Raw genomic sequence first — 72,089 nt, forward strand, 5'->3', positions numbered from 1 at the left:
ACGTGTAGTTAGAATTTTTTTTTTTTTTTTTTTTTGAGAGGTGTGGGGGTATGCAATCTTGCAAAGGGTGCGCCAGACCATTCCGGTGCATTCAAAGCAGAAGTATAAATCAACCTTAACAGAGCAGGGTCACGTAACTCCAATCACTGTAGGGAAAACAAATGAAAAAATTGTCCGGCAAAAAATAGATTGATTTATAAGTTCTGAATGTCGATTTTTGATTTATTGCCCAGCCCTAATGTAAATATCTTTTATAATTTGTGTTCTTGGTGTAAATCTTGAAAATATTAGTTCTCAAACAGATTGAGTTGAATGTGTTCTCTGTTAAAGGTGATCTGAATGTTGGAGGCATTGTTGCGGGGGTTATCGTGGCTTTGCTGGCAGTAGGTTTGCTGCTCTTTGGTCTCTGGTATGCCAGCAAAAAGGGATATCTGCCAAGTAAGTTCTCATTATAATTAGAAATTCTAAATGGTTAACTTTTATTCAGAACTACTTGACAATTTGTTTGTTTGTTTTTTTCTTTTCCTCACAGAATTGTCTGAAAAGTAAGTGTAGAATTGTGTTTTTTCTTTGACGCATGAATCTTAAAGCTATATTTTGCATTACCAAACTCCTGGATGTAACTAAATGATATAAATGATCTCTTGCAGAAAACAGAAACCACAAGCTGTTTATACACAGCCTCAGACAGATGATGTGGATGAGGTTAATGTAAGTACAACAGATGTTGCTCATTGGTGTAAATGATATTATTAATGTAATTCTTCAGTGTCTTTTTTGTAATTGTACTGCCTAAATTGTGTCAATTGTAAAATTTATACTCACAGTTTGTTTGTTTTTGTCTCTTTCAGGGGTTCAGACAGAAATCCTCTTTTGTGGTGTAGCCTGTGCTGATCTGAATGAAATACCCTGACGATTTGTTGCCTAGATAAATATGTTTATTCTGCATAGGTTCAAGCAAATCAGGATTAGTGTATATGTGAAAGGTGTGACTTCAGAGGTGCCGCCGTAGATCATAGAAATGTCTAAAAAGCTTTAAAACATGTGAGGTAGATTCATTTTGCAGATTTGGTTTTAGAGCTGTAAAATCTGTGCGTCTCTCATTTGCAGAAATGATTAGAAATGTAATTTATTGAAGTATACGAGTCATTTGTGAGTGGAAAACAAATTTCATATAGTTTAACATTGATCCTTCTATTCATGTAATTTGCTCTGATTTGTTGCATTTGTATGGATTGAGGTATCCATTTAATGTGATTCTGCACTATGAGATAAACTATGGGTGTTCTCCATTCAGGTTAAACAATCCCCTATGCCCTTCATATAAACATTTGCTGTACATTTGCAGTCATGATATGTTGTTCTTTTACTTCGCTGTTACTTCTTATGATGGTTTGCTCTGTTTTTGTGTTTTATACATATTTCATGAAATGTAAATATAGCTTTTTAAACTTTTATTGCATTTTTGTAGGATTTTAAATCATGCTTCATTGACCTCTCTGACTTGTTCATGTGGTAACATATTACCCCCCCCCCCCCCCCCCAACCCTCCCTTATTTTTCGTGTTTTCTTGTTTTAATGTCTGACCTGATCCAATTCCTCCAATAAATTAAACATGCTAAATGTAGTTTATGCAATATTATGTGATATTTCTCTATTTGCAGGTCCACAAGATGTCTGATTGTTTTGAATTGATTGAATACATTTGTTGTCAAATCATTTTAAATCATGCCCATATTCTGAAGTTCTAATTATGTCCACTAGGAGACAGTGCAGCAGTGTATACTTGCTGAAACTGACTTGCCATTGTCATGCAGTGACTCAACAGGGTGTAACATGAAATTAATTTATTGAATTGCATTACTTTTATTCATGATTTTACTAGACCGTTTTGCCCACGTTTAATGAATTTTTGAAGGGTATCTTTTTGTAATATTATTAGGTGCTACTTATTAATCAGGCACCTAAACCAATTGTATTAAGCTACCTCATATTTTTTTAAAAAAAAGTAAAAGTTATTATTGTTTTTTTTTTTAATCTTTGAAATTTGGAAGTAATATTATCAGGCTTTTATAGAATAAAACGAATAGTAATGTTTTACACAAACTCATACCTAATCATTTCTCTAAATTAAGAGATTTTCAAAGCTGTATCATAAATTGGCTAGCCTATTATTCATACATTTAAACTGGATAAGCCTATTTTTGTAAAAGATTTTCACAGGGAAAAAAGGTTTATTATAGCCTGCATATTTACTTAACCTCTGTGTGCTGTTGGGGATGTATTCATCCACAGGTGATGCTATTATTATTATTTTTTTTTATGTGTTTATTTGGCCATAACTTATTCTGTGTTTCAGCAGAATTATTTTTGGTGAAAAATCGTATCTTAATTTTACTAAATTGCTTAGAAAATGACAGGATTTAACTCTTTAATTGCCAAATTCATACATTATGTCACTGATTTGGTGAAAAAAACCCACAAAATGTTGTATTTTCAATATAAAAAGTAATCGTGGACTGGATTTTTGTTTTTTATCTTTTATCACAGTCTTGGACAACATTTCCTTTGCCTGGTTTTTTATTTCTTTGATTGGAAAAATCATGACACCGAAAAATCAATCATTTTTGATTGTTGATAGTTTTCCCTGTTGGGAAGAGGTAAATTTGGTAATTTTTACTGTTGATCATTAGTTGGCACCATTAACTCGTTAGATAGGCCTGTGTAAAAAAAAGTCTTAGTTTCTGTATTTTATATGGAGTATAACAGCAAATTAAAGTGTTTCTGTGTGTCAGAGTGACCTTTGTGCACTTACCCTGACGTGTCTGAGAAAATCAAAATATGCATCTCAGCTCTCAGAACTACATGCAGTAAATAAAAACAGAGACTGTATTTATGCACCATCAAATGTGGTTATAATGGAAGTCAATGGGGCAAAAACAGCCACCAACAGTAAATTACGGGGGAAATGAAAATCTAACAATGCATCAAAGCCAATGTTGTTACTAATCAGTCACATGTCCAAGACTGATAAAAGTTTTTTTTCCCACCAAATCAGTGACATAAATTGTGAACCTAGCATTTTAAGAGTTAAAATCCTGTAATTTTCTAAACAATTTAGTGGTCTTGATCCGTTGATTAACAGATCTATGCAAATAATAAAAAAATAATAATAATCTGATGCATTTTTACAGCAATTTAATTTAGTGGATGTTTTCATCCCTAGCATAAGAAAAGGGTAGTAAATTTGAACAGTGCACAAGGGTTAACCCGATACACATAATTGCACAAACCAGCTTTACTTACAGTTCATTGATGGCGTTTTGTGAATGTACAATTTTGCAAGATTTTACTTCAGTTTTGGTCTCATACGACCCCTGAACCACAATATATTAGTGTCATTCATGCTCCTGCGTTCTACCTGCGCACAGTTACGTAAGAACGTTCGGCTGAATGTGAGCAAACGTCAATGACGATGATGCGCTGCCTGAAATTCGAGCGCATCTGCTGAACGTCACTTTAAAACTGCGACTTTAAGAACGAGAGGGCGGGGCCACTAGCATCCCGTCTGCTGATTGGCTGCTTTCGCCTTCAGTCAACTCCATTCATAAATAAGTCATGTCGAGGAGGAACCGATGTAACAAGTATTGATAGATTTCGCTCGCGACGCGCCCGCAACAACATTTCCGAGCGCACAGCGAGACGCGAGAGACTCCGACGGATGATATTTCTTCTCTTGACAGCCACCGAAGGAGATGCCTGTCGATACGCGGACTGAAACGAGATTGACTTCCGACTGGTGACCCCTTTCTCAAACTGTAATGACATGAGCGCTCCAGCAGGAAGCTCAAATCATTTTGTGTTTGGAAACATTGTAGCGCGTCCGCCGAGACTTCTGTGTGTCCGACTGAGGGAATAATGCGGAGCGTTCATGAAGCAGCCTTTACGGTAGATACTGTAGCGATGTTTTAAATGTGTGTCGTGTCCGTTCGGTTGGACGCATCAGAAGTGAGCAAACCGCTGTTCTCGAGCCCAATGGAAAGCTGAACCATGGCAGCGAAAGAAGACCTCTATGCCAAAGTCGCTCCACGGATGCAGAGGCAGAACCGGCCAGGAACTGTCAAACATGGAAACAGCCTGGATGTTTTGCTGTCAATGGGCTTCCCAAAAACCAGGGCGTAAGTACCAGAGTTTCATCTCGAGCATCACGCAGCTGTAATCACAGCTGTAGCCTGAACGTTGAGAGGACAAACGCATGTCATAAGAGCTCTAGTACACAAACACGACAGATATTTATTAAAACACTGTAGTGGAAGTTGCCTTTGTAATGGCGTCGGTCTGTTGTGTTATTGATTAACACGACGAAGTGGGAAATGGGCTCAATCGCCGAAGGCTTAGTGAGTGTAAAGTTGTTTTCCTGTTGCCTCGTTAAACCGTGTTTTAGATGAAACCCTGCTGCATGTGTTCAAGGCAGGACGTGCTCCTGCTACCAGCGGATGAGGTTGGACCGCTGGCAGGTCAGATCATCGCTGTCCATCGTATAGGCATTGTGTCCGCGCATCCATAATCACTGTCAGCTGCCTAACATGTTTTTCAGTTGTTTTCCCAGCTTCTTGGCTTTTGAACAGCCTACCCGCTGGACTGGGAAACGTCATAATTAAAAGATTTAAAGCTATTTAGCAAAACTTTGTGTTTAACAAATCAGACATGTTGCTGATGTTGCGTTTGCACGGGCTTTTTACTTTTCAGAGAAGTGTTTTTATGACAGGCTTAAACTATTTGCTTTGTACAATTACTAAACAAGCCAAACTTGAAATAGGCCTAGCCTTTTTATGGCAATACTTTAAAATAATGTCTAATGATGATTAGTTATAGACCTCGTCCTCCCAAAAATCCTGTCCTGCCGTTAAAAATCCTCTCTTATGATGTTTGCAGGTTTGAAATTATATAGACTAAAATGAAATAACAATTAGCAGCTAATCTGCTAAAGTATTAACTACTCTTTGTTTATGTTCATTAATAAAAACAGATTTGTTGTATTTGAGGTGTTAAGTAAAATTACAACAAGATTTTATTTTAATGAGTAAAAGTTGAAATGAACTTAGATAAAGTAATACTTTATAATAGTTTTTCATTGTTAACTAATGTCAAAACTTGAACCGTTCCTGTAAAGCTTATTTATTTGCTCCTTCTGTAATTTTATAAACTACCACTTGTTACAAAACCTATTCTCCAGGGTCTAAAATTATTTATAGTTAAAGTCATTGTCCTCCTCAAAATTACTCAATTACTCACCCTCCTGCCGTTCCAAATCCAATTATTTATATATATATATATATATATATATATATATATATATATATATATATATATATATATATATATATATATATATATATATATATATAACATAAAAATGAAACATATGACTGAACTGAAATAACAATAATTAGCAGCTATTATGCTACAGTATTAATTACTCTTTCTGTATGTTCATGAATAAAACAGTTGTTGTATCTGAGGTGTTAAAATTTAAAATATAATTTTTGATTTTAATGAGTAAATGTTGAAAGTAACTAAGATGAAATAATGCTTTATATTTATTTTTCATCATTAGTATATGTTAACCAATGTCAAAAATTGAATATTGCTATAAAGTGTTTTTATTTGTTAATTTATTTGTTTATTTTATAAACTACCACTTGTTACAACAAAACCTATTCTCCAGGGCCTAAAATCATTATATTGTGTGCACAATTGTCCCTATAGTCTAATAATTTGTTCTGTTGTATTTAAATAAGGGAACGAATTTTAAATGTGGCAACGATTTACTAAAATTAGTGTACAAATAGTAACTTGGAAGAAATCCTTAATTCATTTTCATCCTTAATTTATGACTTTGTATAATTTATTGATTTCATGTTTTGTGCAGGGCTCCGTAGGCCTATTATACATAGTCTTCATAGTATTATACTTCAGTCTTCTAGAAAAGCATTCACCGCTATTGTATCATTTGACCAGCTTTGTCATGCAACAAAGTTTATAGTGACAAATATACATAGAATTACTTGTGTTGCACTTTGAGTCTTGAGAATTTCTCAAGAATGAGCCGCTTGCATGCAAACAAAAAGGTACCATATTAACCGCCAAACAAAGCTAACAGTCCTGGTTCAAGTCAGATGAGTTCAGAGAGCAATCTAACTGATTTCTATTCTGTTCTATGTTGTTATTGAGTAGAATGAAGTTGGTTTTGTTTGTTATTTAATGTACTCTTATTGTGCAGCGTTGGTTATGTTAATTCAGCAGAAACGCTGCAGACCCGCTTAAAAGCAATGCAGGAAACATTTTCACAGGCGTTTTAGACATTTCAAGTTACTTGAAACTATCTTCATCCACGCCTCACCAGTAGGTGCTGTAAGCTGAACCTAGAGTTGAAAATATACACTATTGGTGTGGGAAGACGAAGAAATTGACAACAGTCAATAACAATCAGAATTTCCTCTGGTGTTTTCAGTCATTTGTGGAGTTTTAAAGTCTAAATGTTTTGTTTAATTTTATTTGTATTTAATTTGCTCAGAAAATATGACCTATTTATTTTAGTATGATCAGTAGTTCTGGGCAAAGATTAATGTACTCCAAATTAATCACGTTCAAAATAAAAGTTTGATTTGACATAATATACGTATGTGCATTATATTTATATAAATACATGCACATATACATTAAACCATACTATACAAAATAATTTTGTTGTTATTTACATTTTTTTATAGTTATTTAAACATATATATATTTATATTGTCTCGTATACATATATATTTTATATCTAAATATAAATCAAGTTCTCAAACATTTGCATGCATGTGTGTAGTTATATATAAATAATAAATATACACAGTACACTAGGGCTGCACAATATATCGTTTCAGCATCGATATTGCAATGTGCGTGTCTGCAATAGTCACATCGCAGGATATGCAATATTGAGTTTATATGTTGGGATTACACTTGAGCAAGAGCCATAATTTTGGAAACATGAGATTTGTTGAGTTTAACCGTAATAAATGTTTATCATCTGCATGTGTTTTTAAAACCTCACTTTGCATTCAGGCACAAGAAATTGTACCTTTTGTAAGTTTAATACATCTTTATTTCGTTTAACTATTCACAATGAAGATTATGCAGTGTGTTTTTTTTACACATGATTGTTACATTTCTGTACATGAATACTATTTGGCTTCTCAGAACACCATAAAAGCACTGTAAATTTCTTTTTGTGTGTGTGTTTATATACGCTTTTAAATTCTTTATCATATCTTATGCATGATTTACTCCCAGCATAATCCCAAATCAGTCTAAAATAATGAATTCTTTCCAAATAGAGCTATTCAAGCTGTCTGGTGAAATTATATTCATATCGCTATATACACTACCAAATCTTATTTAAAGGTTTTAAAATAAGCTTCTCCTGCTCACCAAGGCTGTATTTATTTAATCATAAATACAATTGTTAAATTGAGAAATGTTATTGCACTATAAAATAAAATAAAAAATAGTCTGTTCAAAAGTAGTTTATGCTTTAATTTAATCATTTATTGATTTTAATGGTTTAATGATGATTTAATGTTTTTCAGCTTCATTACTCCAGTCTACAGAGTCACATGATCCTTCAGAAATCACTCTAATATTTATTATTATGACTGGAGTAATAATTTCATTTATTTACTTTTATATACAATAAGTAAGCAGTTATTACATTTTTTATAAATATTTAACAATTTTTTACATTTAATAAATGCTGCCTTGATGACCAGAAACATTTTCTTTTAAAAAACAAAAAAAAACTAAATTTGACCGCTAGTGAATATTGCAGAAAAACTAAATAGCACAATGTCATATTTTTCCAATATCGTGCAGCCCTACAGTACACACAAACACACACACAAACACACACACACACACACACACACACACACACACATATAAGCATTTATTATGGATAGGCCTGGGTCAGTATAAAATTATGACAGTATGATAACCTTGGATAAAAAAATCACGGTTTCTGGGTTTTACGGTATTGTGTTTACTGCTCTAAAATAAGTTCTTTTTAAATGTCTGGGTAAAAAACTAAAACTTTTTCCCCCTTTGAACACAACATATTTTATTTTGAGAAACATTTAATATATTTTAGTACAGTAAACGTACAGTAAACGGCATCTTTGTAGAGCCCTGCACAAGCCTTAAATCTAAGCCCTAGCCCGGCCCTGACCCGAGACGCACAGGCTGTAGCCCTGCCCTTGACCAACAGTCCAACAGAGTCTGAGTCTGACCTGAAGCCCGTCTTTTTTTTTTCACCAAACAGCTTTTACTGTTGTTAAACTAGCAAAATAGACCAGATTTGTATTTAATACAAAGTTGATGTTTTTTCGTTTTGTTTTTTTATCAGAATTATTTAGAGAGCAGTTTTTATAATTATTTTTTAAATGCAAGTTTATTTTAAGTGACATTGATATCCAAGTGATGTGTGGTCCACAGTGAGTTTACTCTATTTACAAGTTGTGCATTGTGCACAACCAGTTGTCTCATCTTTCATAGTTGTCACAATTTGAAAAATTGACCAGAAGTTTGCCTTTCCTCTAGCAATTTTTACAGTTTTAAGTTTGCCACTGGAAATTTTTTTTCTTTTTTGTTTTTCACTGTACGTGGCTGGAAATCTCTATGTGCAAGGCATTCCTCGCACTTTCGCACCACATGCATTAGATCTCATTAAAACTTTTTTGGAAATTAAAAAAAATATGTATTTATCTAATGCAGGCCTGAGGCCCGATATCCATGCTGGCTATGATGTGAATATTGGCCCGAAGCCTGGCCCTAGGGGCATAAAAAAGTCAGGCCTCGTCGGGCTCAAATGTAGGAAATGTAGGGCTCTACATCTTTGTATGTCTTTTCTAGTGGAGATACTGTTTTCCAAAATAAATAAAAAAAACAAAACAAATATATACATACCATAGGAACAGTATAGCAGAAAAATATGGCAGCTGTAAAACCTTGACTTTTCCAAACAGCTGTATACTTAAAAAAAAAAAGGTTATCGTCCCATGCCTAATTATGGATGCGATTAATCACGATGAATTTTTGCCCAGCACTAATCATTACATAAATAAATGATTTTTAAAAATTGCTGATAAAATATAGTTTTTTTTTCAATTGTTTATATCATAAGAACTCAACATAGCATATTGCATTTTCCCCCCATAATGTTTACCCCTAATAAGAATGTTCATGCTCAGCATATAGAAGTATGCCTCTCACAAATCTCTCATTAAAAATCTGATTTTAAAAAGGAAACTATACAATATTATATTCGTGCATATACATTCGATCAGTCAGTACTGAAGCCACTCAATCTGGAGCTTTTCTAACAAAATAACTTATGATAACGGTCTAAAACTAGTACATCTAAATTTATATTCTAGAAAAATATTAAATACAAATAAAAAAATAGGAAAAATTAGGAAAATAGTAAAATATACATTGCCAAAATACATTGCCAAATTCACTAAGAAATGGATAAAAATATTCATTTTCAAAATGGGCTGTACTCAATTATGCTGAGCAATATAAACAAAGCAGTATTTTTAATGAGCAAAACAATGAATACAATTTAATTATTTACAAAAAGTGTCGTCATACCATATGTGGCACCAAACTACTTTTTGACACCTGCAAAGATTCTCTTGATTTAGTTGCCAAAGCTGAACATCTGTCCTTTCCATCACTGTTCTACACTGAGGAGGACGGCTGGAGTAAGGTACCGCCAACCAACCATGAAGGCTGCATTAGGCTGCTGTCAGTGAGGAGCCAGATTCCCATTCATCAAAATTACAGTTCATCTCTGCTTCTTTAAACCACTCACAGCTTCTCTCTCTCTGTAGCTCCCTCGTGTCTTTACTTTTCATTGGGACTTAATCCCGCAGTTTCTATAATCTGTGCAGAATCCTCCTTGCCTCTGGGTTATTACGATGTTATGTTGAGATTGGGATTGTGCAGGCCAAATGTTCCTGTTCGTGTTTAATCCAAGGAGAGCAGACAGAGGTGAATGGGGCAGGATGTCTTTATTGCGTGCTGAGGATGAATCGGATCCAATGAAGGATTTGTGCTTTGAAAACTGTTGATCTTGTTCATGAATATATGTGGTTTAAGCTGGTCAGCGCGTCCTTGACATAAGAATTCTAAACATTTGACCAAATATTTGTCATTTGCTGACATCGGAAGCGGCGGTATGCTACTTTTCTAGCCTTCTATGGTTCGTTTGCCTGCTTCTGACAACATTTAGAAGTTTGCTTAAGTGTTAGTCATCAAGTACTGTGTATGTAGGCCGCTTGGTAGATTAAAGGATACTGATCGTCTTGTTTTTATAATCACTCTAAAAAGGTGGTATTTGGACACATGAAATGTCCTCAGTAGGATCAGAAATGACACCAATTTAAAATGTTCATTGAGAACGTGGCATTGTTATCTTAAACTGGTGTTTTTATACGAATATGCATTATGGGGAGAGTACTGATACTTTCACAGACATGTAGTTTGCAATACAGTATACAATATCGCATGAAGCAGGACATTTATGCTGGCTCTTACAATTGGATGTTGTTAATTTTTCATTATTTTAGTCAGGATATGTGTTTAAATCCTTTTGTTTAAAGTCGTAATTTTAAAGATTTTAATATGGTTTTGTAAATGATGTCGCTTTAATTTAAATAATTGAAATTGTTATAAAACTAATTGTTAATAAGCAATTATAGAAATGTTAATTGTATTTATTTGAGGTATTATGTCTTTATAATTGTATTGCTAATATGGCATGTTATTTTTTTTCATAGGACAAAAATCATATAAAGACATTTGGTTATTTAAAGATTTGGTTTTCTTTTATACACTGTAAAAATATCCGTTAATTAACACTTTCCATATTTTGTGATTTTTATTTATTTATTTATTTTTATTTTTTTGTTTTCCGAGAGTTTTCTGTTTATTTATGGTTGTGAATTGCATTATGGGACCTTGATCTCTGTTCTGTCGACAATTGAAAATTGTTGAAAGTTCAACTCTACAGTTTAACAAAGTGACTTTTATTGATATTTTAGTAGTTTGAAATAATATAATGTACTATACAAGAAACATTATATAGAGAAATAAATGTGTAAAATAACAGAAAATGTCCTGGCAGTATATTACAAGGTTTTTGTACCTTAATGTACAACCCCTACCCAGACAATATATCAATTTACACTATTAAAAATGTTCATAAACGTCACTTTTTCCTACTTTTGAATGTTAAAAGTTGTTGGAAGAAAGATCACGGTCCTGTAAAGCAATTCAAAAGCATACATAAACGGGAAAAAATAAAAACATGAATCCCAAAATATGGAAAACTACTACTTTACGGATATTGTTTACAGTGTGTATCATATGATATTCTATATCCTATAGGTGTTTTTAGAACTATTTTTATTGACAGTATGCCATGTGTACTATATCAAATTTTTATATATGCACATTTATATTTCAGATTTATATTTCTTTCATGTTAATTGTCAGCTCCGATATCTAAGTAAGTAAGTAAGTGAAAGAAGGGTTACAGTGCAGAGTTTGTCTTTAAACAGTATTTATTCAGATATAAATCAGTCAGTGGGGACTGCTTATTTTGGCCAGGCTCAGTATAATACAGTTTATGTGTCTGCACTGATGAGGCTTTAAAGCAGTGGTTCCCAAAGTCGGGGTCGTTTGGCGATTAAAAAAAAAAAAAAAAAAAAATCTAATAAACTTGATTAAACTATTATAATTAGCATATTTTATCCGTAACCTACAGAAGATAAAGAGTTGTTACTAATTGCATTAAAAACAACAACAACATGCTAATAAAAAGCCATTAGCCTTAAGTTTTTTATTTTTTTACATTTATTCTTCCCCTTTGGATTGCGACCTCTGGGGTGTTTACCTTATATTAGTAATATTAATTGTAATATTTAATATTAATAGCGTCTGTTGCAGCAGTCTGATTTTAGAGCACCATGGTAAACTTTGACACCTTTACAGCACTCGCGTACACTAAAAATAAAAGTTTTTAAGATTAACAAAAATTATAAACAACTGAACATGGAGGTCTACAAGTGGCAGCCTCCAAAATTAAATCAAGAATAGCCTTGTCTAGTAAACATTGTGCCCTCCAGTCTCATTAGATGAGGTTAATATTAAATTAAACAAATGAATAAATGACAAAAATAAATAACGATTGTTAGACGGTTGCACTATTTTTGTGTTGTGAATATGCTTGTTTATATAGGCCTGTAGGTGTGTGTGTGTGCGCATCATCACAACCACCTCAGAGGTTAGTGGGGGTCGTGAGTCACTGGAGTTGTTATTTTGGGGGTCACATGGTCAAGCTTGGGAACCCCTGCTTTAAAGGACAGACTGAGAAAGTTAGATATTTGACTTCTGCGGCATATGTAATATGTAATAAGCTAAACATGACAATGCACGCCAGGAGTTTTAATTGGTCTTTCAGGACAAAAGCGGTCCAGATGATTGTCATTGACACAGAATGGTGGGAGGGAACTGTTTGCTACATTCTAATTAAGATTGCGTGAGCCAGTTTGTTTAATTTTACTCTATCATTACGCTTGATATGTGTTCCAACTTTTTACAGATGATGTGCTATATTGATTAAATTGCAGTGAGTTCCTTAAAGTGTACTAATTTATGGGGTCTTGAGTTATTGATTGTTTTACAAGCACTAGCTCTTTGTTGGAGTATCTGGTCTGGGCGAAAAACTCCAATGTGACACTGATTACATTTACATGGACAATAGTGATCAAATTATTTGCATTAGTCTGAATAAGACAATAATGTCATTAAGGTATTTACATGAGTTGCCATCTGTGACAATTGAGACATTGGATGCGAGTATGAACTGGAACAAGAGTGTTGTGAATGGAATTTGATACAGCACGCCGTATATGGGAAAAAAAAACCTCAGCATTTCACGATGCAGGTGTCTGCGGTCCTTCACTGACTCGGTAGATGCAGAGAATAGTGTTAAACAGCCATGTGTGTATTGAACATCCTGTCACAAAACGCAGTGAAAAGTCCTACACGATGGTAATAGTTTGATTGCGATGTTTACATGTCTGTACAGCACTTTTTAATAATGCCACTAAAATCAGCATACTCCACATGTCTGATCCAATTTCTGTTGAGTTGGATTAGTATTGAGTATTGGTGTCCATGTAAATGTTTTTGTGAATTAAAGTGATGTGTTGTTAAGTTGAAGTCAAAATGATTAGGCCTTCTGTGAATTTTTTTTTAATATATATTTTCTAAGTGCTGTTTAAGAGAGTAAAGCTTTTTTTCCTCAACATTTTAAACGTAATTGTTACTTAAAACGTAACTAATTTATAATAATGTTTTTCGTTTGCCATGTTGACGATAACATTTGTTATGTAGAGAAAAAAGGGGGCTGATAATATCGACCTTAAAATTGTTTTTAAAAAATTCTAAACTGCTTTTATACCAGCCAAATTAAAAGAAAAGAATAGAATAGAAAAAACATTATAGGAAACGCTGTGATAATTACCTTGGCAGGTTCATCAGTTGGGAAATATTTGAAAAAGAATAAAAATGTCACAGGAGGGCTAATAATTTTGATTTCAAATTTATATGCGCACACACACACACATAAATAAGGGCATGGGATGATAACCGTTTTCAAGGTAAATCACTGTTTGGAAAATCAAAGTTTTAAAACTGCCTAACCGGTTACCGTTATATCTTCCCTATGGTATATGTAAGATTTTTTTTATTTACATTTTATTTACTTATTTATTTACTTTAAGTATTTTAGCCTTTTTAAGTCTAAATAAATCAGTGTTTTAAAACTAATGAAGACAGCAGAAGTCAATGATTCATTTTCATTATTCAGCCTGACATGTTAACTGCTCCAAAATATTTCAAAAGTTTCTCAAAATAAAATATATTGTGTTCAAAGGGGAAAAGAGTTTTCATTTTTTTTATCCAGACATTTAAAAAATCTGATTTAGAGCAGTAATCACAATACTGTAAAACCCTGAAACCGTGATATTTTTATCCAAGGTTATCATACCGTCAGAGTCTGACATGCACATGTATCAGCATCTTACATGCATACAGTATGTGTACATACACACATAGATCTATACCTCTCCACACCTAGCACTAGATATAGAGAATTAATTTAAACTTCAGAGAGAAACATGTTTGAAATTTTCTCTTGAACTATGAACTGTTACATTCACACCCTTAAATTCTGATTTAGTCTTCTAAAATTTCATCCATTTATACTTTCTAGACATACTATACATTTATACTGCTATTTTCTATTTACATTTTGAGACAATAATATATAATAATATAATATTATAATACTATATTTTTTAACTACACTATATCAATCCTTGCATAAACTGCAAAAACATATTTTTACATACATACTTGACTAAGTTTTATCATTAAAATCTGTTTTAATTACAGATGCATGTATATTGGTGGTTCATTCTGCTGTGGTTACCCTTTGCAAAGGGAATAAGCTGAAGGAAAGTGCGTGAGTGATGCTTAACACGTTATAGGTATGTTTTTAATTAAAACATCTGTTGCTACTTGTAGTATGTCAGGCTTTTGTATATGAATTAGATTGTTTGCGTTCACTCTTAAACTGATTTGCTAAAGTAAAAAATGTGGAAGGTACATGACCACTGACCTTTGAATCAAGGTTATTATAGTTAACGAAAACGAACGAAAAAACTAAAACTAAAATGTAAAATAATTGTCGTTAACTGAATAAAAAATAAAAACAAGTTTTTCAAAAAAACTAGAACTGACTGAAACTATATTGTGTACATCCAAAACTAACTGAAACTAACTAAAATTATAGCAAAAACCTCTTTCGTTTTCGTATTTGTAAATGTATCTAATACATAATCTTACTGTCAGCCTTTTAGAAGTAAATCTACTTCTGCTGCAGGTGTTTGACCCGTGCGGCACCTCAGAGTTTGTAGTCCTGCTGCCATTGGCCAGAACGAGCCGGTTCTCCTCCAGTCATCCTCGCTGTTGCTCCCGCGACAAAAACAACAAGTGGACATCACAGCAGCACGGTGACAGCATTAAATACAGAGACCTAAAACTATTACTTTAACACGTTTGTGGCCAATAATGGGTTTTATCCATAGACTGTAAAATATATATTTTATCTTTTTAACCGGATCTTCTAAGTGAACCGGTTGAACTAGTTCACCTAATCGAACTGAGTCATTTAAAACGATTCGCGTCTTCAGTAAGCACTCGTCCACAAACTACTTACTTTTTTAACAAGCCCAATACCCCCTCTAACTCTGAATAATACAATATATACTCTTATTCAGTTATTAGAACAGTTACGTTACACTAAGATCAAATTTGAGAAGCGGTTAACCGATAAAACTGCGCATGCGTGATTCAGTGAACCGAGCACAAACATTACATGACAGCCTGCTGTGACTGAACTAAACTTCAACAACTGCAGCGCGGGTAAACCGAGGGCTTAAATGAGAGGATCTGGTGAAACGTAAGTTTATTTCATAAAAGAAAATCGCAATGGAGTTTAAATAGGTGAACCGTGCTTCAGTTGGGTTGCAAAACTCTACTGTAAGACATTTTTCAGATCATGGTGATGTTTTAATTGACTGAAATAACTATTGCTGACTACATAATGTTGAGTCCTAACATCCGCGATAAATATCTGAACTTCCCATCACTACTGTGTATCTAACATCAGAATCAGCCTTGCACACATATTGTACTTAAGGCTGCTGTCTTGTGGGCTGTTGCATTTGAATTTGAGGATTGATAGATGGTAGTGGTAGATGATAGTGTTCATGTGTCCTCTGAATACAGGTTTCAAAAAATGTATGGCTTGAGTATTTATTATACAATATTTATTCTGTTTATTTTGAATCTTGCACCTAACAAATATCCTCATTTATAAAAAAAACTAATACTGAAACTAATAGAAACTAAACGCAAGTCATTTCAAAATATAGAAACTAATAAAAACTAGTAAATCTCCCTCTAAAACTAATTAAAACTAACTAAATTTGAAAACAAAAAGTCAAAACGAAATAGAAACTAAAACTAATGAAAAATCCAAAACTATTATAACCTTGCTTTGAATTGCCAATGTTCCCACCCAAAAACAAATGAACCAGCAACAAAGAATTTGGTTTATATTGTAGAGTGCCAATTGCATGACTTATGAGAGACTCGCATTGTCGTTTTTACATCTAAGCGTGAGTTTATTGTGCGTCAAGTTGCCATGCAGATGAACAATTCACTCGCAGCACAGTTTGTTAACACATTTTAATGTGTTTTTAAAGGGGATGGTGTTAAAAAAAACAACATGGGGAAGTTGAGTCAGTTCTAGTTTATCAATTTTTGTTATTTTTAGTGTAATCACTTAATGACTGGCCATTCCTATTTAATATTTCATATTCAGTCTTTTTTTTCCATATTTTTTCTTTTCTTTTTTAGTTTAGTTTCAGTGTTATTAATAGTTTAGACTTCATTTCAAGCCAGAAATGCACATTTTCCGATGCAAATATGTCCAGATTGTATCGGACCTGGTTGCAGAAACCGATTGGGCAATTTGTCTGTTGACTCAACTATGCTGTAACTAAATGTGTACAAGGTGGTATTTTTGGAGGTTTCCGTGTGAGACTGTGGAGGCCAGACTTATCAGCAGGCTGTCAAGTGTGCGTGTGTGTGTTTGTGTGTGTCAAGGTCAATTTGAGTGGGAAGCTCTCATACATTGGGTGGAAACACTGATGTTTCTGTGTCCTGGCTGCTTGGGGACTCTTTCCATTTTCGCCTGATGATGCAGGAGTTGCACACATTTTCCGCTAAAGAAAGGCAGAAGGAGAATAGAGAGGGAGTAGGCAACAAGTTTTAAAAGGAGAGCGTGAGGTGGAAACATTTAGAACGGAGAGCATTGCAAGTAAATTCAAAGGTGCTTTGAGTTTGAAAATGTTCAGTTAGTATGTCAGTAAAATGTGATGATAGATATTGCCGATATCGACAATCATCAAAGTTAATTAGGTTTAAGGGGGCAGTTCATCCAAAATGTTGAATAGACTCTTTTGACATTTTTCCGGGTTTCTCAGTAGCGGAAGTCGCCATAGTTGGGAAAACATAGAGTGCAGTGAATGGGAGAATACAACAAATAATTATTTTTACAATCTTATTTGCTCAAAAAATAAAAGAAAAACTCCAGACTTTCAGAAAAAGGATAAAAATTGTGTGAGACTGATGACGGCAGCCAGAGGAGAGAATAACGTCCTGTCCCATAGATGCTGCATTAGAAACTCCTCTCACAAGCGGTAATTTGTTTTTTTGTTATATGAAGCAAAGATGATGTACTTCATACAGAAATGCATATAAATCTTCATACTTTTTTTTTTTTAATAAAAATATTAAACACTTTAAAGGATTTAAGATGCTGATAACCGTTAAACGCATCATAACAGGCTTGGGAAATGGGTCCATTCGGTGTTTGTTTACACTCCAGACTTTTATGATGATATCCTCTTGAGAAGACTGTGGCAAAATTGGTAAACTCTGGAATTAAATTAAGGAATCAAACTCAAGGCAAGGCAACTTTATTTATATAGCACATTTCATACACAGTGACAATTCAAAGTGCTCTACATAAACAGGAATAAAAGAGACGAGTATAAGAAAATAAAAAAAACATGAAAATAAAAATTATTAAAAACAGATTAAAACCGATTAAAATATGTTAAAACGGGTTTTAAAAGAATGATGAACTCAAGAACTTTGAAGAGTCTAATTCTTGAAATTATTTAGAGGAATTTTGTAAAACAGATTTGAAAATTATTTGAAAAGCTCTATTTTAAAAGACCAAAGTTTGGCCAAATTTCTTTTGATAAACATTGTAGATCATAAATTGAATATTACATCTCTAGGAAGTCAAATGGACACTTTTTTTATTTTTTCTGGAGCTTGAAAATTGTGCGCATTATTGTTTGCTTCTCTTGATTAATTTTGGCCTAGATTAGCTCTGGTTTGCTTAATATTCACACTGTTATTTTTAAGATCAAATCTGTACAAAACAAACAATAGTCGTCTATGATGATCGTTTTGTGAAAGATTGTCCAGAACGTCCAACACAATGCTGTGTGTCTGCTTTATTGTGTGAACAGATGTTATTTTTATCAGCTGAGAACTCGCAGAGAACTTTATAAAGTGTGTAAACTTTCTGACATCTGAATTGAACTGTAATCGCAACATTTGTGACTATGATGGTGATGATGATAAACCAGGTTTGCTTGAGCACTCTGTCCTTTATATTGTCACATCATGTCCTATGTTTTTGCTTCATTTAGAACTCTTAGCTTCATGTTGCATTCATATTTTATTGGACTGAGATCCACCGTCTCAGCTGTCTCATTCTGTCTGTTTGTGGCACACTAAGATTCAGAGATGCTCTTTTTCTTTTATTGAATGATTGAATGAGTAAGAAAGAAAGACAATTCTCTTTTTTGAGGGGGGATTGTGTCTTTAAATTGATCGCCTTTATCAGAAACGTGTCAGTCATGGAAACAAAGAAAATTAAAAAGATTATATTTTTAAACATTTATTGAGATTATTTATTTTGTGAGTGTGTGTGTGTGTGTGTGAAACAACTTACTTATTTGAATGAACTCCAAAGAGTTTTTGTTATGGCCCTGGGTTTGAACATGCATTGGTTTGTATGTGAGTCACATATTCTGGGATCTCTCACCTGTGCATGTGTTGATTTTTTTATCTGTTCTCATTTTGGAATTCTGTTCCATTGACCTTCTATCTGGTATGGAATTTATCATGAATAGGACTTTTCAGCCATTCAGAAAAAAAAGTTGTGTTCCTCATTGTTTGTACTACAGTACATGATCATTTTTGTCCATTCTCGGATATTCCGTAATAGTCTGTGACTCAAAGACTGGTAATGACAACAAAGCCTCTGCTTTGTGTGTGTGGAGTCATCACATGATGAGGAAATGTGGGAAGTGGGAAGGCCATGACAGTGCAGTATCTGGAGGACTGAGCTCACCAAGAGCCAGTCACCTCTTAATGTCCCACAAAATCATTGCAAAGGATTCACTGGATATCTAGTCAAAAGAATACAACATTTTTATGATGTGCTTTTATCTTTAGGTTGATTTTAAGTTTAAAAATTCAATTAAAGCATTGATGTGTGTTGCAGAGTATTCATGCTTGGTTAAACAGAATAATTATGACATAGATTTTGTAACATTATAAATGCTTCTGTTGTTCTTTCATAATCCATTTATTGCATGCTTGCTGAACAAAACTACTATAGAATTATTTCTTTCCAAAACACGTTTTCACCACAACCTTTAAATCTATATAAATGTTTGTGTTTTTCTTTTAAATTCCATATTTATCAAAGAGCGAACTGTTTTCAACATTTTCAGTTTTTAAAAATTAAGTCAACATATACAAAATCAAATAATTTAATTTAGAGAATATTATTTATTTATTTCAAAAATAAGATAACATATCAGAATGGCAAATATTTACATTTGTTGTGACTGAAAATCAGGGATATTTCAGCAAATATTTTATTTCAAAGTCTAAATATATTGGTATTGTTTAGTCTAAAATATCAAATAAAAGGTGCCATGTTTACAGACATTTAAATAATTTTTAAAGAAAATCTCTAAATGACAACATTTTTACTTTTAAATATGGAAGTCATGTCACAAAATAAAAAATGTTTTTAACCAAACACGTTGATTTATAAGAAAATATAGTGAAAATGACAAATGTTTACATTTGTTATGATTGAAAATCAGGGATATTTTAACATATATATATATATATATATATATATATATATATATATTTTTTTTTTATTATTATTTTTATTTATTTATTTATTTTTTATTCCAAAATCTAAATATTTGTATTATTTGGTCTTAAATAATAATATAAATGTCTGAAAACATGGCACCTTTTTATTTTATTAAAAAAGTCTCTAAATGACAATGTCATTACAATGCCAATTACATGAAAGTAATGTCACCACTAGTTTACAAAATATCAACAGTTTTACCCGTCACATTAATTAAATGTATAACAGGGTTCAACGCTAAGGTTTTTTTCTCTTGGCTCAATCGGGTTTTTACTCGTCCTGCCAACATTTTCACCCCCCCTCCACCCCAAAAATAAGTTAAAAGCTATTTCTTAGCCACATATTTTAAAATAATGAATTAAAAAGAACCTAACTTTAGAATTCCTGAATCTAGAATTTAAATATTTAAAAATATTAATTAATGAATAATGAGCCAAATTTAAAATGTTATGCAAACAAAAAGAGCAGTATGGAAAATGTGCAGGTATTTTATAGCACTTGCACTAAATTATTTAACAAAACGTGTCTGACTTATAGTCAGTGATGGGAAACTACATAATATCACTTTGTTTTTTTTTGCCGTGTTCTAACCACGTAAATGTCTGCTTCCAAGACATTAGAAACAGACATTTTATTTTAGCCTCATAACTTGATGTTGCCGCCATGTTGCTGTACTGGTTGTTACCAGGTTATGGAAAAAGTAACATGCTCTCATCCAATCAGATAAGAGGAACCAGAAAAGCAATATGGTGATTTTGACTTCACAGAGAAGGGAGCATTTAAAGGCTTAGAATCCAGAAACAGTTTGTGCTTTTAAGACATTATTCGCAAACAATTGACAAATAGTCACAGGCAAATTAAACTTTAGTATGATCCTGTCTATTGTCCTGAACGTCTCTCACACTGGCCCCGGGCCATCGGGCAGTCCTTATTGTTATGCCCTATATAAGGAAATATTGTTTAAAAAAAAACAAAAACAAATTACAATTGTGTTCTAAAGATTGTAATATTTAAAGAAATACTTTAATATCAGTACTCATTCTAGTATTGTGATTTTTGGATGATATCAGGCATTTGTGGTTTACAGATTTCTATTTTCTATGCTTTTTTTAAATTTATTAATATAATTTTTTTAGGAAAAACATCGGAGACAAATTGCTGGTTAAAAATGTAACTGAGATCTACTTCAAGTCAGCAATGGAAAAAAAACAGTTGCTGAGAAATGGATTTCTCTAGTGAAACTGTCTTCTACCGGTTTGCTTTTCTCCATCTATCAGCTTCAGTAATTTTTTACCTGAGAATACAAACACATGAAATCACAGTTCCACTCTTTCCTGAACACAATTTGAGAGTTTTCCATAGCTGCCAAGATTACTTTGTACCTGTGTTAGTTAAATGCAGTTTAAAAGCCTGGAAAACTACACAAAGGTCTTCGGGTTTCACTGTAAGTTGCGTTTTGAAACATTTTAATTCATTTTCAGTCTAAATTGATGTCGTCCAAATTTGTATGTCAACTTTATGAACAGCACTCCTACTCTTGCAGACTCCTTGTAAACCAACAGTGCAAAGTTTGTCCGCTAAGAGGAAGTGCCCCATTTCAGGAAGTGGTTTGTGACCTTTTGTGAGTGCCGTGGCTGCTGGGACATAAAGGAACCCATATGTGCTGAGACACAGAGACGTGGGGGTGGAAAGACACATGCACGCTCAACTTCAAATGCACTAAGGTACATGCGTACACATATGTGTGCATATTGTCAAATATAGCAAGAGTTCACAGAATCTGAATCAAAAGATTAAGTGGCGCTTGCAGAAACGAGTGCTTAATACATACAAACCGCTGTACCTCATACAACCCTACGCTCAACTGTTCAAAAATACTGAAAGAGAACAAACGGTGACCGTATATTGCCTTCATATTCCGTCCTCACATTTAGTCTGAAATTTTTTTCCACTATGTGAGCCAAATAGATCTTCAAAACCTTAGTAACGACAGGTTGTACCAAATACCATTATAATAGGGCTGGACGACACGGAAAAAATTACACATCGCGATATTTGTTTTATTCTGCAATTATTTATTTATTTATACTATATAAATATATATAAATATATATAAATAAATAAATAAATATATATATATATATATATATATATATATATATATATATATATATATATATATATATATATATATATATATATATATATATATATATATATATATATATATATATATATATATATATATTGCGATTTGAATACAATTTCACTAGATGAGTTGAATAAATATTTGTAAAAGATCTGTACTTTTAGATTAAGAAGATTTTGTAGGGGAGTTCATAAAATATAATTCAAGTTCATTTGTATAGCACTTTAGCACAATAAGTCTTGTATGATAAGCATAGTATTTATATTGTTGAGCACAATATTTGTATAATAAACAACCTACATAGCATAGATAAATTTAGTAAAGAAAAATATTCTAATTAAATATACATACATATACATTTTATTGTTTTCTGAAGAGTCCAACTGTATTCTGGTATACAGTAATTGAATAATCAAATGTTAAATAATACAGAATAGTCTTCATTTTTATAAACAGTTCCATAAAATGAAGCGTTATTAATTTATCGAATTTACAAATGGTACATTTTCTTAGGCCCAAATGCTGTTAAAATCCTCACACAGTCACAGGCCTCAAAAAACACTTGCAAATTGATCGGTTATAATCCACACTCAACATTCCAGACCTTTTTCTTGGCTGCTGCATGGAGGGCGACCAGCGTCTTCCGGTAGAATGCTAAGAACTTCCGTTTACAGCGTTTGCAACCGGTAATTTGCTCTCCGAAAATGGGTTTCAACAGCGTTTTGACTGGATTACGGAGTGTTTTTGTGACACAACTTTGAAAGGTGTGTATTAAAGCCGTTATAATTTGTCAGATGTGGTTCAAGCGCGCGAGAAAAACGTTTTCCTAGTTCACGTGTCTGCCGTCAGAAATACAGTGTGTGTATGTGTGTGTGTGTGTTTCCCTGGCCTGTCAGCTGTTAGCTCAGCGGCTCTTCAATACACACACGCACGCACGCACACACACACACGCACACACACACACACACACACACACACACACACAAACAAACAATACTTCACTGCATTATAGAGCAAACTAGATTACTGGCATGAAACTTAACAGGTATGTAAGTCATGCAATTTACAAAAATGACCTATAAAAGTGCATTACTGATATTCTGCTGGCTGATTTGTATGTTCATTCTAATCGCGAGCCGTTTGTTTCATTTACTATGTTGTATTTACCACGGCTTGTGTTTTTCTGTCATTTCAAAATGTCAATTTATTTTCACTTTGTCACAGTTATTAAATCAGTGTGCTAGTGGGGCAGTACAGGTGACTTTAGCGATGACGATGCTTCATTTAAACAGCAGAAGATGCCGTCTGACAACGAGGGGAAAAAGCCTCACAGCAGTTATTTTCCATCCTGTTAGATCACACGTTTTAAAATGATCAGTCCAGGAGGTGGCACTGATCGACAACAGTATCTGTTTAAAGAAGATAAATGCAGGTAAAATAGATTAAAACGATCGTTTCAGAGCTGTCCAAATGTGACTGTTTATACGCATCAGCTGCTTACCGGAAGTTCTTAGCATTCTCCTTGCTCATACACGCAAAGCATAATGGGTAATTTTGCATTCCAACAAAAAAATCTATACTTGTGATGTGACTATTGCGAATGATCACACTGCGATATCGATGTTGAAACGATGTATTATGCAGCCATGGTTCATAAATATTAAAGTAAGCTTATTAGTTAGCGTTCGTAAATGCATAAAAACCATTCATTTAAAATCTTCCTGAGCTATTTATTCATCTTTTTTATTTATTTATTTATAGATTTTTTTATAATAATAATTTTTTTCAGGGGTTTCACCGTTTTATACAGGACAGTAGAGAGTATTGACAGGAAAGTTTAGGGAGCAGAGAGAGGGGAAGGATCGGCATAGGACCTCGAGGTGGGAGTCGAACTCTGGTGGCCGTGAGCACAGTAGTGCATGTGTCGACGCACTTTCCGCTACACCACTGCCACCATCTTTGTTAATGTTTCAAAATATAATGCTCATTATTAGTTTGTCTTTGTAAATCGTATGAAATAAGTGAACAACTTCTGATGTTACAAAATGTGTTATTTGAAATGATCATTTACTATTAAATGTTTTTAAAAAAATGTCTAATTTTTCAAAAAAAAAAATTTATTAAACATTAACAATTAAAATTAAACACATGCAGCTAATGTTAACTACAATTTTATTAATGTTAGCTGCATGTGCAAGCTAAGTGTTTAGATGCAAGTCTTTAGACTACATGGTGGCACAATGGGTGCATGTTCGCCTCACAGCAAGAAGGTTGCTGGTTCGAGCCTCAACTGGGTCAGTTGGCGTTTCTGTGTGGAGTTTGCATGTTCTCCCCGTATTCCTGTGGGTTTCCTCCGGGTGCTCCAGTTTCCCCCACAAGTCCAAAGACGTGGTATAGCTGAATTGGGTAGGCTAAATTGTCCTCGGTGTATGTGTGTGAATGAGTGTGGATGGATGTCTCCCAGTGATGGGTTGCAGCTGGAAGGGCATCCGCTGCGCAAAACTTATGCTGGATAAGTTTGCGGTTCATTCCGCTGTGGCGACCCCAGATAAATAAAATGACTAAAGCCAAAAAGAAAATGTATGAATCAATGTTTAGACTTAGAATTAAGTTTGCGGTTTGTTCAAACTACTTATTTAAAATGAGCTGAAATGACACAATTCTTGATTTATATTATTTGCGGCACAACTTAATCGTTTTATGTTCTATCCACTTAAATTTGTAAAACATAACAAGCTAACTTAAATCCTTCATATTGTACAAACACAAATCAGTTGTGTGGAACCAACATTTTTTACAGTGTAGCTCAACATTAACAAATGAAACCGTAGCATCATTTTACAGTGCATCTTTGACATTTTACTAAATGAGCTTTATGTTTTGCACTAAAAATGATTTTGGTGGAATCTTTACAGAAGTTTTAGCCAAGTTGTGTCATCATACTGAGTGAAAGGGAATTTATTTAGAAATGATTAATGGAAGAATTTATTTTGAGAGATGAGATATTTCTTTTGTCATCCACACCATGTCCTCAGGCTATGAATAAGCAAATGCTAAATAAATCACAGAGCAGGCATGAATAAATCACAATGAATAATCTAAAATGTTTGGGACTGAATGTACTGTAGTAGTTCTCGGTTTCTTTCCTCACATCTGGCTATTTTCAGTTGAACATGTACTGTATCTGTTATCAAAGAAATGGCTTTATGTACACAATTGGTAACGATGGGTAGTAGGGCTGAAACTTACAATTGAGTTTGATTTAATCGATTACAAAATGTAACAAATTAAACGTGTAGTAATCAATGCTACCTCTGTATAACATTTATGAGATTTGCTCATTATGTTTATCTTAAGCAATAATCAGCTTGTTTTTATTTTATCCTGTAATTATGTTATTAGTTAAGATTTCTGCTGAAATAAAAAAAATCCATAGTTTAAAATCAGAATATAGTTTAGCAGCTGCAAATTGACCTATAAGGCAATTAAGATTGTTGGAATATATATATATATATATATATATATATATATATATATATATATATATATATATATATATATATATATATATATAGATGTGTGTGTGTGTGTGTGTGTGTGTGTGTGTGTGTGTGTGTGTGTGTGTGTGTGTGTATATATTTATATATATATATGTGTGTGTATGTATATATGCTTATTGCTTTCTAAAAAAGGGAAAATTCAAAAGATCCAAAGAGATCAAAAGAGTTTCTTTTACTGATAAATAATAAAAAGAACAGCCATTGACTTCCACAATATTTTTTTGTTCCTACTATGGAAGTCAATGGCTGTTTTTTTCCAGCATTCTTCCAAATATCTTATTTGTGTTCTATAGAAAAACTAAATTCAGTTTAGAAATGTACATAAACTACCATTATATGCATCAATAAGATGAATAAGAGGATCTCAGAAACTATTTAGATATATTAATATATTGTTTTGAGACTCTTAGACTCCTTTTTCCCTCTTTAATTAAATGGTAAAGATTTTCTGAATAAATGTAATTATTAAAAATTAGAAATTGGGCAGTATTTGTTTATCTTTTAAAGTTACATAAATATTTTAGCCTCTAACGAGTGGATTCTGTGTTGAAGCTGCCACTGTAAAGGATGTCTGCTAATTATAAGTTTCGTTGTAGTGATTCATTGGTGTTTTCAGTTTATTTTTTATTTCAAATTGCCTTAATGGGAGCTTGATCTCTGCGTCAACAACTTGTGTTGTTGCGAAGTTTAATAACGTAAAAAGGGGTGATTTTTAAACATTTTTAGTAGTTGAATGAAAATTGTATTATATATTTTCTAGGTTTCTTGTGTACATTTACAATGAGCTGCTCATACCTTTTGTTCTCTTATTTTACAAATGTATTTCCTTTATATATTATTTATTATATAATATATTGTTTCAAGCTATAAAAAGTAACATTGTCCTTATAATATTGGAATTTTTGCTAAGTTTATGTAGTCAGTAATGCTACCAGATGAGAATAGTAGACTATTGTGCTCTGACCTATTTTATAGTGAATAAATGTGCCACATCATTTGCATGTTACTTCTTACCACAGTATATTTGTATACATATTTATGTTAGTGTTCAGTGTGCACTTCCTTTACATGACACACAAAGATGAGCACTTTTAAAGATAAAATAATACCTCTTCCTGTTCGAATTTAAATTGAAAACCAAACTGAGAATCTGAGAATAAGTGACAGAAACACTACAGGGCTAAGCTCAGAGTTTCCAGATGACAAACTGTAATGGAAGAAGCAGCAGTTGTAATCCTGAATATGTCTGTGGAATCTAAACCTTCACCTGTCTATTGTGACTTTTCTAAATGGTTACTAATTGTTCGTTTGCAATGAATCATGTTTTAGTCATGCACACGCATGTTCAAACCCATGGTCACACCTAAACACCACAGACACACTCTTTATCTCAAAGAACATAGAGTTCAACAACTGTTTTATAGGTTTTAGTGAATTCAGGTTAGTTGTTGCACAGTAATTCCGTAACGAATCAAGCAATATTAGTGAATTACATGAATAAATCTATTTTGTTCTTGGTGAACCTCCTGATTTGGCCTTGTTTTATGTCCTGTTGGTCTGTCTACATAAACGGTGTCACCATCTGCCTGGTCTTGTGCACCCAAACCAAGTGATAAGATACTCACAAAAGCTGCGAGTGTCTTCCCTGTAGTTTTAACATGATAAGCTGTTAACTCGCGGTTTAGAGAAGACGAGACGAGTGTGAAAAGATCTTCGCGGCCAGCCAGCCCTGTTACTTACAGAGGCAGAAGGGCTTTTTGTCTGCGGATAACAATTGTGCATGAGGATATATGAGAGAGCAGAACAATCAGAGACATCACACACTGCGTTTGTTATTCTTTCCTCTCGTTTTCTCTGTGTGGGATGGAGGAGAAACGAAAAGAATAGAGGAGACTGAGAGATGGTAGTAAGATCCAGAATTAACACTCGCCAAATGCCAGTGCAAATTGCTGTTGGCAAGTAGCGTGGAGTTTCTTGCCAGTTGGCTGGTAACTTGTTAGGAACCACAATAAAATAGATGGATTCAGTTGTAATGATAATTTGTCCCTTGCTCGAGTATATGTTATATGTGCAACTTTTAGTGCAGTGGAGCGTAATCGACAAATTTGTGTTTTAAATACAGACTCTCTAGTTTTTTTTAAAGATTTTTAAGATGTGATTTTTTTTTTATTTTATTATTTTTTTTTTTTTTCGAAATTTTTTATTTATTTATTTTTTCCCGAATTTTATTATTTTTTTTAAATGAATGATTTTTGTGGTGATAATTCCCAGAAATTTGAGAATTTCAAAACTTTTTGAGATTTAAAAGTTATATATAAAATTATATATATTATATAGAATTTTATATATATATATATATATATATATATATATATATATATATATATATATATATATATATATATATATATATATATATATATATATATATATATATATATATATATATATATATATATATATAGTTGAAGTCAGAATTATTCATAATAAAATATATATATCCGGACACCCCTTTCAGACATCTTCCTTTTGCATTCACAGTTACTCCTGTTGGATGTGGTTCATCCTTCTTGGTGGTATGCTAACATTAGCCTGCATACTGTGGCTCTTGATGCATCACAAAGTAATTTGCTGTCTTGGTCACAGATGCACCAGTAAGACACACAAACAATTTGTCCTCTTTTGATCTCTGATATGTCACTCATAGTATTGTGTGTTGCAATATTTGACATATTTTATTTAACAAAATTGTGCTATTTCTCTGCTAATTAAACCTTTCAATGAAGGTGTCAATTGTCAATGAAGATTGGCCCCCAGACTGGTCAAATTTAGACATGAAAACTCCAACTGGTGTGTGTGTGTGTTGCATGTTTGTTGCGCGCATGTGTGTGTGTTTTGGGTTGGAGGTTTCATGGCTAAGTTTAATCAGCCTGCTGGTCAGGATATAAATATAGTTTATATTTATGTATTAGTGTTCTGCCTAAAGTGCCATTTAAAGGCTCAAATAGGTCAGTTAGGTTAATCAGGCCAGTTTGGGTAATTAGTATACCCACATGGAATCCGCTAATTTCTGCAAATCTTTAGCCCATCATAGTTTATTTATATACTTGTGTAAATGTGTGTAAATTTATATTTATTCAGTTTTTAACTTATTTTCAGTAATATTATTGTCGAATATGAAAATGATTTATTTTCAGTACAGTTTCTGTCTTTTAGTTGATCTATTATATGAGAGACTTGGGGCCCAATCCCAGTTCTACCCCTTAGCCCCTCCCCTTACCCCTACCCCTCGTTTTGCGTGTTCACGTGAAGGGGGGTCCCAATTCTTTAGCTTGAAGGCGTAGGGCTTTAAAACAAAATGCTAAAATAAAAAATGCTAAGTTTTGCTATCTATAATCCATAATAATATCTTCTGTTTAGCAGTCCCACAACATTCTGTCACTCGATGACACTTGAATACCCTGTCTAGTGGCTGGGAATGATCTTTTTACAGTGTCTGGTATGGTATAATGTAAATGTCGATGTTGTTTTCGTGTGTTTAGGTGAATATGGCCCTCTGTGTAAATGCACAGTACAGTTACAAGCTTATTACGCGCACATTAGATCGTTATGATAACATAATGTATGCCTTATACCAAAATACCAAAAAATAACACAACTAGAATAACTACAGTAGTCGCGATCGTCTGATCTCATATGAAGCAAGAGATCGCGATTATGTGTGCAGGTGCTGTAGTGGTGTCCCATTTCTTAGGGGTAAATTTTGAAGCCCTTCCCCTTCACACTCTGTTTCAAGGGCCAAGGGGAAGGGGTAGGGGTACAAAAATAGAATTGGGATTGGGCCTTGCTTTGTTTACCAAATAAGTGGATCTAATTGGATTTGCATTGTAAACCTTAAATATAAGTTAAAAACTAAATCTTTTTAAATTTCATATTTAAAAAGTTTTTAGTTACAATACTCCCAAAATCATTCTGTGTATGAAATATCCGCAGATTCTGTCTAGCCCTATTAATTAGGCAAGTCATGTTTTTTCGTTGTTTTTTTTTTCTTCTGAAGTCAGTCGAAAAACAATGTTGCTTAAGAGACCTTAAAATGGTTTTAAAAACGAATTAAAACTGCTTTTATCCTAGCCGAAATAAACAAATACGATTTTCTCCAGAAGAAATAATATTATAGGAATACTGTGAAAAATTCCTTGCTCTGTTAAACATCATTTAGGAAATGTTTAAAAAGAAAGAAAAAAAAAATCATAAAATGGCTAATAATTTTGACTTCAACTCTCTATATATAATATATTCAATTAATTATAATAAAAGGTCTTGGTTGTTTTCGTTCTCTCATCTGATACAAGTAGTGCTTGTGGACTGTTTCTCAAAAAAAAAAAAAAAAGTACCGGTTTGTATACAGTAAATTTCAGCTTAAAGTGTCCAGAAACTGGCTTTCGTTGTCTGATGAAATGCGAGTATTCTTGAAGTGTGTACAGAGGACACCCTTTTTTTTTTTATCTGTGCATGTGCGATTATGTGTGGGTGGGCGTTGCGCTGTGTTGAGCAGAATGGGAATACATGCTAACTTGCTCCTCTGTAAACAGGAAGTGACTATTTCCCCATAGAGCTTGGAGATTGGGCCAAAGCAGTGAGAATGATGGAGCAAATATGCACAGACACTGACTTAGACTCTTGTTCCGTGTGCATGTTACACATCTTGAACTACCTCTCACAAAAATGTTACGAGGGTAGAGACGGATGAAAAAAAAAATGAGATAAGAAAGAGAGAGAGGTCTTTTTTTCATAAATGAATAGTCATATTCAACAAAACCCACGCGCAAAAGCACACCCAGACAAATGTGTTCCCTGGACCAGGCTCTTCATCCCTCTCAAATGCTGCACAGGAAATACAGGTTATAAATAAATCATTGAGTTCCTGCCTGGAGCACTGACCAGAGGGGAAGGGAGGAGGGGATGGCCTGTAACACAATACAGACACGCACATATATAGGGGCTGATGGACAATCAAACAAGTAAAGTGCGTTTGAGTGTGTGCGTATGTGGGACCCTGGATGCAGAACTATTTTCACATATGTGTTCGTTAGGCAGATAAAATGTTTGTGTGAGCATAGGAGTTATTATGTGTGTGTGTGCGTGTGTGCGTGCGTGTGTGCGTGTGTGCGCGCGTGTGGCCTCACTTGTGTGTTTGTTAATGTATATGTGATGAATGTGCTGTGTGTGGGTGGTGTGATGTCTTGAAAGTGCAATCGTGGAGTTTGTTCACATGCAGTTTGGAAACTTGTGTTAATCCCTTTCTTTAAGAGTTTATTTTGTTTAAAATCGAGGTCTTCATTTCTTTCTTTTTACTGAACTAGTCTGCAGTAACGAGTACAAAAAGTAAAAAACAAAAAGTATCTCGGGGTCAACAAACAGTGGCCAACAAAAAATATATACATTCCTGATATGTGATCTCACGCTCAATACACTACAATTATATGGTATAAATACTGCACTACAACATACAAAATAGATCGACTTAAAATGTCACTTACCTGTTTTATTATGATTTGATCAGCTGTAGTTAGAAATTACGCTGATTTATTTATTTATTTTTCTCCTCTATGGGCTTATTATGTGGTCCCTGTCACCATCTTGTGGATGGAAGGCGTCAACCGTCTTTGCTCAGCTCAGTATGACAGGCTGATGGATGCCGACTGTATCTCCAAAATTGTAAATATTTTAAAATGGGCACTGCACTATCCTTGCAATTTAAACAACTACATTCTCGCCTGAAAATGCCTCGAAAGTACATTATGTTGTCCAACAGCTGCAAAATTTGACATACTTGTGAGTTTATTGATCTGCTGTCACTCCATGTGGATGGAGTAATACAGAAGGGTGAGGAGGCTGTAAAAGTGCTGTTATTGCAGAATATCGCACTACTATCAGTCAATCAGATTTGAGAACTAGACAGAATAAACTACAGTATATATAGTGTCCGAAAATAAATAAATAAATATGTATGTATGTATATGTATGTATGTGTATATGTGTGTATATATATATATATATATATATATATATATATATATATATATATATATATATATATATATATATATATATATATATATATATATATATATATATATATAGTCATATATATATATATGTATGTGTGTGTGTGTGTATATATATATATATATATATATATATATATATATATATATATATATATATATATATATATATATGTGTATATATATATATATATGTATATATATATATATATATGTATATATATATATATATATGTATATATATATATATATATATATATATATATAGTCATATATATATATATATGTATATATATATATATATATATATATGTGTGTGTGTGTGTGAATATGAATATATATATATATATATATATATATATATATAGTCATGCATTTATTTATATACAGAATAAACGTATAAATTTAATTTCATTTTGGATGCGATTTTAATTGTTTCACGGCACCTATTAAACTAATCGAAATGGTGGGATTTTTAAAAAGTTTAAAATGTATTATTATCATTATCTGCTTGTTTGTAATCGTAACTGGATGAATCAGCATTTTGGAATGAATCTCTTGAAGCTCCTGTTTACACTTGTTAGTAAAGGGTTAGTTCACCCAAACATTTAAATTCAGTTTTTAATTTCTCACCTCCATGTCGTTTCAAACACGTGAGACCTTCATTCATCTTTGGAAAACAAATTAAACAGTTTTAGATGAAATCTGAGCTCTCTAATTCTCTGTATAAACTTTAGTGGTTCAACTGTAATCAGAAGGTCCAGGAAAAACTTTAAAAACTACTTGTTTGTCAATGTCTCCACTCTCACATCAGGTGCATGTTACTATGGGCGATTCGCAATATTGACTATTAGAGTCAAAAGTGCAACATAAAACCTCCGTATTGCTCTTAGTAACACCAGACAAAGATGAACAAAGACATATTTACATTTTTCTTGTGCCACACGAAAGAGTTTTTGAAGCTCTGTATGATGACAGTTGAACCACTGAAGTCACATCAGTGTTTTGACAATGGAATGTTTTGGTTTCTTACCTTACCTTTGAACGTCTTGGGACTGCGGCTGTAGAAAGAGAGAGAAAATAAAACTTCTGAAGTGGTTTCATACCTATACATGCTGCCCTTTCTGGTTTAAACAGATCTGAAACATGCATCATAATACTTGTCAAAGTTTAAATGGCATCGTAATAGACGTTTAATGGTTGTCATTGTCATTTTATGAATAATATCATTTGGGTTTGGATTAAGATATTTTACCAATTAGTTCTACAACTCTTTAACTGGTCCGCCCTGTTCTGTAAACTCAGTCCGACTTTGAATTGCTTCAGTTTGTATTGCCTCAACAAAAGATTCTGTTGTAATTCTTTTACATATTAACTTGCATATAGGGCTGCACGGTTGCGCAGTGGGTAGCACGATCGCCTTACAGCAACTAGGTCGCTAGTTCGAGCCTCGGCTGGGTCAGTTGGCATTTCTGTGTGGAGTTGGCATGGAGTGGGTTTCGTCCGAGTGCACCGGCTTCCCCACAAGTCTAAAGACATGTGGTACAAGTGAATTGGGTTGGTTAAATTGTCCTGTGTGTAAGTGTGTGAATGAGTGTGTATGGATGTTTCCCAGTGATGAGTTGCAGCTGGAAGGGCATCTGCTGCATAAAACATATGCTGGATAAGCTTGCGGTTCATTCCGCTGTGGCGACCCCAGATTAATAATTGGGACTAAGCCGAAAAGAAAATGAATGGATGAATGAATGAATGAACTTGCATATAAACAAAAAAATTCCTTGTGGTGCTTTTGCGTTTGAATTGGGGATTCTGCTGCTACAGCAATACACATCTTGTATAGTGACGTTACACCCCCTTTTTGTACATTTTTATAAAACACACCTCTTGTGATTGAAGTAATTTTCTGCACTGGGATATTTATAAGTGACTATATTTTATTTTCAGACTCTCACAACCAATGATACATATGTGAATGCGTGACTGCACAGGCATCTGAACTTGATCATGCATGTATGAAAGTCTGAATATGTGTCTCACCATGCTCGGATGTCATAAACCATGCCATATGGTGTGTGTGTTCATGTCCGGAGTTTGTGTGTGCGTGTGATTATCCAGTCTTTGAACACAGTTTGGCAATGCATACATGGTTTCTCATATGTGTTTAGCTTGTGCATGTAAACATGGCTTGTGTACATCTTTGCAGTGTTTTTGGGGGTAATTGTGCATATATGTTTATACATTCATAACCATATGGCCGTGCATCATGGGCTTCCCCGTCCCAGCATGCTTTGTGGCTGTGGGCCCTGAGGGCTAGCTGGCTTGATGACCATATTCTCTGGGAAGCCTAACTAAATATAGAGTAATTGAGCGCTGTGCATAGACTGTGAACTGGATTACCACACACAAAAATGCATACACTGGTGACTTTTGCAGTAATCTTTTATTTTTTATTTTTTATTAATATAACCAAGGAAAGTAAATGCATGGAAAAGTTGCACATGAACCTGAACATGAAATGAATGTATAAATCTAAATGAAATAAATATGTATCTATTGCAGATTATAAAATGTTGTGTACTTTTGTCCTAAACTTGTTTACCATGAAGCGATTTAAGTGTAGGTCAGGCTTGTGAATAAACTGTAGGGGCATTTGTGTGGTGGTGAAATAAGTAATTTAATAATAGCAATGTAAAAAATAAATATGAATAATTCATAAATAAAATCTAACACTATCACAAAAAAGAGAATATTTAATTTGATTATCTAATTGTATATATGCATATATTTATATGTATGTGTATACACTCACCGGCCACTTTAATAGGTACACCAGTCCAACTGCTCGTTAATGCAAATTTCTAATCAGCCATTCACATGGCAACATCTCAATGCATTTAGGCATCTATAGATGGTCAAGACGATCTGCTGCTGTTCAAACCGAGCATCAGAATGGGGAAGAAAGGTGATTTAAGTGACTTTGAACGTGGCATGGTTGTTGGTGGCAAACGGGCTGGTCTTAGTATTTCAGAAACTGCTGATCTATGGAAATTTTCATGCACAACCATTGCTAGGGTTTACAGAGAAAATGGTCAGAAAAAGAGAAAATATCCAGTGAGCGGCAGGTTTTGTTGGCACAAATGCCTTGTTGATGCCAGAGGTCAGAGGAGAATGGTCAGACTGGTTGGAGCTGATATAAAGGCAACAGTAACTCAAATAACCACTCGTTACAACCGAAAACGTCAAACATTGAGGCAGATGGGCTACAGCAGCAGAAGACCACACCGGGTGACACTCCTGTCTGCTATGAACAGGAATCTGAGGCTACAATTCGCACAGGCTCAACAAAATTGGACAATAGAAGATTAGAAAAACGTTGCCTGGTCTGATGATCTCTAAGGAATATTTCCAGTACCTTGTTGAATCTATGCCACGAGTGATTAGGGCAGTTCTGAAGGTAAAAGTGCGTCCAATCCTGTACTAGTTAGATGTACCTAATAAAGTGGCCAGTAAGTGTATATACATGTACATTTGCGTGCTTTTATTGTATATGTGAATTATTTGTACTTAAATATTTTAGCTCTTTTTATCAACGTTTGAAGCAAAGTTTTTGCCATTGATACACGTTAAAAAATGCATTGAATCAGCTTATTTCTGTACGACACTGAAGACTGGAGTAATGAGCCTAAAAATTCTCAGTTTTGTAATCAAATTACATTTAAAAACATAACCTATAATATAGTTTTATTACCATATTGTCTTATAACTACTACTTTTCAACTATGTTATTCATACTTTAGTATAGCTTGTTGTTGCAAATGTTAAAGAGTCTGCACCATAAAACACAATTGGGTGCAATTAACAATAACGTTTGTTTGCTTGTAATGCTTTGATACAGTACATTGTCTGATAAGTGTAGCGTGATCACCCAAAGCTTCCTGTACTTTGAACAATCCGCATAATCTGCATTTCCCTGATCTCTGACGTGCGACTTCTCTGTTCTTGTGTCTTGTCATTGCTTCTCTTGTTGGGTGTGAGAAAGCCACGTCTATAGCCTCGTAGTCAAATGCCACTCTGGTTCATTCGTAGTATTTCCTATATCCGTTTGTGAATCACTTTTTCCGATCCAGAGTTAGTGGAAACCGATTGTCAGCGGTCACGTGTGTCTCCACAGCAGTTTGTATTTCCACTAATTACTCATAGCTCATCAACAAACTCAGCATTTTGTCATTGAGTTATTTTGTTTGTTTGTTTTTCTGCTTTCTTCAAACCTCAGGCTGCGTTTTCAGTTTGACTGCGAGTTTTCAGACAGATCCGTTTCCCCCGAGAGTCAGTCAGACTGTGTGATTTTTAGAGCTTTTATAAAAAGACACTAATTAGATTTAGAGGATAATTTAATTGGCTCAGGAAAAAAAGCCTTCGAGATGTCAGCTGACACACGAGGAAGTAACATAGTGCGTTTAGCGTGACCTTAGATTGGATTAGATGTCGTTTTGCAGTATAGATGCGAACCGAGGAAATAATATCATCCTACACATGAGAAGATTATGTAATTATCCCCACCAATAATGTACTTCTACTAACTGAGTGTGTGTGCACATGAAATAGAGATAGCCTCGCACAAATAAAGGGGGCTGTGACTTTATGTGAAATTATTGTTCTATATAGGTGTCAGATTGCTTTTAATTACGCCTTTTGAGTTCTGTATGATGGAAAAAGAAAGAATAAGGAGAACTCGAGACAGAGAGGAGGCTGTGGCGAGCGTTTTATGAACTGAAAGAGATAGCGACATTTCCTTTTTCATCACAGTTTTCAAACCACAGACCCAAAGATATTATTTTCCACACTGATCTTTTAAGCAGACACCTGCTAAATGAGTCAGGCTGGGTGTACATTTGTGAGATGCAGTGGTGGTAAATTTAAAGGGTGTTTCTTTCACTTCTAAAATATAGCATACACTCAAAAAAAAATGATTACTGCTGCTTGTTCAAACTACTTATTTAAAATGAGCTGAAACACAATTCTTGTCGTTTCTTTGGCCGATTTATTTGTTTTATGTTCAGTCCACTTAAATTTGTAAACTGTTAAGTTAACTTAAGCATTTTGTGTTGGACCAACTACCTGGTTAGGGCATTTGTAGCTTGTAGTGGTATTGAATTAAGAGAGTAATCTTAGGTTTTTAAAGTTAAAAGAACGACTTCATAGAGTTTATTCTTCACTTTAGTTTGAAGATTTAGAAGATTTTCATGTAATGCTTTAAGTTTTGAGATTACCACCTTGCTTTGGGTGTTGGCAGCTTAATTAGCAAAAATGCAGTTTGTTGCTTTGCTCAGTGAGCAATAACTGGCCTAAAATTAGTTCTGAGATCAGTCTCAAACTGTATGTAACTCAAGAAATGTGCTTAAAATGGCTCTTTTAGTTAATTTAGGATAACTTCAAATAAAATTAAGAGACTTCGAAATGTACGACACATAATAGACATACATGATATTGTCAGACATTTGAGTTTAAGGTAAAAATAAAAATACAAATGTATTTCAACTTTTATTTGATAAAATCATGTTGGACCCACTCGCATTTAATTGTGTAAATAGTTTTTTTTAGTTGCTGCTAAACAAATTTATTGGATGGAAATCCTGCCCTCAGCATCCGATGCGTAAAACATATGCAGGATAAGTTGGCGGATTATTCTGCTATGGTGACCCCTGATTTATAAAGGCACTATGCCGAAATGAAAATGAATGAGAGAATGAAACCCTGCCATTAATTAAATTGAGTTCATCCAATGAGTTATTTATTTTAGTGTATACATGTACCGTTTAAAATTATTTAGGTCTGTGTGCTTTTTAAAAAGGTTCTCTTCTCCAAACTTGCATTTATCCGCAATGATACAATAAAGTTCCATAAAATATTTTTATTATTATTATTATTATTACTTGATTACAATTGTTTGTTTTTGTTAGTGATAATGGTGAAAAAAAATTTATGAACTGATTAGAAAAAAATAATTATTTTAAACAGGTGTTTAAGAAAAATATTACAAATTTAATTGTTTTTCAGTTACTGTAACAATACAATTTGTGTAGGTACCATTAAAAAAAAATTCCTTCGTTTGTATTTGTTAAAATAAATAACTATATATATATATATATATATATATATATATATATATATATATATATATATATATATATATATATATATATATATATATATATATATATATATATATATATATATATATATATATATATATATATATTATTATTATTATTATTATTATTATTATTATTATTATTATATATTATTATTATATTATTATTATTATTATTATTATTATTTTTTTTTTTTTTTTTGGTATTTATATTTTATTTATTCATTTTACTTTATTATTTTTATATAAATATGGTAGCTGATAGTAAAATATAAAAATATAATTTGGCACACATTAATTTTATTTTTATTGATTTTTGTATAAAAATTTTAAAATATATTTCTTTAAAAATGTATATTTATTTAAAAAAATATTTTTGAAATTTATTAAAATACATATACATATTCTTATTTATACATAATTGTACTTTCTTCATATGATAAAGGTCCCTATATCTAATACCTAAACTTTTGATGAATACTCCTCATCCTCTTATTGCTCCCAGTGTTTGCTCTTATAGGTTGCTCAGGCTCATATGACCCTATTTAAAATAATCTGCAGAAGTAAGCCTCTTTAATATTCATAAATGCCCATAAATAAGTGATTATCCAGCTTTCCCAGTGGTGTTCAGGAGCTGGTCTAGACTCTTATTACAGAGCTTGCTTACCCTGCATACACGTGATTTCTTGCATAATAAACCATATATTCTTTAACCCAGAGATGTGGACTATTGAGGAACATCTCTGAGATATCAGATTCAGATCTCTGAGAAAACTCCTTAGCACTAATGTACTGATAAACATCCTCCGGAAAGAAGGCCATTGATTTTGTGACCAGTACAGCAATTGAGCTGATCTCTCTCTCTCTCTCTCTCTCTCTCTCTCTCTCTCTCTCTCTCTCTCTCTCTCTCTCTCTCTCTCTCTCTCTCTCTCTCTCTCTCTCTCTCTCTCTCTCTCTCTCTCTCTCTCTCTCTCTCTCTCTGTCTCTCTCTCTCTCTCTCTCTCTCTCTCTCTCTCTCTCTCTCTCTCTGTTACAGGCTAAAAGCTCTGGTTTCGACTGGGGGAAGAAATGTACAAGCAGCCTGTGACTGGTGAGTTTTGCATGTGTGCACACACCCACACACAGACACGTATGCACATAAACCATGTTGTGAGCCACACACACACACTCTGAGCTTTGAAATGGTAATATGTTTTACTTTAGAATCATTACATTAGACCTGATCACCTATACAGATGAAATCAGCTTCACGTTGTAATGGTTAATTGCTGCCCTCTGGCGGTGGGGAGTTGGAAGTGTGTTTACAGCTGATCTGTTAAAGGAATGGGTCACTCCAGAACGAAAATGTACTCAATATTTATACGTCATTGCATTGCATTTAACTCCGTGGTTATGTGCTTGAGTTCCACTGCAGTTGAAAAGGGTAAAAGAAAACCAACAGACTACGTGTTCTCATTAAAAGTTGCTTATTTGTTTGGATTACAACACATTTTTTAGGGGTAAATTTTGAAGCCCTTCACACTCTGTTATAAGGGCCAAAGGGAAGGGGTAAAAAAAATAGAATTGGGATTGGGCCATAGTCTGCAGTGTCTTGCCTTAACCGAAAGTGAAACTGCTGCACATCTTTTCAGAATGTCTTGGCGAAGCATCAGACATGACATGATTGTCTATTTTCTGCAGGTTGTTCTCCCATGTGGACGATCCATTTCTGGATGATCCTCTACCCAGGGAGTATGTGCTGTACCTGAAGCCCAGCGGTCCTCTCCTCAACCAGCTCTCCAACTTCTGGCAGCAGAGCCGCATCACATGCGGCAAGAACAAAGCCCACAACATCTTCCCTCACATTACCCTCTGCCAGTTCTTCATGGTTAGAGCACGTTATCAACATATTCAGCCAAATATGTGTCTGTATTAGCACTGCGCTTCAGTGTTATGTGGGATAGTTCACAGATTGACCTTTTTTATTATTCTTGTCAATCTAATTTTGCTGTTAAACATAAGAGAAGTTTTGCAGAATGTTAGTCACAGCTCTGTAAGGGCAGAGACACACTAAGCTGTCGCCAAACATCTATCAAAAGCAAAACCTAACTATGTTGTTCTCTTGCGTCTGGACCAAAAAGCTGTGCGTGAACACACCAAAGGGACAAAGCTGACTAAAATGAAAGCCACATTCAAGGCCTGCACAAGAGCATGTGTCTTTCTTACAAGATCTTTGGTCTTAAAAAGTCTTAAATTCACTGAAATATTGTGTTGTAGGTCTTAAATCATTTTAAACAGGTCTTATTTTTCTACATCCATGTAAAGCTGCCTAATCGGGCCAACATCCATCCAATCACTAACATTTCATCTTAATAAAAGTTAACAAAAGTTTATTTATTAGCTCTACTTGTCAATATGGTTTATCTTTCTTACAAGAACCTTTGTTTTTACAGTTTTTTTTAAATAATATATTTTAACTGGGCCATTAGGGAAAAAAAACTTTGCATTTAGCCTTGTGTAAGTCTGAAATTTCATTCATAATTGTCTTAAAAAGATCTTAAAAAGTCTTAAATTTGACTTGATGAAACCTGTAGAAACCCTGGTGAACTTTCTTGGCTTGAAATGTTTACTTGCTACATACCTTTATTATGTCACACTTGCGCTCTGATTCACTCTGATTCGTTGCTGAATAACCAGTCAGAGTGCTCTCTTCAGCCAATGGCTGAGACTGATTCTATATGCTGAATCAGGCTAATGAGCTCCGATGTTATCCTGATGAGAGGCGACGTGTGGAACACCCCAAGCCAACTAGCCTAGCCTGACAGATAGACCAATGAAGCCCAACAACCAACCGTTGGCTTTGTGACCCCGCTCGAGGAGCTGCTCAACCTCAATGATACGTACTGTAGCACCACAAGGTGATATAGGCGTTTGAGTCTGCTTACTGTTTTATAAGTCAGAGCACTTATACTGTTAGCATCACTCTTCCATTTCAGTTATCATGAAACAACTGACACAACACAATAGCTGCATCTGAAAGCTCTAAAATGAAGGCAGCTTTCTAAGCCAGGAGGGGACACTTATATCCAAATTCAGCTTCACTTTGTGTTTCGGGAGCTACCTTCTTGTGATCAGATTTCGAAGGCAGCATAGATTTGTTCTTCGCTGCCTTCAATATTCCACAATCCTGTGCATCCCATTAAAAAAAAATCAAACCCTGTTGACATTTTTGTGAAATTTTTGACCAACATTTTCTACTTTTGATGGCATTTCTAAAGAGAAATTAATATTGCAGTAAGTAAATATCACCTTACATATTCACCAAAGCTCTTTCTATTTAGTTGTACATGATTAAATTGTTGAATCAGTCTGACATCAGTTTTACGAGATGCCTTTGTGAAGAAACTCTGCCTTCAAAGTATCTGGCTGACAGGACAGCAAAGCTACAGCTTTTGAATGAAAACATAGCCTTGCTCATGTCCTTCTACATTCTCCAGTTATAAATTTTGTTGAACGCAACACTTTGTCACTGTTGGTTGGTTAGATCACTTCAAAGTTCCTAGTGACGGTCTAAACGCATCCAGGAAAATTAGTTCACAGGGAACTAGGCCTGGTGTTTCTGTAGCTACCCAGTGGACTGTAAAAGCCCTTTATGTTCTGTTGCATGACTGTAGCACTGTGTCTGTCTCATGTGCCTGTAGTGTGCAGATGGTAAGGTGGATGCTCTGGGTGAAGCTCTGCAGGCTGTGGTGGGCAACTGGAAGGGCCGTTTCCCCTCTCCGCTCCCTCTGGAGTTCTACTCATCCTCAAACTTCATCGGCCTCTTTGTGGAAGAAAAGGTGGCTGAGGTGATCAAGAGCTTCGCGGCAGACTTTGCCACTGAAGCAGCTTCCAAAGCAGGTGCGTGTGTGTTTGTTATTGGCATGACTGCCTGTAAATAATGATGACATGGTGGAGCAATAGTCTTCATGCATCCTTCCTACCTCTTGCTATTCAATTAAAATCTCAGTGCGCTTTACAGGCATGAAAGAAAATTAGCCTTTTGTATTGCCGAAGAGTTTCTTCAATGCAACATCATTTCTTTTTCTCTGTAGATGTTCACGTGGAGCCCCATAAGAAGCAGCTCCACGTAACCCTGGCCTACCACTTCCAATCCAATCATCTTGCATCTTTAGAAAAACTTGCCAAAGGTGTAGACATAACTCTGGGCTGTGACTGGCAGACTGTGCTCCTCTCACGGGACATCCGATTCGCCAATCATGAGGTGGTCTAATTGTTGTCATTCATTATTTATTTTGGTAACTTCCTATAGCAGTGTTTCTCAACCACGTTCCTGGAGTACCACCAACACTGCATGTTTTGGAGGTCTCCTTAATCTGTCACAGCCGTTACAGGTCTTTTAGTCTCTGCTAATGAGCTGATGACCTGAATCAGGCGTGTTTGGTTATGGAGGTAGGGAAATGTGTAGAGCTGGTGGTCCTTCAGGAACGTGGTTGAGAAACACTGTCCTTTAGAATATAGCGTTTTAGCATTTAATTATTAACAAGTTGAAAAAACGAGAGATCCATAGTGCAATTTATGAGCAATAATAAATGGAAAAACAGACATCAATCATATGATACTTTTTGATTGAACTTACAGTATGTTCCTATGCAGTTACAGTTTATTTGCCTCAGAAAGTACTAATAAAATAATGTAACTACATGGGTAAAAGTTTGATTAAAAGGCAAGTTCAGGGTTAGTTAGCGAGTTATTAACCAGATATTGTAATTACTGAAATAAATGCATAGTATGCACAGATGGAAAATGCAAAACCAGAAAACTGTCAGGTTTATTTTATAATAAGATGTAATAGAAGAGTTCAGGTGCAAACCTCTAAATGCCATCTATAATGTCCTCCTAGAATGAGCATTTTTCTCATCCTCCTATGTTTATGTTCAGTTATTTCACTTTAAAGGCAATGAAAAGAAATTATTTGTCACTATAAAAGTAAAATTGCTGAGCCTACACACAGGAGACAAAGAAAAACGCACATTTTTGAAGAAAATATCAAGCGGCATTTAGAGGTTTTTGCATCTAAACTCTTCAATTGCTAATTATTGACTAGATAAAAGATTTGAAGTGTATAGTTTTCATAGTTTTTAAATGTCATCTAAAACCAACAACACCTAAAGATGTCAGAGTAGAGACCAAGGGGTGATAGTCCGTGTTGGGGAAAGTTACTTTTAAAAGTAATGCATTACAATATTGAGTTACTCCCTAAAAAATTTACTAGTTGTATTACTTAGTTACTTTTATAGTAAGTAATGCGTTGCCTTATGTCACTTTTGAATTGCTTTTTGAGTTGCTTTTAATTACTTGGCTGAGGCTTGAATTTTTTTCTTTTTTTTTTTAATAGAGGAGCTTTACAATTAACACACTGTATAACCTACACCTACATTTACCTTTAAAAAACACATTAAAAATACTTTAGGACAGTGTTATCTGAGAACTTCCTTACCCCAAATCTATACATGCCGTGGGAACAGATTATTAAGAGTTTAAAGCATGGATGTTCAAACCGGTGTCCTGGAGAGTTTAGCTCCAACCCTAATCAACCACACCTGTACCAGCTAATCAAGCTCTTACTAGATATACTAGAAACTTCCTGGCAGGTGTGTTGAAGCAAGCTGGAGATAAATTCTCCAAAACACCGGCTCTCCAGGACTGAGTTTGGACACACCTGGTTTAAAGCAATGTGTTTGCTATTTTTATATTATATATAATCATTGACTGCATGATTCATTGTGACTACTTTAATTTTAATTCAGCAATTTATTTTTTTTAAGGAGATTACTTAAACTAAAATATAAATATATAAAAAATATATATTGTTACTTATTTTTTAAAAGTAATGCGTTATTTTACTTATTACTTAGAATAGTTATATTATTATGTAACTCGCATTATTTGTAATGCATTACCCCCAAACAATGGTTGTAATGCAGTAAATGCAGGTGTTACAATGCAGACTACAGATCGTATAAATGTAATAAACATAAATGTGAAAGTGATAGTCATGACATACAAAAGTAAATAAACACATTTTCACAGCGCACGTTCATTTAAATGAAATCATTTAATAATAACCTTTGTTTAACCAGGTAAGTCAGTTGAGAACCAGTTCTCCTTTACAATGACGACCTGGCCAAGGGGCAACATGAAAAGCAGATATGAAGCAGCAGGGACACAATACAATAACAATTTCACAAATGCAGACAATATCAAATAAAAGCAAGGAACAACTAAAAACAAGCACAGTGATCTTGTACTATTATCTGGATTTAATTTTTAAAGGATGATGGTGAATTAAAAGTGTTGAGCTTTAAGGTCTGCTGCAGATAATTGCAAGCATCAGCAGCAGAAAACTGAGAAGAGTAGCTTCCAAATGAAGTGCAAACTTTGGGTATACAAATATAATAAAACTACTAGAGTTCAGATTTCGACATTTTTTTTTTTATGTCAAGAAGTGACTGTAGATATAGTGGAATTTTCCCAATAAGATTTTTGTAAATGAACAGAAACAAATGAATTTGTCGACGGGATTGAAGAGAAGACCAATTCAATAAAGGATATAGAATACATTTAGAATACATTTCAAGAAGAATACATTCAATAATTTCCATATAAAGGGTGTCTTTATTTTAGTGCTCTCATAGAGATTTAAAGTAACTATGCAATTCGTTGACAAGCAACAGTCAATAGAGTATTAGTTAGACTGTCTGCTTAATATCTGACAACACATTTTGATCCAAAAGTCCCCCAACAGTCTAAAAGTGGCTTTGGAAGTGAATGTTATTTTATTCTACTGAACTGAACCTAACAATCATCTTAGCTGCAATTTAAATGCAAAGTTTCATATGGTTAACAGTGTCTAAAATTGACCATATAAGTGAAGTGTACTAGAGAGATAGAGTGACACACTGCATGCATTTATCACAGATATTCTATTGATAATGCTGGAAGATTAATGTTTTCATGTCTGTGTGTTTGAAGACCCTGCGGGTGATGTACCCCTATGTGCCTCAGAATGATGATGAACTGGAGCTGGTGCCCGGTGACTTCATCTTCATGTCGTCTATAGAGCAGACCACTGCCAGCGAAGGCTGGGTCTACGGGACCTCTATGAGCACAGGGTTATCTGGGCTACTGCCAGAGAACTACGTCAATAGGGCAGATGAGTGTGACACTTGGGTATCTCATGGGTAAGATGAACCATGATATGACTAAAGCTAGTTGTTCACTACTCTTCAGATTTATTTATGATCAAATATATTGTTAAATTTACATAACAAATGATTGTGAAAATGGAGCGACACGGTGGCGCAGTGGGGAGCATGATCGCCTCGCAGCAAGAAGGTCTCTGGTTCGATCCTCGGCTGGGTCAGTTGGCATTTCTGTGTGGAGTTTGCATGTTCTCCGCGTGTTTACGTGGGTTTCCTCCAGGTGCTTCGGTTTCCCTCACTGTCCAAAAACATGTGTTATTGGTGAATTGGGTAAGCTAAATTGGCCATAGTGTATGTTTGTGAATGAGTGTGTGTGGATGTTTCCTAGTAATGGGTTGCAGCTGGAAGGACATCCGCTGTGTAAAACATATGCTGGATAAGTTGGCGGTTCATTCCGCTATGGCGACCCCAGATTAATAATCGGGACTAAGCCGAAAATGAATGAATGATTGTAAAAATATTTGTAGTTCTACAAAAGATTTGTTTCAAATGATTGCTGCTGATCCTTTTATGATTTTTTTGTGAATATTTTTATCAAAATAACCCTGAAAGGAAATGTGTTATGGTTTAAGCATTTTTATACTCCAAAATATTTCACAATATTGCTGTCAGTGTTGGGAAAAAGTTATATAATACTATCACATCACTTTTAAACTTTTTTGTATCTAGTTATGTGTTAAGGAAAATAATGTGAAAGTATATATTACGTAATGTATTGTGACAGGTGGCTCAGTGAGTAAAAGAAGGTTCTTTCAAAAACATTTTAAAATCTTACTTTAAACATTAGATCGGTTGTGTAGTGTCGAGTTGTCATGAGTCTGTAGTCAGGGATGGGCAAAAATACTTTAAATATTTTAAAATAAAATACCAAATACTTCAATTTTACATGTACTAAAATAAACTACAAAATACAGCAGCCACAAGTATCAAAATAAAATACTTTTACATGGGAGTATAACATTTCTTCGCAAACTTTTTATCAATAAGCACATTCAATAAATCCTTTAACCATTAAACTGACTTCGTGAAGTAAACAGTGTTTGATAACAGCAGCTTTTTTTTCTGAACAAATTTAAGTCAGCCACTGTAGGACACTGTAGGTTGTTATGTTGTTGGTTTTATTATCTTGGCATCTACATCAGCAATTCATCCAAAACTACTATTATATGTGCAGTTTACTCATTCTCCCAATATTTTTTCAGTTCTCCTTTAACTGGAAAAGTCTCAGTTTACCCCTTTAGTGAACACCAGTACACCATCTTTAGGTGTTTATTATTCCAAAGTTCATCTGAATGTCCACCCGCAGCACTGAGACTGAGAATGATTATGTGCTGAAGGCTCCACATCCTGTTCTTAAGGACTGATATTTTATTCCATCTCATTTCTTAAGCAAAGATGCATAACTTTCATCCATACAACAAGCATTGACCACTATTGTGTAAAATCTTTTGTCCTGACCTCAAGCTTAGGCAAATAACTGAGAAAGCAACAATCTGAGGCCACATTTTTAAGATGTCATTAAGTATTTTAAAAATACAAGGCCCTTAAGTATTTTGATACACAATATTAACTCGTTTTTATAAACCCTATTAAATAAAAACTACAAAATACTATTTTGTATTTATTAAAATATGTATTTGAAATACTTGTATCATAAATACTGCCCATCCCTGTCTGTAGTGACAGCATGATGAAAGCATTTTCTGAAATATTTACTCTTACCTGATGTCTATCTATACTTCTTCAGGTCATTCTCTTTCCTTAATGGAACCCCCCCAACCAATATTAGGGGTGCAATGGGTGGGATTTTTCTTGACTCACACTTGGACGGTCGTCTTTTTGATGATCCCATGCCGCTGGATTCCCCCAATCTTAGTGTGATATGTCAGCCTATGCAGGTAAAACTCTTGGGGAGAAATGTCTTGATATCAGAGTTTTCATGTGTGGTTTTATTCAAGCTATTATTTCTGATTTGTTATAGATGCTGCGCCCCAATCAGTCTCTGTTGCCTAAGAGGACTCTGTTTGTGTGTCGTCATGGTGAGAGAATGGACGTAGTGTTTGGGAAACATTGGATCACTCAGTGCTTTGATGCCAAAGGTCTGAGTTCAGCTTTCCAAATCAGTTTTTTAACTTCTTCCCACGACCAATAAAAGTTTTAAAAGTGAATCGTTATATATTTAGCTCCAAGGAATTTCATCAGCTATACACTCACTGGCCACTTTATTAGGTCTTGCTAGTTGGCAGTTTGGACCTCACGTTTGCTTTCAGAACGCCTTAATTCTTTGTAGCTGGAAATATTGCTCTGCGATTTTGACACATATTGACATGATAGCATGATGCAGTTGTTGGCTGAACATGATGATGTGAATCTCCTTTTCCAGAACTTCCCAAAGGTGCTCGAGTGCAGTGTTTCTCAACCACATTCCTGGAGGACCACCAACTCTGCACATTTTCCAGGTCTCCTTAACCAAACACATCTGATTCATATCATCAGCTCATTAGCAGAGACTGAAAGACCTGTAATGGGTATGATGGACAAAGGAGACATCCAAAACATTTAGTGCTGATGGGCGTACAGGAACGTGGTTGAGAAACACTGCTCTAGTGGATTTAGATATGGTGGCTGTAGAGGATATATGAATATAGTGAACTCCATGCCACGTTCAAGAAACTAGTTATAATAACAAATTTGAGCTTTGTGATGTAGTGTTTTTTTATTAGAAGTATAGTAGCCATTAGAGGACATAAGTAGATCAAAATATAGAGTACACTGTGATCATAATGGGATGTGCAAGCTCAAAAAAACAATAATAGTAGACTGTGCATTTAAACAATTCAAAACAATATGGCAAATCACTACCAGCAGCAGCCTTGATACAAAGCCTTAACCAAAATCTGACCATGCTATCTGAATACAGCAGAAATAAAGACTCATCAGGCTGGGCAACCTTTTGTCTGTCTTATGTTGTCCATGTTTGATGAGTCTGTGTGAATCGTTGCCTCAGATTTCTATTGTTAGCTGCCAAGAGTGGCACTAGTGTGGTTCTGCTGCTGTAGCTCATCTGATTCAAGGTTCAGCATGTTCTGGAGCCAGTCTGGCCAAACTGATCTACCTATTGACCTCTGGCATCAGCCAGTACTCAGAACTACTACTTATTGGATGTTTTCTCTTTTTCACACAATTCTCTGTAAACCCTAGAGATGGTTGTGTGTAAAAATACAGCAGTTTCTGAAGTACTCAGACAAACCTGTCTGACACCAGCAATCTTGCCACATTTAAAGTCAACTTATTTTGATGCTTGCTTTGTATTTAGACATGTAGATGTGGTCAAGGTGAAATTCATTGTTGTTAAAATGTGATTGGCTAGTTTAATAGATGTTTGCGTTAACACAGTTGAACATGTACAGTTGTGCTTAATTTTAGCTGTTTTTGTTTTGTGAACTATATGCAAGCAAAAATATCTTGCTCGGGACAGTATATGGCAAGATAACATGCAATTTGTTAGATCTCCCTTATTTTGTAAAAAATATTAACTTTTCAGCAGATTCTTCAAGGAGTATCGAAACTTTCGAACATAACTGTATACCCAATAAAGTAGTCTGTGAGTGTAAGTTATTAAAATGAAAGTAAAAATAAAGGCATGCACATTTATTGTGAGAACCCTGTTGATGTTTAATATTTAATAAATGAGTGTTCTCATTTTGTTTATTGAGCAGGTCGATATGTGCGGTCAAACCTCAATATGCCTCTGAGTCTCCCAGCAAGGAGTGGTGGGTATAGGGACTATGATAAAGACTGTCCTATCACTGTGTTTGGATCCACGCAGGCTCGCCTAGTCGGTCAGTCCCTCATCACTGTTATATATGCATTTAGAGCAAAATTTATATTGGGATTGCCAACATCTGCCATTGCGTTTACTATGTGTGCTTTGCATTTCAGGTGAGGCTCTTTTTGAAAGCCACACAGTGGTGGACTTTGTATACTGTTCTCCATCTCTGCGCTGTGTGCAAACAGCACATAATATCCTCAGAGGTAAAACAAAACACCTTTACTCTTTCATCTTTCTTTTTATTCCTTCAGGAATTTATTTTTACTTCATTAACCACGCCAGAGTTCACCACTAAATCAGTTTCTGTTTATGTGCTTCTTTCTAAATCATGGACTTTCTGTCTTAGGTCTTCAGAAGGATGGCAAGACTAAGATCAGAGTTGAGCCAGGTTTGTTTGAGTGGACTAAATGGGTGTCGGGAACCTCATTACCTGCCTGGATCCCTCCTACAGATCTGGCAGCTGCTAACCTTAGTGTGGATACAACATACAGGTATTTTATTATACATTCCTTGTGCTATATATCCTTTTTTGCTACAATATTTGAATGTATTTTTGCTTATTGATAGTGTTATTGGTTGTCTACATTAGTTTTTTTTTAAGTAACTTCCTGCATTAAATGCACATTTTATTTATTATCAAGTTGTCTTGTTCCTCTCCAGACCTCATATACCCATCAGTAAACTGACTGTGTCTGAATCCTATGAAACTTACATCAGTCGCAGCTTCCAAGTGACTCGTGAAATACTGTCGGAGTGCAATAATCTGGGTAGGTCATCGGTGTGGGTAATTTTGCAGATTTGTTGATCTAAATCTATGCTCATTTGAAAGTTACATGCTTTAAGAAGCGCTCTGTTTTCTATAAACTGTTGTTCTGATGTCAAACAGGAAATACAGTGCTGATTGTGGCCCATGCTTCCTCTCTGGAGGCTTGTACAAGGCAGATACAGGGACTGACCCCACAAAACTCTAAAGACTTTGTGCAAGTGGTCAGAAAGGTCAGAACTCTTGTGCATTTCTAATCAAAATCAAATGGTTTTTAGATTTGTTTGAAAATTAATAATATTGTTTGCTGGTACATTAGGAATGTGAGCAAATAAAATTCATATACAGATAGACAAAAAAAATCTATGAATTACTGATGATGTTTAAATAATTACAAAATTACTTGATTTTAGTAGGATTGCCAAGTCTGTGTAACAAAACGAACCCAATTATGACCAAACAGATGTAGCAATAAATATTAGGCTTCTGACAGTATTACATTTTCTTGTTGCGATTTGAAAGGTTCTGTATGTACGTTTCTGACTCTTTTAAAGCATGAAAATACTATAATATGTTTGCAGATATTTAAGAAACATGATAAGTGAACATTCTTGTTTATCTGAAAAACAATGCTGAAGTCAAATATTCTGCTTTGAAAATGTCCGTTACCTGCCGGATTATCTGTCTTTGTTTTGGTCATTTTAACCTGCCCTATACCAGTTTAGCCAATTATATTTCAGCACCCCGGGTTTTCTTGGTAGAAAACTGTGTATTTCATTAAGTAATTCATTCATTCATTAATTCATTAATTCATTCATTTAGAAAGGCTCTGAAAGCATGCGTCCATGACCGAAGTGCGACCTCCAGTGGACAGTAGCAGACTCTGAAATGAGAGTTTCAGTTCCACATGAGGTGGTTATTAATTAGCAAATAATATAAATATTATGAACGTAAACATTAGGGGATCAGATCAGGTTACATTGTAACCCCATGTCCTAACAACATGCTTCGTGACTAGATTTGCAGTAATGAAAAACCTCTTTACATTATTAAATGTACATGCTGAATCACTCATATGTGTTGGCTTGCATAGAGTCACAGTTCTAAAGTTCAATTTCCATTTCCATCTAGTCATTTAGCAGACGCTTTTATCCAAAGCGACTTACAAATGAGGACAAGGAAGCAATTTACACAACTATAAGAGCAGCAGTGAATACGTGCTGTAGGCAAGTTTCAGGTGTGTAAAGTCTAAGAAGCAAAGCATTAACTGAAAACAAGTCTAGGTGTTCTCTAACCATACACAACAACTGAAAACAAGTCTAAATGTACTTACACGCTGTTGGTCTCGTTGCTAAAGTGCTTCTCCTCAAACGGTTTATTTTGTGTTCAAGATCTGAGGTGAACTGTCTGCTGCTGCTTTCAGTATATGGCAATAAATGTCACGTAAAATGGCATTCAGACTCACATTGTTAGGCTTTAAGACTGAGTAAAGCACATGGGGTTTACCTGAGATGATCATTGTCAGTTTTCTATTATTCATCTGTGAGAATAAGAAGCAAAACTCCTTTTATTATGGAAAATATTGCTTCTATCGCGTGCCGTTGCTTTTATTTGAAACACGGTTTAAATCACTCGCTCATGTCCTCAATCTGGCATCCTGTGCTTGCGTTTGTTTTGATCCAGGAGTGCAATACCTAGTTCAACCACTGGGTGTCAAACTTGCATACTGCACCTTTAATTGCTGAGGCATTTATCACTATATACAGTAAAAGGGTATAATAACAAAAAATACATTGTTTATTGCTTTATGCTTAATTGTATTCAGAGTAAATACATATTTCAAACTAATTAAATTGCTAAAGCATATGTAACACCTTACAATGAAGTCTCACTTATCTCTAATGTTAGTTAATGCATTAAAATCAACTGTGAGAAATAGCCATATTGTACTTGTATGTTTAAGTCATTAAAAAAATACAACTGAATTTTATTCTTTATAACTTCATTTAATAAAGTGATTATGACTTGGTTTTAGTACATTAACTTGATTTGAATATCATTATTTAATATCATTAACATCCTTAATTAACATCCTTAATTAAAATGTTTACCTTATCGTACAGAGTTAAAGAACAAAAGGCCTACAAATAGTCACAGAATTCTCAATGCCATAGGCCAGATTAACATGTGAAAATGTTAGTGTTTGAAAATAAATCACCTACTACAGTAAGTGTCCAAGCATTTGGTGCTGCTATGAAAACAGATAAATAAAACAATCTGAATACTCTTAAAAGGCACTTTGAAAGTAAATAATTATTAATAAATAATTAAATGAATAATAATGAAAGTGCCCATTATATCCATATTGTGCATGAAATCACCATATATCTTGTATATACTAGTGAGAAGGAAACAGAAAGAAGAGTACAATACTGCAAATTTAAATAATAATTCAAATGATATTTGATTAAATTCAGATATTCAGATATTTCCATTCAATTCTCTCTTCCAGATCCCTTATTTAGGCTTTTGTGCTTGTGAGGAGATGGGCGAGACGGGCGTTTGGCAGCTGGTGGATCCACCCATTCTGCCGCTCACCCACGGACCCAACCACAGCTTTAACTGGAGAGAGGCACTGCTGCAGGACTGAGAGCCTCCGCAAAATCACCTTCACCGCTCTTCCTCCAAAGGCAACAGAGACATGCTTACAGTCACGGCATCACAGTCCTGCATTACAGACCTACACAGGCTCACGCTTCCATAGCCACGTTCTTTGCACAGTAACACTCGCCATAGATGTTCATAATGTGCTCAAATGGCATTTGCCGGCCTACGAAACAAGCTGCAGCAGAACTCCAACTCGCTTCCAACTGTAGCTAACTAAAAATCGGAGAGCTTCAGAGATGTACGTCATTCGCAGGACGTAACACGCGCTGATAAACTCAGGTTTCCTGCCTTAGCGAGGAGGAAATGGTGTGCAAAAGTTATCAAGTCAACATCCAACACTTCCAAAAATGGATGCCGCTGGACTTTGTAAACTCCATTTATAGGGGACTCGATAGGGGACTAGACTTTTTTTTCTCTCTGTTACACTGTGAATCAAGTAGACATGCACAAGCCCTCACGTCAAGATTTAAACCTGTTACAAGCCCCACATAGCAACCTCCTGAAAGCACAAGAATCTAAATCTGGCAATCAGATAGACTGAGAGGAAGCAGCTTTTAAAGTAGTTTAGAAATGGATTTGGTGGACAGCACATTCGTCCCGTGCCTTGCTGTCATACTGCTACTGTTAAACACTTTGCAACTATAGGACACTTTGGGAGGACTGTTAGTTAGGGCTTAATCGGAGACAGTATTTACAGAAACTTATTTTTTTTTGCATGTGGGGTCAGTTTTGCCAAACGAAAAGCTGATAAACCCAGCGTCATCCAAGTTTTAAAAAGGCAAATGATTAAGACTTGTTAAGCATCAGCAGCTTAAAGTATGTGCGGCTGCTCCAGAGCGCATTTGCCGAAAAGCTAATGCAAGCTTTACTTTCTGAGCACTTGAAAAACCGAACCAAACAGGAAAGAATGCTTCAACAATGTAAAGAATTGTACATTAACGCATAACGTGTCTGTATATACTAAGTAACTATAGTAAAATCCATTTGGTGTGTTTCACCTTTAAATGGAGGAAAATAATTGCATTTATTTATGTATTCATAAGATAGTTGTAAAGAGAATATGTTGGTGCTTCAGTTTTTTTTTTGTTATTTCCTGTTATCTGAATAGAGAACTCAAGCCATAGCAAATGCTGATGATGATAAATCACTATAATGCAGTGTTCCTCTCCACTCCAAGCAATTGCATAAGCATATCTGTTACACTTACTGTAATTTGCCATCTGTGTTCCCTGGATTTCTTTACACTTTTAGCCCATGCTTTGATATTTTAGTGATGATATGAAGGCGGCATGCACCGTTAGATATGCATAGTTGCACAAAGCAAGAGTTTAATGGGATTTTTTTAGGGGAATTCTAGTGCATTAACTTAAAGGTAAATGTAGATGTTGTGCTTGATCAAATGTGCCAATGATGTTCGACCTTTTATGAATTTGTCAATTTTATTTAATTTTTATTTAAATGTTTCATTGTCATTTTTATTTTTGCATAGATTGTTGGAATATTGGACCTATGAAAGAGACAATTCACCCAAAATGCCTTTCTGCAGCCTGTATTGCATTTATTTCTTCTGTGGCAAGCAAAATGGAATTTTTCAATTATATAAAGAACGGCAGTAAATTACAGACATTTCCCATAAAATAACGGCTGTTAAATTACAGACATTTCCCATAAAATAACGGCTGTTAAATTACAGACATTTCCCATAAAATAACGGCTGTTAAATTACAGACATTTACCGTAAAATAACGGCAGTTAAATTACAGACATTTACCGTAAAATAACGGCAGTTAAAATACAGACATTTACCATAAAATAACGGCTGTTAAATTACAGACATTTACCATAAAATAACGGCAGTTAAATTACAGACATTTACCGTAAAATAACGGCAGTTAAATTACAGACATTTACCGTAAAATAACGGCAGTTAAATACAGACATTTACCGTAAAATAACGGCTGTTAAATTACAGACATTTACCATAAAATAACGGCAGTTAAATTACAGACATTTACCGTAAAATAACGGCAGTTAAATTACAGACATTTACCGTAAAATAACGGCAGTTAAATTAAAGACATTTACCGTAAAATAACGGCTGAAATTACAGACATTTACCATAAAATAACGGCAGTTAAATTACAGACATTTACCATAAAATAACGGCCGTTAAATTAAAGACATTTACTGTAAAATAACGGCCGTTAAATTACAGACATTTACCATAAAATAACGGCAGTTAAATTACAGACATTTACCGTAAAATAACAGCAGTTAAATTACAGACATTTACCATAAAATAACGGCAGTTAAATTACAGACATTTACTGTAAAATAACAGCCGTAAATTACAGACATTTATCATAAAATAACAGCCGTAAATTACAGACATTTTTTACCTACAACTATGGCCGTTAAATTACAGACATTTACCGTAAAATTATGGTCGTTAAATTACAGACACTTGGATTTAAATTTCTAGTAAATTTCTGTAATTTACCATTCTTATTTTATGGTAAATGTCTGTAATTTAACAGCCGTTATTTTACAGTAAATGTTTGTAATTTATCAGCCGTTATTTTATTTTTTTTCCCAGTTCCCCAGCTTCTGGAAAAAAACTGTAAAATAATGATTTTTTTTTTACAATGCATATTTACTGCACTACAAACATAACTTAGCAAATGTATAGGAAACCTCCTGATGAGAACAAATGAAAGCAGCAGAAACACTAGATCAAAAAGTGCCATGGGTTTATACAGTCCAATATATTCGTAATGAATATTCATTTATACTTGCTTTGAGGAGGCCATGCATCTTTTTCTGTACATTTGTGTTATAAACCAATTTTGTAAATATTTGAGCGACAGCTGTTGATTTAGGGTATCCACAAGGTCAAAAAAAGTCTTAATGTATTCGAAGCTAAATTTTAGGCCTTAAAACGTCTTAAATCTACTGAAATGTTGTGTAGTAGGTCTTAAAGCTTTTGTTAACAGGTCTTAATTTTCCTTTGTTCATGTATAACTACCCAATCTGACCATTAACACTCACACAGTCACCAACAGTCCCCATCTTAATAAAACTTTTTATTTAAGAATAGCGTTTAATTACTTTCCTTACAGTAACATTTGCTTAAAAGTTCTGTTTATTTACTGCTGAGGATACTGACCTATATATATATATATATATATATATATATATATATATATATATATATATATATATATATATATATATATATATATATATATAATTTTTATTTTGTTTTTATTAAATTGTTATTATTGTAATATTAAATTTATTCAGTTATAATACATTTTGAAAGGGCAAGTAAAAATCTTTTCCAACTGGCATATTCAAATAAAATCCTTTTTTTTTTTTTTTTTTTTTTTAAAGCATTTACCCCTGTAAAAGTAAACAATTTCATACATAATGGTCTTAAAAGGTCTTAAATTTAACTTGGTAAGACCTGCAGAAACACTGTGATTACACTTGGGTAAAAAAACTAATAATAAATTGGAAACAAATTACCATGACATTAAATTTATGAACATTTCCATGAAAACTAAAACACAACAATTTAGCACACGCTGTAATTTTGTACAAAATTTCTGCTTTTGTGCTTCATAGAAGAAAGAAAGTCTTACAGCGTTTCAGTTTTTGGGTGAAGTGTTTCTTTCAATTGTTTCAGATTACAGGGAGCCTTAAGACAAATCTGTCTTCATTAATTTGGCATTTTCCAGATCAACAGTAACACAACCTTCTAACTGCTTCCTACTCATGAATTTAAATGAACACATTTATCTCAGCACAGTTGACTTTATGTGAACTTCTGGAGATTTTTAATTATTCAAACCAGTGTATGTGTATGTGTGTGTGTCTGTGTGGGGATGTATTTGAGTGTTGAAGATGAATATGCTCTTCCCCAACAAAAATAATGATGGTATTAAATCGCCCTTGTCTGTCATTACAACATGTCTACCGTATATAGATCCTCGTTCTTCCAAAAAATGGTTAGACACATTTGCCCCATAATAACAGTGTGTATTATTAATGATGACACAACTTGACACTGTATGTTTTCTGAATGATATGTGCAACAGTGTCTGAATATCTGAAATTGAAGAGATGTAATTAGAGCCAAAGTTCTTTATTGATTTTTTTTTTTCTTAGCATTTTATGACTATTATTAATTTGGCCATGAGGGTTTGTCTTTCTCCTGATGCCCTTAAGACTCAAGAGATGTTTTATATAACCTTAACTAGGCTAATATACAATCAATGCATTTAAAAAATTAAATATGTTATAAAAGTAAATATAAGGGTGAAATCAGGGTATTACAGATTGATATTTTAGCTTTTGTTGCTGGCTTCTCCCTGAAGTGAGTCATGTTTAGTTTGTTTGAGTCAGCTCATCTGGTTTAGGTTATACAAGTTTAATTTTGGGGGCATTTCAGCAGCTTAAAAAGGATTTTTGCATGCAAAGAGGCAAGATTTTGACCACTCTATGGTGTAAGGCTGTACATGAAATGACCGCACAAAACATACGTAATATATATTTCAGTGCTCAAAGAATCTGGATAGTGATTCTCCAAAGCATATGTGACATTTTGCCATGAAGCTACCCTTTTAAATAAGATTGTTCACATTTATCTTAGATTTATTTTAATGCGCAACGTTTGTAAAGCATGTTTGCCAATAAATCTTCTGTCATCCTGCATTGAAATGTTTTTTTTTTGTTTATATTTTTGTTACAATTTACATAAGATCTTTGCAATGGCATTACACTAACAACTGATATTGTTACTACTTTTGCAGTTGATAAGGGACATAAGGCAGAGTTTACTCTATTTTTTGACAGGAAGGAAAATGAGGCTGAGATGCTGAGATGTTATAAAGGCATGATAGCAGTTTCGAGACTTCATCTACATAGAAATCCTGTAGTTATACATAATGCAAACATAATGTACAAACCCTGTAGGCCTACATAATGCAAACATCAGACAAGTAGACAAATATAGGTAAGAATGGACAACAAGGTTTCATGGAAAGATCATATTGATAGTTTGTTTAGCAAGATAACACAGAATTTATCCTGCCCTTATGTCTGTACATTTTGTTTCATGTCTGTGCTTATGAGTGTCCTACAGTATTGTAGTTCTGTATGGTATATGCGTCTGTCTGTTAAGTTAAAAACAAAGTTGATGAACCGGATTCAAATCTGCTCAAAGATGGTAGGACAGCCTCTTGAAAAATTAGATGACCTTTCGTGTAACAAGAATGTAGCTCACAGGGCAGGCTAGGAATGACATTTCGAACCCTGGTCATGTCAAATCAATTTAAAGTGCAAATTTTAACAAAGTGATTATTAAAACATTAATTTGTACATCAGGCTGTCTTAGAGCTGAATAAGGTCTGTTTTAAAAAAAGAAACAAAAAAAAAACTAGATAGATAGATAGATAGATAGATAGATAGATATTATTGTTTTTTTTTGTCCATGTACGTATATCTATGTAAGTGAAGGAGACTACAGTGAGTTCGTCAGATCATAATAACAATTTTTAGTTAGCAAATTAAAGTCATTACTCAAAAAAAAAAAAAAAAAACAATATCCTAAGATAATTTTGTAAAAGTTGCATCATTCTCATGTGCGTTAAATTCAATCTCGACAGGCAATTGATTCTGTCATTTACGGGTTTATTTTTTACAAAAAAAATTTGATTAGTATATCATATTATTTTGTTTATTATTACGAATCTTGTAAATATTGATTCATTTATTCATTTTCTTTTCGGCTTAGTCCCTTTATTAATTCAGGGTCGCCACAGCGGAATGAACCGCCAACTTATCCAGCACATGTTTTACGCAGTGGATGCCCTTCCAGCTGCAACCCATCTCTGCGAAACATCCACACTCATTCACACGGACAATTTAGCTTACCCAGTTCACCTGTACCACATGTCTTTTGACGCTGGGGGAAACCGGAGCACCTGGAGAAAAACCCACATAAATGCAGGGAGAACATGCAAACTCCACACAGAAACGCCAACTGACCTAGCCGAGGCTCGAACCAGCGACCTTCTTGCTGTGAGGCGACAGCACTACATACTGCACCAGAACCAATCAAATGTAATATGTAGCTTCGTACCAAATAAATACATTTTAATACTACACAACATGATAATGTGCACATGTGTTTAATTTTCTTTTCACAAAAAACTTTGAATTTTTTTTTTAAGTAATCTATCACGCGATTGGCTGTTCGAGGTACGTCATGCATATTTGCCAACGTTTGTCTAAAGAAGGCTAGTTCAAACAGTTTTTGGATCCCATTAGCGGTGGCAGTAATTAAAATTTTAACACGACACCTTATAAAAAATTGTGCGTCGTGCTCCGAAACAATAAACAATTTAGAGTACAACTAAAGTTTAACAGCTGAGGAAATAAAGTTTGTAACGTAAGTTAACTTGTACAACTTACAGGCCACGCGTGCCATCGAGTGACGGCTAACCATTAGCATCCAGTTAACCTTATTTGCATTTAAATGGTTTTAAACGTGTTTTTAAAGGCTGGATACGGTGTCCATTGGTGAAGATTACCAGGTAAAAATCCTTTTCACACTAAATTTTACATGGTACATAGAAACATGTATGATTATATAATCTAAAGTAAATTTAAAGTTTGAGTAATGCTGTTTGTTTGTTATCAAGCATATCATTCACACATAAACTGTATTTAAATATTAATATAGTGTAGATCAATCACATAAACCGTAAAACACCTGTTTTCAGATCAGTATATAAGTTTGTTTTTAATACTGTGCGTTTTTCTTTTCAGAGGGAAGACTAAATCCAGAGTGCTACATCCAAGCATAATGGCTGCAGACGATGCTCATCAGCAATAACGTTAACGTTACTGGAAAGACACCATTGTGGGTAAGTTATTACGTTTAAACATTTATAGTGTATTGGAAAGTTGTGCGATAGATAAGTTAGATCAGACAGAGGGTATTATAGCCTCCTTTTATTTTTTGTGTCCTATTAGACCTTGACAGACACCTTTGTAGGCCTACTATCGTTGCATTGAAAGAGCTTAATGTAAAGTCATGAAATAATAACATTGTTATTTTACAAGGTGCGATAACACCAGTAGACAATTTGGTGTTTGTGAATGAGGAAATATTTTGTACTTATGCTTTTTCATTAACAGATTCGTGAGATACACTGTTTAGCCACTAGATGGCAAGCTGTGACTCTAGGTTTTGTGCCTAGATATATCAGAAAATGTTTTGGGGATAAAACCTATGATTTGGATTAGATTACAGCAGTATAAAGTTGCACTCTGTAATAATATTTATTGTTAAAAATATGTTATATAAAGAACGAAACTGTTTATTTCTAGAGCACATTTAAATACAACCTAGGTTGACTAAAGTACTTAACAAAGAATAAAATAAATAAATAAAATACATAAAACAAACAAGATTAAAAGAATGCAGCAGGAAACTAAGGATGACATGCTAAGGAGTATGATGCTAAGGATGGGATCGCTGCGATTTTTAAGTTTAACTCTGGGAACTATATGAGTAGGCCAAGGTCACAAGATCTCAGGTTTCTAGAAGAGGTATACGGAAGCAATAAATCAGTTAAATATTGAGGTAGCAGTTATTGTAGAGACGTTAAACATAATGTTTTTATGGTCATATTTTTGCTTTCCTTCAAGCAATCTGGCAGCTGCATTCTAAACCAGCTGAAGACTGGAAAATAAGTACAGTGAGTTACAATAATCAAGGTGAGATGTTACAAAGGCATGAATAGCAGGTTCGTGACTTTATCTAGATAGAAATTCTGTAGTTATACAAAATGCAAACATAATGTACAAACCATGTAGTTATACTTAATGTAAACATCAAGACAGGTAGACAGATATAAGTATTGGGTGCTAGAATAGACAACAAGGTTTCATGGAAGGTCATATTGATAGTTTTGTATCAGGATTAAAACAGATAAATTATTTTCTGCATTGACTTCTTATAGGGCTGCACAATAACAGAAAAAATATTTGGCCAAAATGTTAATCACGATTAATAATGACAATTATTTGTGTGTGTGTGTATGTATGTATATGTGTGTATATATATATATATATATATATATATATATATATATATATATATATATATATATATATATATATATATATATATATATATATATATATATATATATATATTCTTATTAAACTTAACAGCCACAAATATAAAAACACAACTTGTAATAAAACTGGGCAGGGATTAGATACTAAGAATCCGACACTTGTTATATAATGTAAATTTTGTTTCCTCTTTTCCAATTCCTTCACATTTTTTCACTTGCTACTTTGCCAAAAACTTTGCCGCTGGCGAGCACCTTAATCTAAACATTTGTTTAGAGATGGACCGCAAGATGTGCTCAAAAGACTGGCTGCATGTGGTAAAAAACAATGGCAAATCTTAGTTTAATTATTGTAATAAACTAATAAGTTATAAAGCAGAGTGTCGCGACCAACATGACAAAGCGTCTGCAGTTGGCTCACATGCTTCACGAATATCGAATTAAAAGAATAGCGTTTTGGTTCATTGTGCATCCAGGGGGTGCAACCAACAAGAGTTGTGCGTTTTAGTTTAAATTTTTGATAGTGATGAGGAGTTCAGTGTTAATTTTCATTTAAATACTTTGAGATGAAACTAAACAGCACATTCTCTCTGCCTCTTCATTCGCGCTGCTGAAGCACGGAGAGACGGCTATACACTCCGATTTTCATAACCTTGGCTTTTGTATAGGAGTCGAAAGAATATATTAAAGTAGAAGGTTCTTTTAACTGCCCCGATATGTTTAATCTTTTTCTTTTGCAAAATTACTGTCATTTCTCTTCAGCAAATTAGATTTTTTTTAAAGCTGCTTGATTCTTTTAAAACCGAAAGCAGCACCGGTCAGTTGGTGTTTTTCCTTAAGATACACCGTAGAGAATGTTTTATTTTGTATAGTCTTTAATGTGTTTTTTAATTATTTTATTTTATTCAAAGCACTTAGATGCAAATTTATCCTCAAACGAGGCATGAGAGCGATGGATGTGTCAGATGATTGCCTTTTTTCTGCACGCGCGATCAATTCCTTATCCTTTTGCATAAAGTTTTTAATCAAAAGACAGGTAATTTAATTACTTTTGATGTGCTAAAATGTGTTAAACGAATGTTATTTAAAAAAAAAAGAAGCATATATACATATTAAAACTGTAAAACTGAATAAAGTGCATGGTCTGATCGGAAATAAAGGAAATTAGTTATAGCCTATATTTCATTATTTAATGCATAAAATAGACTAGTCTTTTTATAAATTGACTTTAATTGATCTGAAACTTTTAATTGCATTTTTTTTCTGTAAATAATAAAAGTTGCATTCAATTGTTCAAACCGAACCTGAATACCCATGTGAACAGGGCCACAATGGCATTTTTTTTAAACATCAAAACATAAAAACTTATAAAACAAATGTCTGGTTTGGTGATGTTAGTAATGGCATAGAAAAATGTAAAGCAGAATTCTCCTGAGCTCAATAGCCCACTGATGACAGTCACTTTGTGATGGCTTTTAAGGTGGTTAATGAGGTTTGTTGTGTTACCTTGGGAAGTTTGGACTGAACAAGAGCAAAGGCTACCTGATCAACATTGCATTCCTCGAAAAAAAACACTTGCAATCTAGATGCAGTCACCTCATGCTTATGATGCGGTACCATCCGTAAACTCTGCCCATTTTAATTAACGGCTTGGTCTTTATACTGTAAAATCCAACGATAATTAATTATTGATCGTGGGCCACAAATATAGTTATCGTGAAAATAATACGATTAATTGTGCAGCCCTAATTTCTTACATCTTTTAGAGCATCATAAATATGATTGAGCTCTTTTTGTTTGTACTTATGAGTGTCCTACAGTATTGTAATTCTGTATAGCATACGAGTCTGTCTGTTAAATTACAAAAAAAGTTGAACCAGATTCAAATTTGCTCAAAGATAGCAGGACAGCCTCTTAAAAAATAATATGACCTTTCTTATCTTCAACTGTATATTATATCTTGTCCCTTTGGTTTCTGCTACATTCATTCTTCCATGGTGGGGTGCCACACCAAGTTTCAATCCCACCATGGCTACATTACACCTTTTCATTCAAAACATTCAGTCGTTTTTTGTGTGTTTGTTTTTGTTTTGTTTTCATGAAGAGTTATAATTGCACCTAAACATATTAAAAGGTACGTGAATTATAACAGAGCGAACTTTTTTGTAATCGTAATAGTGCTGTGTGTTATTTATTTAACCCTTTAAGGTTAAATGCTGACTGACTGACTTGGCTGCGCGATGCGTGAGGCCAGCAAACATGATATAGCTTTCAGTTATAATGAATGCAGTTTCCATAATTATACTTTATTTCTAGATAAAGGTCTATGGTTCTGCATACAATGACTTTATCTTGCTGGAGTTTATGGCCATTTCACTTTACCTCAGGATGCATCAATGGCGTTCTGTAGGTCTATTAGAGACATTCATAAATATTCCTAGCAACTCTAATAAATGTTGGAGACATACTCGTTACATAAACGCACTAAACGGCACTTCAGCTGAGTTTTTGTCAGAGCACAGAAGAAAATCTGCACTTGAGCAGCGTGTATTTGAGGGCGTGCAAGAGGTTTTGTGCAAGAACAGAGGAAATCAACGAGCAAGCAAAGACATTGGCTTGTTCGTATTACGTGAATGCGATCTCGACTTGTAATACTGCGCTCACAACATTTGTCATTGAAATAATGCCATAGGTAGTTGGAAGATCTGTGTAAAACGCCTGCGACCACAGCTGTATAGTCCTAGTGGAAACACTGGAGTATGTAACATGCTGTTATGCAGCAATAATTTCAGATACAAGTCTGACAATAAAGTTTATATTTTATTGTATTGAAGAAAGGGCTTAACTTTTTAGAGTAGGCAAAGTTTCTAAAAGCAAGAACAGATCTGTGTTTTAAACTGGAGTCAAATAAAATGCGTAAATTCCAAGCACACTGTTTTTATATGAGGTGCAGAAGCAACATTTTCTTTAACAGAGTTGGAGATTTGTTTTCATGTAATAAGAAACTTGAACTTTGTGGAATCCCACAACCAAGAGGAATGTTAGTGGATGAAAAATGCCAAAATCAGTTGGTAGAACACATATTTGTCAAATAAGAGTAAAACCACTGTAAAACCATAGCTCAGATGCCTACAAATGAAGAATGTTGCAGTCTATTAAGTCAAAAGCTGTGTTTTTGCCTAAGGGAACAAGAGCCATGGGTTTCCCTGAACCTTCTTGAGAAATATGTCATTTAAGACAATTCAATGCTTTGTAGAGCTTTAAAACCTGACTGGAATAACTTCATGAATAGAGTTTTCTAGCAGGAAAGATTATAGTTGATCCCGTACAACATTGAATATTTTGATTAAATAGATAATAGTATTTTTAATTTTGATTTCAGCGATGTACATTTTACATGTTTCCTGTCATGTTGCTTTTTAGTTTATTAAAGAGCACATTATGAATAGTTAAAGCATTTTATAATCAAGAAGAATAAAACACATTTTCAGATATGTGATAAATACACATTACAATGAAGAACCCATACCAACTAACCATTCTGACAACACTGTAGTGCATCATTGTGTCAAGTTGTGAGTGTACCTTAAATATTTTATGCCAGAAGATGAGTGCCAGTGAGAGAAGATGACAGGTGTGCCAGCTGAGCAGCTGCCATTGAGACATCTGGGTTTGCTATTAGCGTTCTTGAGGTATTATAGCCTGGCGTCACTCGCATTGCCCTCTGTCCCAGCAGACTATGAGGGGTCAAAATTGGAAATTAAGGGGTCAGCACCCTGTGATTCTGTCTAATTAGTGATAATGCTTAAAAAAAGTCTGCTCAGTTTTGCAGTTAATGCATTGTGTCTAGCTCAGTAAAAGAAAACATCTGTTGATGGATAAAACTAGAGAAATCATCAGCTACTTATAATAAATGTAGAAATGTGTTGATATACTTGTTTAAGTCAAAGCTAATGTGCACTTTTTGCTGTTTTGAACCTCCATTGATAGCTTACAGTATATGCAAGTTGTCTGTATGCAAAAAGTAAGCAAAATCGTAAGGTGGCACAGGGCACTCTATGATTTTTGTCACATTTTCACTTTTGAAAAAAATGAAGATCTATTATTTGATTAACGTCTTTGATCTGATTATATTTTCCTCTGTGGACATCTTTCTTTCGTTTTTGTTCTATGCACACATTTCCTGTTTGATAACCTACAGTATGTAGTATTAATATGTTAGTCTTAGGGGCAGTTCACATATCGTGTGGAAAGTGCATGTCGCTTCCTTCATCATTTTCAAAGCGTTTTGCGCTCGCACTCCTTGTCGTCTGTCTTTGCTAGGTGACCATCAAGTTTTTTTCAGAGGATTACAAACTGAAAAAAAAACATTGCTGCAGCTCTGATACAAGTTTTATTTTTAGAGAAAATATTAGAGCACTGCAATGTTTGGGGGTTCCGTGTTTGTCTGATATAATTAGTCTATTAAAATGTATATATTCCATACAAAGTATGAAGCTGAAAAGTTGCGACGTTTTCTACAGTGCACCTGAAATATGTGAGCGTGTCGTGCCACGTGCACGTCACTCCAATTATGCGGGTGCAAGCTGCTCATGCCGCCATTGGAAATAACAAACTTGCCCGCACAAAAAATGTGATCAGTGAACACTCCCTTAAGGTTATCAATAATCTTGAGTGCTCAGAAATACTGACAAAATAAGCTTTTAGAAGATAAAAAAGCAAACATTCAAAGCTTTAGATTTGTCACTTCCAGCAAAATAATTTTTTGACATCACCTCATACTTTATTTTCTCATTAAATCTTCTGACCAATAAAATGCTTTCTAGAGTTTGATACTTCTCACCCTCTTTAACACTGTATTGTTAATGTTGAAGTCAGTCATTTATTAACATGTCAAAGCATTTGAACCAAGGATTCACTTAAACCTGGGGCGCCCAAACAATCCTGGAGGATTTAGCTCCAACCACAATTAGACACACCTGGACCAGCTAATGTGACCTGAACCACTGCAGGTATGGTCTGCTTCAGCCCAGAGAGAGAGACAGTACTGAGCAGATTATATGCATGGTTCGGCATGGACCATAAAATGTATCAAACCCATTTGAATTACACTAAAAGCTGTATTTTAAAGCAGAGAAACTATGAATCAGACTCAGTATTACTTGTATAGACTGTGGGAGTCATGAGTCTGCTGCTCTTGAGCTCAGGATCTCTGAATGGAAAAGTTAAGATTAATTATGATTGGCAAGATTTGAAAAGGGGGAGGAGCTACTCTATAACAGTCCCACTCTGTCTTGCAGTTGAGATTACGTCAAACATTCATTCATTCATTAATTTTCTTTTCGGTTTAGTCCCTTTATTAATCTGGGGTCGCCACAGCGGAATGAACCGCCAACTTATCCAGCATATGTTTTACGCAGCGGATGCCCTTTCATCTGCAACCCATCTCTGGGAAACATCCATACACACTTACACACTATGGATAATTTAGCCTACCCAATTCACTTGTACCGCATGTCTTTGGACCGTGGGGGAAACCGGAGCACCTGGAGTAAACCCAGGCGAACGTGGGGAGAACATGCAAACTCCAGCCCTACCTACTGCACCACCGTGTCGCCTACGTCAAAGATCAAATAAAAAAAATACACAGTTCAAACTACTTCACAGTACCTTTAAATGGATACACTGCATCCCAATTCACCTACATATACTACATCCTAAAAGTATGTACTTTTTTGTAGAGATAAAATAAAATACTAATAAAATATAATGTGGAAAATTAGATTTAAATATTTTCCAGTCAGATATTAATTAACAGTCATTCAAACATCTTTACTGAAGCCTGTCCACTTTGTAGTCAGTCTAGCGTGTTTGCCATGTTCGTAGTTTAACACTTTTTTCCACGTTTGTAATTCGAAGTTGAATTCAAGTATTAAATGCATGGCAGGCAATATTGGGCATTACAGCATGCACAGATCTGCACTTTCTACTGGAAATAGTAGACCACCTGGGCAACTTTAGAATACTTAATTGGGATGGAGCAATAGTTCAGCCAAAAATTAAAATGTCCTCATTATTTACTCTCCCGCATGTGGTTTTAAACTTTATGGAATTCTTTCTTGTGTTTAACACTAAAGAAAATATCTAGAAAACTACTAGTTGCTGGGACCTATCGACTTCCATAATACAATGGAGATCTGTGGGTTCCAGCAACCAATAACTTCATTTGTGTTCAACAGAAGAAGCTCAAACAAGTGAAGGGTAAGTAAACGATGACAGAAGTTAAATTTGTATTTGAACCATCTCTTTAAGTTCAAAAAGGTCTGTACTTCAAGTCAGCACAATAGACAGGACAGAACCATTTTGTCTTCATAACTCTCAGGGAACGTGTTAAGCTGACACGCTTAATCTCCTCCTGCAAGCATTTTAACACGAATCACAACAATATAAGTACATCAGGTGTCACTCACTGAATGACACACTGACAGCTTGGCTATTGGTAGCTTTGCCACCATCAAAAGCAAACCTTAATAATTAGTCAAGCGGCCCTCAAGGCAACAAGTCGTCCCAGGTCACATGCCTGAATAAGTGCTGAAGAAATCACCTCCGTTCTCAGGTGTAATGAAAAAAAATGTTGAATCTGAAATGTGTTTTCTTCTGCTTCTTATTTCTTGTATGTATTATTGGTGTGGTTTAATCTAAATACAAGATAACTGCAAGATGGGCATGCTTTAGAAAATTTGTGGGTAACACTTTGTTTTGATGGTTCGTTTGATGAATTTAAGTTACATCTACATGCCAACTAATTCTCATTATATTACAAGTAGACTGTTAGCTTGGGGTTAGGGTTAGTGTAAGTTGACATGTACTTGCAAAGTTTCTTATAGTCAGTTTAATGTCTGTTGAAGGAGCAGTATCAACAGATATTAAGCAGACAGTCTACTAATACTCAAATGGACCATCAAAATAAAGTGTTACCAATTAGTGAAATTATTAAGATCCCATGAAAGTGATGGATTTTCTATTATGAATATACACTTATTCATCCTTTATATGTATAGAGATTGTTTAAATTATCAAATTGACTAAAATAGCATTTGGGCAGAGTTAAACAATAAAGTTTGCTTGTATTCCAAATTGTGATGTTTTGTGAGTAGATTCAGCAACATTAAAAGCTAAAGAATTATACACTGACGAACAAGTTCTTTGAAATGAATCAATTCAAAAGGACAATCATAAACCCATCATCAGAACTGAATTGCAAGCAAATGCTATTTAAAAATATCAATAATAAAAGCAAAATCAAAATTTTAATGATTTATTAATAATTATATAATATTAATAATTCAATATTCACATGAAAAAATATTATTTACTAATAGTTTATAATTCATGCTCTAATTATCCATTCAGTATTAATACTAATAATTAATTCATTAACACTAAAAATAAAAAATCAAAAAATCAAATTTAAACTGATTTCCTTACAATCAATTCAATAACACGAATCATTTTAGATCATTCAAATCATGATTGATTCTTTAGTGAATCAATCAGACTAATGTGTAAATCAGTTCAAACTCTTTTTATTTCTGTGCAGTAATTATAAATGTATCCTAGAAATTGGTCAGAAAACTGTGGCTACCTTCAGTCTACATGAGAAAGTGATGCTGTTTGTGTTCTGATGTTGCATTTGACTTTAACAGTTTCTGTCATCTCTCTTCATAGAGCGCAAGCATTTTTCCCAACAGCTATTTTTTAGGTTGGAAATGATTAAATGGCGATTTTCTTTGTAGGTCAGTAACCTGAGGGAGGCCAGATAGTGTTACCTTCGGAAAAAATTGTTCCTTGCCTTCGTCCTTCTTTGTCACCTTTCATTGCTTCAGCATTTCTTTCAAAGTGAACACGTCTAAGTCCACGACTCTGTGCACAAATGCAGTCAATCCTCCGTTTCTAGCACCACACACTCTCTGCGCATAAGAGCTCTTTTGTTCTGTATGTTTCTCATGCCCTTTGACCTTAGGTATCAGTCGGGTGCCCATTGGGGTCTAAGAGGTGTTCCCTACTGAGTGCGTGTCTCTCATTCGCACACACACCCTGACAAAGAACTGCAAGAAACGATAGCAAACTCTCTGAAAGAGTTATTGACACTAATCTTCTTTATTCTGCAAATGGAACACAATTTTAACAATTTAGCAACTGAAAAAAAGATTTTGTTGGGCAAGAAACAAAAGTATCCATAATTGAAATCAAAGTGACATTGTAGTGAGCTGGAACACTGCGTGGGCCGCCGTTTGTGTTGCAGACAGACTATCTTACTGACCTGGATCTATCCAACCTTGTCTGGCTGCAAACATCACTGTGTAAATGCTTTCTTGAGTGGCAGTTTCTATTTTCTTCAGTCTACTGGTATAATCCTCATATTCTCGCATGATTTGTTTAAAAAAGTACAAGTTGGGGCTTGACATTCAAGGTCCGGATCAAACCAAACGTGTTTTTTAATTAATTATTTTTTTTTTTTGCATTGAAAATCTCCTTTTTTCTATGCTTCTCCAATGGCCAAGAGGGTTTTGTAAGCTGCTTAAGGGGCTGGTCACATATCTAAAAGTTTGTGAAAAGCGAACCTCCATTGGAAATAACAAACTTGCGCGCGCAAAAGATGCAATATGTGATTGACCCGTGAGGATGCCTCACGTTTTAACCACCTGTTACGCATCGCATTTTTGCTGTTGCGCCCTGTACCCCTGCAGTCATGAAACTTTCACACTACGTCACGATCATTGACGCAATGTTGGCCTAGTAAAAAAAGTGCTGTGTATTGCTCATTTGTAAAGTCAACGAAAAGCCAGACTGGTGCACATCATGTTTTCAGAACTGAAAAGTGTGTTTTGTCCAAGCCCTAGGGGTTGGAATCGGAATTGACATGACAATTTAGTATTCAATTTCAATTTTTTATTCATTTTATATTGCAGAGTTTACAATAATACGCATTATTATATCTATCTCAATAGTGTTTAAAATATTAGGAAAATGTTTTTAACTATTCACAGTGCTTCCCACACATAGACTTTACTTAGGTGGGCCGCCCAGGTATATTTGGTGGTGACAAATGAATAATACTATTATTATCATCCTTTTTCCGTCCAAGAAAGCCAAACATTCGCGATCGATTAACCAGTGGAAAATCTTTTTTCGCTCTTCATGTTTCCTACTGCTGGTTCTGTGAGCGCAACAGCGGTCAACACTCACACAAACAATCATGTGCTTTGCAGACCCACAGAGGCGCACCTTTTGCACCAAAATGTGTCCGGCCGTAGTTTCTGAATCTCTCAAATGTCCGGGATTCAGGTTTTACTTTTGCTTTCTAAAGTTGCCGTTATTTGTATGCATTTTTGCATTACCTTTTTACAGCTGACTGTGCGTGCACAGCCGCGAGACAAACATTAAATGATTCATTATTTATTAAACGACTCAGATAAACTTTACTATATACTCGGAGATAACAAAATGACATCTATACTGGCTGCAAAATATTTGAAAATGGTTGATTAACTAATTTGCCTCATTTAAATAATCTACACTTTTCTTCTAGTAATTATTAGAATTTTCCAGCAATAATGTCTATTTTTATAAATTTTTTCTGATATTTATTTCTCATTTGCTGTATATTTTATTAATTTCATGATGTAAATTTATTACATACTTTATTACACACTCACACACTCATACACTACAGACAATTCACCTATAGCGCATGTCTTTGGACTGTGGGGGAAACTGGAGCACCCGGAGGAAATCTACGCCAACACGGGGAGAACATGCAAACTCCACACAGAAATGCCAATTGGCCCAGTCGGCACTCGAACAAGTGACTTTTTTGCTGTGAGGTGACAGTGCTAACCACTAAGTCACCATGCCACCCTAATTTGATCTAAAATGATAAAACATTACAAAAGTGTTCTTTCACATATGTTCTGTTGTTTAGAATGTTCAGTTTAAAGAATTGTGATTTGCTACAAAAGTAGCACTTTTTTTATATTATATAATCCTTGTTTTGTATGGTTAACTTCAGATTTTGGCTGTATACAGTACGTTTAAAAATGACATTATTATTTATTATAATATTTCTTGGGCACTGAACTCAAACAAGTTTGGAATAGATAAAGGATGAATATATAAACTATCCTTCTAACAATACAAGTTTCAATTTTAGTGATGCATGGTGATCGACCCACTGTAAGAAGTTCACTGGTTCGAGTCCCAACTGGGCCAAGAGGCATTTCTTCAAGAGGAGTTCGCATGTTCTATCCATGTTTGCACTGGTTTCCTGCGGGTGCTTGAGTTTCCCCCAAACTCCAAAGACATGTGCTATAGGTGAATTGGGTAAACAAAATTTTTCAAAAGAGTCTATAGTATAAGTGTTTCCCAGTGCTGGGTTGTACACCCGCTGCCTAAAACATATGCCACAGTAATTGGCAGTTCATTCCGCTGTGATGACCCCTGGTAAATCAAGGACTAAGCTAAAGGATAGTTAGTGAGTGAGTGAGTGAGGAGGTAATGATGTAGAACACGGATGGGCAATTTTGGGCCTTGAGGGCCGGTGTCCTGCAGAGTTTTGCTCCAACACTAATCAAACACACCTGAACATGCTAATCAGTGTCTTCAAGAACACTAGAAAGCTATATGCAGGTGCATTTGAGCTAAACTCTGCAGGACACTGGCCTTCAAGGCCCGAAGTTGCCCATCCCTGATGTAGAACAGTGTTTTAAAAGATTTTTTAGATAAATTAATTCCACGCAAAAAAAAGAAAATCAATACACAAAAATACAATATTTATGTCATAAAAACAGAGTATAATAAAATATTATAAATGGACAAAATATTATTTGGAAAATATTTTGTTTACATTACTTGTTCCACTTTACAGTTTTTATTATATATCTATTACATTTTCATAAATAATCCAGATGTTATCCTGCGATGCGAATATTGTGAATGGTCACATTGTAAAATCAATGCTGAAATGATATATTGTGCTGCTCTTATATATATAAAATAATTCCATGCATTAAATAATCTATATCTTTTCATGTATAAATACACAAGTTATATCTTGAATAAAAAAGACTATAATAAAATGTTATAAGTGGATAAAATGTTACTTGGAAAATATTTAGTGTACATTACATTTTCTAATTCATTACAGTTTTGTATTTATTTATTTATTGCATTTATTGCATGGATGTATTTTATAAAAAATCCAAAAGCTAAAATTTTGATTATTTTATAGTAAAATATGAGTATTTTTTTATATCATAAATTTTAAATTATATTAGGACTAAACAATATTGCACAAATCCTAACAATATCTTGTTATTCTTGCATTATATATTGCGATATATATACAATTTCACCAGTTATTACAATTTCATACAATTATTGACTTGAATATCTCTATATGTAAAGAATTGATCATTTTAGATCGTTTGGGATGATTCTGTAG

The 72,089-nt window shown here is 34.3% G+C and overlaps 2 protein-coding genes across 2 annotated transcripts in view; both read left to right on the plus strand.

The window, feature by feature from the left end:
• The window catches only part of f11r.1 (F11 receptor, tandem duplicate 1), a 12,039-nt gene extending 10,402 nt beyond the window's left edge, over nt 1-1,637 (plus strand). Inside the window, exons 7-10 of the mRNA XM_056457908.1 lie at nt 331-438; nt 533-545; nt 651-711; nt 852-1,637. Of these exons, the coding sequence (XP_056313883.1) occupies nt 331-438; nt 533-545; nt 651-711; nt 852-884 (215 nt within the window). The 3' untranslated portion in view covers nt 885-1,637. The remainder of the gene's footprint in view (nt 1-330; nt 439-532; nt 546-650; nt 712-851) is intronic.
• A 1,963-nt stretch (nt 1,638-3,600) lies between these two features.
• ubash3ba (ubiquitin associated and SH3 domain containing Ba) lies at nt 3,601-55,598 on the plus strand. Its single transcript, XM_056457909.1, has 14 exons — nt 3,601-4,178; nt 38,967-39,020; nt 39,611-39,797; nt 41,611-41,809; nt 42,004-42,173; nt 44,945-45,153; nt 46,922-47,072; nt 47,156-47,273; nt 48,894-49,016; nt 49,117-49,209; nt 49,353-49,497; nt 49,667-49,773; nt 49,893-50,002; nt 52,282-55,598. The coding sequence occupies exons 1-14, from the start codon at nt 4,051-4,053 to the stop codon at nt 52,417-52,419; spliced, it is 1,932 nt and encodes a 643-aa protein (XP_056313884.1). The 5' UTR covers nt 3,601-4,050; the 3' UTR covers nt 52,420-55,598.
• The last annotated feature ends 16,491 nt before the right edge of the window (nt 55,599-72,089 follow it).

Source organism: Danio aesculapii, chromosome 5 (assembly GCF_903798145.1).
Source record: "Danio aesculapii chromosome 5, fDanAes4.1, whole genome shotgun sequence".
NCBI lineage: Eukaryota > Metazoa > Chordata > Actinopteri > Cypriniformes > Danionidae > Danio > Danio aesculapii.

What these genes read in the sequence shown, in the direction of transcription:
- ubash3ba (XM_056457909.1), top strand. Translation starts at nt 4,051, where the DNA reads ATGGCAGCGAAAGAAGACCTCTATGCCAAAGTCGCTCCACGGATGCAG. An exon ending in AGTGTGGATACAACATACAG is followed by an intron (nt 49,498 to 49,666) that starts GTATTTTATTAT and finishes GTTCCTCTCCAG; the next exon opens with ACCTCATATACCCATCAGTA. An exon ending in GTCGGAGTGCAATAATCTGG is followed by an intron (nt 49,774 to 49,892) that starts GTAGGTCATCGG and finishes GATGTCAAACAG; the next exon opens with GAAATACAGTGCTGATTGTG.